The sequence below is a fragment of the Pholis gunnellus genome (assembly GCF_910591455.1).
Source record: "Pholis gunnellus genome assembly, chromosome: 18".
In the NCBI taxonomy this organism is placed as follows: Eukaryota; Metazoa; Chordata; class Actinopteri; order Perciformes; family Pholidae; genus Pholis; species Pholis gunnellus.
In genome coordinates, this window is record NC_136545.1 from 8,460,270 (window position 1) to 8,515,340 (window position 55,071).

General features: G+C 41.6%; 1 protein-coding gene across 1 annotated transcript; it reads left to right on the top strand.

Annotated features, from left to right (window-relative positions):
* Nucleotides 1-10,065: 10,065 nt before the first annotated feature.
* Nucleotides 10,066-50,984, top strand: grin3a (glutamate receptor, ionotropic, N-methyl-D-aspartate 3A; the record flags this gene model as incomplete). Its single annotated transcript, XM_079179506.1, has 10 exons — nt 10,066-10,815; nt 19,676-20,421; nt 31,925-32,594; nt 34,015-34,398; nt 34,862-35,007; nt 38,290-38,405; nt 39,521-39,672; nt 43,958-44,119; nt 44,510-44,580; nt 50,417-50,984. 10 exons carry the CDS (start codon nt 10,066-10,068, stop codon nt 50,982-50,984), a joined length of 3,765 nt encoding a protein of 1,254 aa, XP_079035632.1.
* Between the last annotated feature and the right edge of the window lie 4,087 nt (nt 50,985-55,071).

Consider the following 55,071-nt stretch of genomic DNA (forward strand, 5'->3'; position numbering starts at 1 on the left):
GCTGCGGAAAAAAGTGTGTGACGGATATCTGGTTTGGGGGGTTGATGAAAACACAGATTGTCAGGCTCAGGGCCACGAATGCTGCACAGCTCCCGAACTATGCTTTGTCTTTAGTGCTCTGTTCTAGTCTTTGGTGAGGTTTTTCCAATGCAAGTTCTACATCAAAAGTCTACCATTTTATCCGAGCCCTGTCTCCTAAAAAAGTTGTTCCTCTACAACAAAACTGCATTGTGAATTACATTTTGTAGGATATGTATTTCTTTTGTGGATTATATTTGATGAATTGTAATTGTCAAATGAGTCGGCAGAGGTCAAGGTGCTGGATGTCTCAAAAAACGCAGGGCTTTCACCCAAGAGACTGATGTTTGTGTCCCATGTGAACCAAGTAATTATGTTGCTTAAATATTACCAAGTAGTTGTTCTGTTGCCCAAACATAACCAACTTCCATCGCCTAAAGCTAACAAAGTACTATTATAGGGTTTTTGTTTTGTTTTGTAACAATTTTGTAGTTATTTTGAGCCAAACTGATTTTTTGAGTAACCCCAACCAAGTAGTGTTGTTGCCTAAACCTAACTAAGTAGATTAGCAATTTGTGTTGTTTTATTTATATTCACATTAACAACATCAAACAGTTCAAAACTGCAAACGTAACCTAAGAAGAAAAATTTCCCTCAAAACAGAATTTATAGTGCATTTTAGATTTATGGGAAAGTAAGTTTACAGGAGATGTCTCACACACTAGTGCTGTGCTTTTACTCTCTGAGTTTACCCACTAATTAAATATTTCTGGGTATGGGTCCACAAACTCCGACAGCTGTGTTGGTTTTAGCTGATGGGATAGTGCTTATTGTCAAGGACAGTTTGTCTGGATAAACATTCTCTCATTATCAACAGAAAACAATAAGGAAGTCTGTGCCAGTCACGTGCAACCGCTCTCTTGCACATAAACACTGATGCTGCTGGTAGAACATATGTTCGTGTCAATAGCTCAGCCACTTGCATATAAGTAAGCTGCTAAAATGGTGACATTTTGAAACGTACATTTAAATCATTCAGCCAGAACTATTAAGAATGGTTTACAAACATTTTCATTATTTTATTGTATTTAAGTTGACACATTTTATTGAGTTTTATTGTTATTGTATGAATCACGTATTTCATTGTATTTGAGTTGTATAATGTGATACTACTTTGTGTTTAGATTATTAAATCAGTTTTGTTTTCAGGCTATTTTACTACTAATGCTGCTATTATAGCTTTTTGTTTTTTATCATTTTATTTTCTTGTGTGCATTGATTGATTTTTAATATTGATTGACAGTTATAAGGCATAACATCTGTCAAATCACACAAGTATGTATGTAAATGTATGACAATAAATATATTGCAGAATACTTGTTTGATTAACACAGCTTTAGCCTACAGCTGGTCATTGTTTATAGATTATTACGATTTGTAAAAAAAATAGACAAAGAAATTGAACAGTTATACGAATCAGGCCTTTAGTCCTTTTTTTTACACATGAAGTGCCTCGATTCAGCTGACTTTTCATCATTTTGGGTCGGAGAAAATACACATTTTCAGCTTCTTTAAATATGTGAGAACTTCATTAGAAAACCACAGGAGTTCACGATGAGTCTGTAATCGTTATCAAATATGAAGGAGCTGTACCGGTTTCCTAGCCCAGGATCCATGTTTGAGCAATAATGATTGGCCTTCTGTACTCCTCTTGAAACACAGAGAACTGCAGCCGCCGTCAGCTTCAACCTTTCTAAAACCTCCCGTGTCATCCGCTGTGTAGATCCCTTCCTTTGGCAGCACTGCGAAGGGATTGACACCTGCGTATCTGCAGGCCATGATCCGGCCCTATGCCCATATACCTGCCGGCCATAATATGCCCAAACCCATCAGCTTGTGCCCTCCATTCTGACACTCCTTTTCAGACGGGCTCGACCCTTCTGCGCACTGCCATTGATGTACTTGGAACTCTGACTCTAAAGCAAGCTTTTTCACCCCCCCCCCCCCCCCCCCCCCCCCCCCAAAAAAGAAAAATCTGTTTTAAGAATTAAGGATAGTATGACCTCTCCAATGGCAACTCTTAACTTTCACATTCACCTTAAAAAAACTGCTGAACCCAGCATATTTTTTGCAATAATCTTGATTCTATATATAAAAAGCACTTGATGATGAATAAAGCATAAAGTCACCCAGAAGAAACTTCCGTATGATGAATATAGAATTAAAGCAGCCGTGAAAACATGCATTCAACAGTATGAAATGGAAATTGAAACACTGAATATTTAAAATTATCCTCGTATATAACGTATACAGTACTTTTGGACATTTCAAGTGGAGCGCTGTGCTGGCTCGCGTCCCATCTCTCCAGTGCAACCGCCTGTCACGACAAGCGATCCATCATCTTCGCCCGGCAACATCACCTCTGGGGTTCAGGTTCACCATGGCTCTGATAGGCCCCCCCATCCTCGATTCCCTCTCCATGCACCCACTTTGCAAAAGACACATTCTGTTCATCTCCTTCCAATTGCCATGCACATGAGTCCCAGTTCAGCATCTCATTTCATACTTAAAGGTACAAACATTCCAGTGCAGGAATTCTTCAAATTTCTGAGGCCAACGTTAAATAGATAGGGAAAGTTCTCAACATTCCCTATTACTTTTCTTTGGAGACCTGCGTATTCTGTCTTGCTTCAATTGAGAAACATAGCCTCTAAAGTTATCTACCAGATGAAGTTCTACCGATACGTCATTATTGAATAAAGGGTGTTTGAGTGATCAACAGTGTGTGTGATTCTTTGCTTCTTTTCTATCCACAGAGTTTCCGTCCTATGTATCCCTCACTATAGAAAGTCTACATGGTGCGCAAGAACATTTAAAAGGTTATGTTGTATTTATACAACCATATAGCGATACATTATATAACACAATGTGCAAAAGTGAGATGAAGTTTGCCAATATCTCAGACAGGCATGGCTCACATGTTGTCTTAGCATATGCTTTGGCGTTACAGTGCATTACGATGTTGGTCATCATATTATGATGTGAGTTCCAGTGCCAACATTTGCATTCTGCTCGTACGGGGAGCGTTGCCCTTTTTCTAATAGATAGTGACATGCTACTGATCGGCGTGAAGCAAACGTCAGCATGAGATTAGCATCAAAGGGATGATGGCTTCTGGTCTGTGTCAATATTAGCATTTTCTTGTCTTTTGCCGGTGTCATCTGCCGGATAAATGAAAATGCACACGAGCTGGTGTAATAAGCATCTCGCGGAGATGAGTGAGAGGTATTGATTACGTGTTGATGATGTTTGCAGAAGCAATTACCTAACACAGTGTGGATCGTGACGTGGCATTTCGGATGAGACCGCAGAAATATAACGCATTACGTGAATCCAATAAAAATTGATTTTCTAGTTGTAACGTGGTAATTAAACATTGGATCAAGGCACCTAAATAACACAAAACGGGCTCTAAATGGGTACTAAGTCACGTGCTGCTGCTGCAAAGAAAACTTTACTCTTCCGTCGTTTGGATCTGTGCAGCAAAGTGTTGATGCTGATGCCATCAAAAAGTCAAAAGGGCAACTTTTTTTTATTCTTATATTAAACACGTCAATATGCCATGTCTGTGCAACGCCCTCGCACGTCCGCCTACATGCAGTCCAGAGAAGCGTGATTCCACTTTAAATGCGATGTGCATTGGGCAGCTTCTTTTGTCAAGCCAAGTTTTGTATCTAAGTTGCACCAGAATCAGAAACGGCAGACATGTGGGATAGGGCAAGAAATGGAGTGCAGCAGAAAAGTCCTGCCTGGACTTCATTCTACTTTCATAGATAATCCAACTGCACTCAGGCTCTCTAACATCCTTGCAGTGGCTCCGGATGAGAGGAAATTAATAATTGGGCTCATTTTTCTCTTGCAACCGTCAGAGATTTATGAAGTGCCCTTTATCATCATCAAATCAAAGAGCTTTAAACCACTTCCTGCAATCTTTTAACTTCCCTCAAACTTCTGCCTGCTGAACGTGATGTCTTGAAAAATGACGCTGAAAACATCACAACTCGTTACTGTTGCTTGAGTTTGTATTTTCTTCTAAACATCGTATCATACCTTGGAAGATCTGTGGCCTCTCGTTGTTAGGGATCATGTCCAAACAGGTTTTAGATGCCATATTCTCATCCGTTTCATGAGGAAATTTTCCGTTTCCATTAATTTGGCTGTAAAATGCCTCATGTCTTTGCTCCGTTAGCGCTGTTATTTATTTGTTTGCTCGTTCGACTTAATGACTAGGTTCTGAAAATGTGAACAAAATGGGGAGGAGGGTAAAGGTCGATGCAAGACGAAATGTAAATAACAGCAGGCAGAGGAGATGGCACAGCAGGACTCGGCTCTGCCTGACTCCTGGTCTGTGTGGCACCGCGCTGTCCTTTGGGCGGCAGGCCGAAAACAAGGGTATTGTTCTCCTCTGCCGATTTTGACTTTTGTAATCTGGGGCAACGGTCCAAAGGGGGACTGACAGAGACTGCCTGTCTGTGAGATAAAACAGGGCTTTGGAGTGAAGGACTGTTGTAGTTCAATGCTGATTTGTGTAGAAAACACAAGAAATAATAATGAATTGACAAAAAACGGACTTTCACTCTCCTGCTCTTTCTCTGGAATCTGTGCTTGTCTCATGTGTGCGTCCTCTCTCTGCTGCTGTACTCCACTCTTATTTCTCAAATGTTCTCTCTGCCCATCTTGTCATACTCTTCCCAACACAAATAAGAGCACAGAACCCAGAAATGACTCACTCAGAACTCTGAAGGTTATTTATGAAACTGGATCCCAATCATCCCAACCTGTCATTTTATATGACAGGCTTCTCCATTACAATCTCTGGATTGAACTAAAACCACTACTGCAGAGAACTACATATTCACTTCTGTATTGTGCTGCATGCATGTTCAAAGCTTGCACATTTAGAGCGGTATAGCTCCATGCTTTTTAGTATTCGGTGACCTGGACTGCAGACCTTGTCCTTTTCAAAGAACGTTTGAACGTCGTTTATAGTGCCGAGTTTGTACAGAAGCACAACTGAGATCATTTTGGTTTGGATGCGAATATTCTTTTGTGTCTTTCTTCTCTCGTTTTTTCATACTTGTCTTCCTGCACTATTATCAAGAGTGACAGCATGTATAAAAAGCTAATAGTGGCAAAGATTTGAATGTAAATTATACCCTGAGAAAATAGTTTGTACCAAGGTTTTCATTTGTGATAGGTGCTCCATGAGGTGTACTGCACTCTGTACATTGTCACATGTTGAAAGAACTCCAGTTACTTAGTGTGTAAAGACCAATCAGTTTGGTCCCTTCATCAGTAAAAGTAGCGTACTGTAACAGTTTGAGTTCTTGAGGATGAATGAGAGAAAAAATAAACATGGTTCTAATCACAATATTGCATTAAAATGCATAATCAAAAGCAAGTATTGGACTGATTCATTTCAAGTGTATCAGTCTCTCATTTCTTTTAACCATTCAGTGTTCTTCCTTCTTTTCTGAGAACATCAGTTGTAAGTGAAGGGCTTTTCATCAAAATCTTGAAATTGTTTATTTAAATGCACTGTAAAAGTCTGATTTCTACTGAACATACTTCATCACTCAGCGCATGCCTAATTATGGGTTTGTTTTCACCAAACAACAGACATCCTTGTTTGGCTTTCTAACAGCGACTGCTTCGCTTGACTAGGTCCCTTCATCTGAGACACATAAGGGATATAAACTGCAAAGAAGAAAGGTGTGTGTGTGGGTATTATGCATAACAGGACATTTTTGACAAGAAGAAAATAAGCTCCCTCTGAACAACACTGATATTTGATGAGCAAAAAAAATCAACATTTAGAAAGCAAAAAAGTCACTTCATAAGTTAGCAGCTTGAGATGGTGACAGCAGACTGGTGAGTGGATTAAATAATTAAAATGAGAAGTTTGTTCAGGCTGGCTTGACTGTACTAAGGCAAACTAGAAAAAAAAACAAATACTTATGTGTCAGTCAAAGGACAGATTGCTGTTTATTCATGCGCCAGTTGCAAAGATCCATTTGTACCTCTGTCCTAATCATACTTCTCTCTTTAGATGCCTGTTTTAGAATAAAGAAAAGACAGTGGCCTGTATTTGTTAATGTAAATCTATGTACCTGTATGCGTGGAAGACTTTGTGAAGGCTCTGTGTTGGTGCATTTAGACCCAGGTTTAGAAATCAGGTGTGTGTCTAAGAGGTGCCTAACCTATTATATGCTCTAACCTTGATTTTCTTTTTTTTCTTGGTGTGTGAACCTTCAGGTTCCATCTGTTCATACGCCCTGCTGCTGGAGAGGGAATTGAACCATGGAGGGAATTTGTCTGTCAGGTTTAAGGGTCGCAGAAGTCTGCAGCATCACTATACAGCAGGCGGACTAACTGACAGACGGGCAGGAAAGGAGGCGGGGAGGCAGAGCGACAGCCGGGCAGACGATTACGCAATGATGCTGACGGAGGGGGAAGAGAGACAGGTGAAGGAAATAGTCAGCAAATCAAACAACCAAAGCAGACACACAGGAATGAGGATGAATATGCAATCTGACAAGGGGTCAAACAGATTTTCAGACAGGGACAAAAGAGAGCGCAGTATTAAAGGTGTTCCAACCAGGCGGATGGACAGGCATGTGAAATCAGATGAGCCTGCAAGCAAGAAGACGGGAAGACGGCTGGCGTCTACCAGAGAGGACGGGCAAACAACAGTAAGTTAGATAAAGATTTAAAGTGGACGGACGGACAGACAGACGGGCAGCCAAAAAGGAAATCAAAGAAGTTCAAACGTTAAAAACAGTGCTGGGAAAACAATTGAATGAACGTTTTTAGGTTACGTTTTGATCATGCTTTGATTGACTTTTATGGAGAAAAATGGACACCTCTTAAGTCACAGAGCCAATGGAATGTATCTTCCCAAAGTGACTTTATGGAAATTTGTTGATTCCTCCACACAGATGGGCCAAAGATCACACCGCAAATATCAAAATATAAGATCATTACGATTGGAAAGTGGAGAAAGGGAAGGAGCTGTGTGCAAGGCGCTCGCAACACCAGCAACATCTAGGTTTGATGCAAAGCTACTTTGGTTTTACACAAAGTAATGTGTGTACACACAAAATCGCTACATGTCTGTGTTACAGCTGAGGTAACTGTGGCGGAACAAACTATAAAGTTACAATGAAGAACATAGTAAAGAGGCAGGCCAGGTTGGAGAAGTAATGCTGTTATTTGTCATAATGCTCCATCACTATTCACTAAAAAAGACCATGTATTGTGATTAAAAATAAACTGGTATTGGTTCTATTACTTTAGAGTAGATTGTGAAAATAAAGCTCCGATAAAAAAACAGAACTGTTTATCAGACCAAGTGCACCCTCAGGACCGGTGGAGCACACAAAAGCCGTCTTTTTGATGTCATTATTTGATCTCTTTTTAGTATAGTAGGTCATAAAAGGGAAGGCTGGAATAAAACCAGTCTACCCAAAAGATTCTGGCAAACCTTCCTACTGCTAAAGTAAAAATTACAATACCCTGCATACACCCCCCCCCCCCCCCCCCCCGATGAATCTCCATACAGTCTGTTACATGTCTTATGAGTGGCCCATGGGGAGACAGATGGGATGGTGAAAATAAATGTAACAGGTGCATACTTCCTCCAGCTCAACTCAAATGGCGAAGGTAATCTTCAACATTTCGGTGATTATACTGTCTTCATCAAGAGCTAGAATTAGAATTAACACTCTGACTCTTAAGCCTTTTTGAATGTCCTGTGCAGCGGCTGCCCGATATCCTGTTGCTCCTTGCAGTGCAAAATGTAATGGCAAAAAAAAAGAAGAAAAAAAAAAGGAATTGCTTTTTTGGTACAACAACAAATATGATGGCTTCTTCAAAGATTCACGCTTTAATCTCACCTCGAATCCTTCTGTCAATGCAATTTTCTTACTTTTCTTTTTTCCACCCTCTGTTTAATCTACAGTAAAATATATTTCTGTTGTATTTGTAATAGCCTTGATTCTTTAAAGAGGTTGCAGCCCGAGCTGCCTCTTGAATCGCTTCTTTACTTGTTCTTCTCCTGTCTAAACATCTTCCCTTCCCCTCCACATCTGCTCCTCTGTCTCCTCTCCTCACTCTCCATCTTCTCCCCTCCTTTCAATCCCCCCCATTGCCATTGCCATACATATGCTCCTCTCTCCTCCTCTTTATCTCCTACAGGGCCCCTCTGGTCACCACCTCCTCTTCTTCCCCTGTCAAAATCTCCCCTCTCTGTCTCGCTCCCTTTTCCTTCCAGCCCCGTCTTTTGAGGTCATGCAGTATCCAATCGATCCGGGTCATTGATCTTCCAATATCCTGGTAGGCGTGCCTCTCATTTCAAGACGAACCATTAGCCAATCATTAATCTACATCAGACCATTAGCCAATCATTAATCTACATCAGACCATTAACCAATCATTAATCAGGGTCGCTATTTAAACGGAGGCTGCTGATTGGGTCAATGGTGACCATTGACCTGTGTGTAGCAACAAGAGGCAGATCAGTTAAACATTCAATCCCTCAGCAGCTGTTAATGATCTAATTGGGTGTCCTTATATATGATGAAATAAAACCATCTTATTAAGAGCAATTGTCTGTCTGGTTTCGTTTAAATTGGCTCAGCACATGTGCGAGCACACACAGACACTGCTGGACAAATCTACAATACAATCTCACAAAGGCTCCTACATAACATCTAATCAATGTGTCGCACCATGTAAATGTTTTCTTGACATGTTTGGATCGTGTTTTCAAAAAAATGTATACACATGCACACTCTTTAGGGACCTAAATCATATGGTTTCCTCCCTGAGCATCCCTGCTCAGTGGTGACTCCTTTGAAACCAAACTGTGACATGTTGAGCTTTAATTAATTAAAACAGCAACGGTGTAGACAATTTGGCATTTGCAGGATGACATGCTGCGGAAAAATCTGGGCGCATGTGTTTAAAAACACAGTTTTAACATGCGATTGATTGACACTAGGTTTCAAACACCTTGTTATTGGCTTAACAGTAGAGTTGCAGACATCATATTTTACTTCTATAAACAAAATCAACCACACGTGCAACGCCTGGAGACAATACAGGTGCTGGATATATTAGTAGGAGTACCCGTATTACCTTATAAATGTTAGATTGGTAAGCATATGTTGAGACTGAAACAGAAGTCTGTCCATCCATCCATCCTCCCATTCATTCCTTAATTTATTCATAATCTCCCCGGACACTGTTCAAGGGAATGGGGTGGGGGTAAAGTGAGGACGGGGTTAAAATCCCATTGGAACGTGCGCAGTTAAGTCCGCGGTCTCGTGCCGGAGGTCTCGCCGGTACAAGTGTTGGTACAGAGGTTGACTCGAGCCAAGCAGCGCGCGCGCTCTGGAAAGCTTTTAGGGTGTTTACTGAAACAAGGGCAGAAAAAAACCCTGTTTTTTTCTTTTTCGAGTACCGGGACGAAGTGAATGTCGCTCCTGCGCTCTGGATGATAATGGGATCATTTTCCTTCGAAGACATCAAGCCATCAGATGTCTCCAGTGCTGGATTCCACTGTTTTGGATTGTGTTTGATGCGCATTAACCTTGCTTTTCGACATCTCTCCCTCTGGGCTCGGCTTCACATTTTATCTGCCACTGGAATATGTGGAAATGTTACCGTTTGATTCCGCGACCTGTTCAGTAATCAAAAAGCTTGAATGATGAAAATCTTTTGAGATGAAAAAAAGCACTTTTGGGGATAATTTTTTGCTTGTGCGCGGCTCGTGCCTGATCGCGCGCCACAGCAGCCTGTTGTCTGTGTCCGTGGAGAAACGCACAACTTTGCCGCGAGCTGGAGCCGGAGTTGGGGCTGCAGCGGCGGGTCTGAGCGCCGCACGAGGGCCACACGCAGGGGGCCAGGAGGGGAACCAACGGAGCGGCCCCGGTGTTCCGCCATTCTGTGGTTGGACGGGGTATCCGGTGCAGCTGTGGAGCGCGGATGATGAAGACGGTGGTGATGATGATGACGAATGGCCCGGCAGCTCGAGCAGGCACCGGGGTCTTATGTTTACTGCTGTGCGCTCTAGTCTTTCTCCCGCCGTGCGCTCACTCTCACCCTCAGCCGTGCCAGGTGCTGAAACGGATCGGGCACACGGTTCGGGTCGGGGCTCTGCACGTTCAGCCTCGCTTGCTCTCCACCTCCGCCGGCAGCGGTTCTGAGGACTGGGACAACGATCGAGGTTTTATTGGGAGCGGGGAGCGGATGGAGTTGGAAAAGCAGGTTAAAACAAGTGCCGGCGCGCCTGGATACGGAAGCCTCAGGACCAGAGGCACCGTTAACAACCAGCGGGGAGCCAGCAGGAGTAAGAGCCAGGCACGGCAGCGGGAGGAGAACACCTCGAGGGAGAACCGCGTGTTCGCACCCCGAGACTCGGTCCTGCTCGCGGTCGAGGCTCTCAACCGGGCCGGGCTGCTGCCATACAATTTATCCTTGGAGCTTGTCATGGCCGTTGGGTCCGGACTTGGAGAGCTGCCCGCGTTCTCCACCTCCTCTGGGGGCAACCCCGAGAGCGAAGACCCGCTGTCCTTCGTGGAGAGCGTGTGTCACACCGTGGTGGTGCAGGGGGTTTCTGCCATGATCTCCTTTCCACGGAACCGGGACGAGTTCGTCAAGTTGGAGTTCGTCTCTCTTGCGCTTCAGGTGCCAGTAGTCAGCGTTGTGCAGAGGGAGTTTACGCGCAACAGTGAGGTAAAAAAAAAATAAAGTTATTCCTACATTACATCTCAACTGCTGTTAACTGTTGATTACTGCACTTCGGCATACAGCTGCGGTGGCTGTTGCAGATGTTATGTAAAAGAACGCATTGACTGGGACAAGTCAGTGGCCTCCAACAACCTGAGCACAAAGCAGTTTGATTTATGCCTTTATTTCACTATTAAGACGTGAGTAAATGTGGATTTATGTGTCCCACGTCTACCCAGAGAGAAACATTTCCTCCTCCTGCTGCTGGTCTTTTTCATCTTCTCCTCCTCCTCCTGTGTATTAGGTATTGTTTCAGATGAATGACATCACATGTTCTTCTCTTTTCTTGTTCAGTGATTTCAACTCTCTTGGTAAAATGGCCAGCATTAAGTGAAATTGTTGACCCAACTTGTGATATAAACCAATGTTCTTGATCTCCACATAAAGCATATAATTAGTTGCAGTTGCTGTGCTGAAAACTGGGAAAAAATGAACGAGAGAGAGAGAGAGAGAGAGAGAGAGAGAACAGCAGGCTCTGTCCATGGTGCTGAAATCTACACATAAGAAAAAAGCAGAGGGGGTGTCTTCAGAAAATCAGGAGAGTGCATTCTTTCTCATTTAATAAATAAGGTTGTAAAAAAAAAAAGAAAAAAAGATTGAAGGCTGCGTGCACCCAGCAGCACATGCCCTGAGGTATGAATGCACAAACAAACATATTGCTGGAATTTAGCAGAAATTCATCACCAGACAGAGAGAGAGAGAGAGAGAGAGAGAGAGAGAGTGAGAGAGAGAGCACAACAGTAAAGTGTAGGAGAATAACTTATTTGGAATAGGGACGCTAACCTCAAGTTCTACTTACATCTACAGCATTGCTCTGATTCGTTACCTTACAAAAAAAGCAACGATAAACTGCCCTTTATCAATTCATACATCATTTTCAGAATCACCTGTCGTAATCATGCATTATGTTGAGATGTGATCAGCTGGCTATGTCAGATGTCCCACACTGCTGAAGCGTTGAAGGCATCTCACTGCTTTTACAATAAAATCAGCATTACTCTTCTCTACCTGATATCTCAATGAATTCCTCAGCACGATTATGTATGTACAGTTCTTTTTATACCAAACAATATACCCAATTGGCAGGAAAACATCATTATAAGACCGTGTGCATTAAAATATACAAGTGCTGCATCCTACGCATAGCAAGTTATTGCACCATGTGCAGGGATTGTATAGCAGCTGCAGAAGTTGCTTATTTAAAACCTCTCATCCACCCAAAATCATCAACTCAAACTGAAAAATAATTGATTGAGCTTTCATCTTAGAATGGTTTTGGTGTGTAAATAAAGCTGCAACATGTTTGAGATATGTGGAGTTTGTAGGCAAAAGTACCCATATAACTGTTCCAAAATGACATAACATGTTCAGCTCTTTCCCCCTTATGGATCTAAGGTTAATGTTAAGCAACTGCAACTACTCTGGTTTAGGTTCAGTAAAAGATCGCCTTCACGTTTGATGGAAATCAACCACGACGGTTCGTGAAGCTATTGTGCCAAATACTCGAATTGATGATTATCTGTAGAGTTTGCAGCTGGAATGAGAGTGAGAGAAAATTAGCTGAAAGTGTAAACACTCTAAATTAATCACTGGAATGGTTGATCAATAAGCTTTCTCTGGAATAGACACCTGCCGAGCGTGTGTGCGCGCATGTGTCTGTGGGGGTGTGTATTTGTTTGTGTGTGCAGATAGAAATCTCTCTCACAAGTACAACCAGACGGTCACAAACAGAAAATGATTTAATGTCACTTTACACTGTAAACCTATTTAATTAGGTGGCACCAACAGGTCAGTTATTGCATATCAATGAGCAGTAAGAGAGTGTGTGTGTGTTTACTTTCCAAGCACAACCTTCCTGGGAGGGTTAAAGAGCATCATTGTTTTTTTCTTATTTTCTTGAGCACACGCACACACACACACACACACACGTTACTTTAGCTCAGTAGGTGGCAAGTGTCCCAGAACCCTTCAGTCTAACTAATGGTTTGAATGTGTGTGTGTGTGTGTGTGTGTGTGTGTGTGTGTGTGTGTGTGTGTGTGTGTGTGTGTGTGTGTGTGTGTGTGTGTGTGTTTCCAGGGTATTATCTAATTCCCTGCTCTATGCACAAGGAAGCATTACGCTGTTAGCAGTAAGCAGGTGTTTAAAGTCCAAACTGGTTCTTGGAAGCGAAATAGCAGGTATAGATATAGCACACAAACCTACAGATTGATTATTTTATGGATGAATAGACGTATGATTGGATAAAAATGTACTTGGCAATAAACAAGCAAACAGATAGATTGTTCAGAACTCGTGTGTGACCTTTGGAGAGATGGCTTTAATCCCTTTCTGAATCAATCTAGTTTTGTCATTTAAATCCCAATTGAAGTCTGACAGCAATTTCTCCGAAACAGTTTTGAAATTGGGAAAACTATTTGAATGTCTTGAGAGGACCTCATTGGTGTTTGTTTGGTGACATTGTCTTTCCATTGCCTTGTGTTCTGCTCCTTAAGCTGTAGGTTAAACAAAGTTCACTGTTAAAAAGTTTCTAATATATTGAACCTGTGAGCAACCCTTGACACAGTATGCCGGCCACATTATGTTATGTAAGTGTCGAAATGACGAGGTCGCATGAGAATATGGAGCTTATGGAGCAAAATATAAAGTGCAGCTCAGGGCAAAGGGACTGGTGGGTTGGGAGTAGGTGGTGAGAGGCTTTGGAAGCAGCAAAGGGTTGCGAATTTTTGCATATTAAAAGAGCAGGGACTGAGAAACTCCCTGGGAAAGACCAGTTGTCTCTGATAAGAGGACCTAGTTTTGAAGTGGAAATCCATGCCATGCTGGCCCACAACCTTAGAGCTTTTGTGAAGTTAAGATACAGCATCTTCATAGACAACTTGAAGCATATTGGCAAATGTTGGTTGCTACCTAATCTAATTATGTACAAATGTATGCTCTTTGCATTAAAATAAAGTGTTGCAGATATTCCCATTATGTTGAAGGGCATATGTACAGAATGTTTTGAAATTGGTAAAAAAAAAAAAAAAGACAGTGGACGTAAATACAGTGCTCAAACAGAAAGGTCTTTGAGAAGCGAGGGTACAGTAGTAGACAGAAGATCAGTCCAGAATAAAGCAGAGGTATCCAAAAATCCCCAACTGGCAGACTCGAAAACATAAAAAGCAAGGTCTATAATACCACGAGGAATACACAAGGAAAGACGGCTGAAAAGCTCAACAAGGAAGTACAAAGACGAACTGGCAAGAGACAAAGATGAAATATTACAGGGAAGGAAGAACAATAACGAGGGACAGGTGACAGTAGGGCTAACGAGAGACAGGTGAGAACAATCAGGGCTGCGCAGACAATCACGCAGGTGGGAAAGAACACAAAGGCATGAATCGAGGTTGTCTGCAACGAAAGAGGTATTCAAATAAAACAGTAACAAATGTACCAAGAACGTACATGGCTGCGTTGGTTTTAACAGTTGTAACCAGAAACTACATTAGAAACGTGTTTTTAGCAGGGCAGAGTTGACGAAGTGTAAAAATGTCGCTGGCAGTTGAACAACTTCTTCATAGTTAGTAATCACAGTTAGTAATACTGTCTCACAATTGGGTCATATTGAGTGCCACCAAGCTGAATTTGTCAATAGGCTCGTTTGAGACGAGCCAGTCCTGCGCAGAATCGATCACCGGCGATCGCCGCACAATGCATGCTGGTTAGATTTGTGTTCGACTTGATCCCGCCTTACCCTGGTCAACGATAACCTCACGAGAGCGAGGCGGCGGCAGTTTTTAGAGCCAGGCGCCGCAGTTGCTTTTCACCGACTGCATGACCCAAGGCATGATGGGAAACGCCTGGCTGTCGCCAGATCAGAGAGCTGATTGGCTCTTAGATTTGACAACAAACACCATGTTTTGCAGAAAATCCAAATTTTCTCTGTAATTGTAATATTTAACGCTCCATTGTTGGCTATTTGTCTCAGGTTGTTGAACAACAAAGGTTTAATCTAAAAACATATCTTGTGGGATTGATAATAATAACGCTCATTTATACAACTCAACGAGCAGCAAAGTGTTTTAAAGACAGACATGAAAAGAACAAAGGATAGAATACAATGCAGATACAGGCACATTTCCACAGAAATATATATTTACAAACGCACATGAATAAATCTGAATGAGGTTTGTAAACTACAGGTAGCCTACAGATCTGATCTAACAGGATGTAACTGTTTCTGTGACTTCCTGTTTATTCTTTGAAGGCGGCTGAAAACTGACCGACTTGACCGCAGTTTTTTGTCAACGCCCCCTGCTGCTGCCGCCTACTCTCGTCCACTTTCCAGGCGAGGCAACCACACATTTAAACTAATGTGAACATGTGAAATGCATTTTTTTGGAGCAACGTGATCTCGTCCCTATTTGTCATATTTTGCTGTCAAGGCAGAAACCCCTGACGTCACTATAATGATGCAGGGGCAGATTTTTTGGTCGTAGCTTTACGCAGGTTTTCTTGTGGTTAACAGTCACGGTTAGCGTTGTAACACGTGGTTAACTTTATAAAACTGTGGCGGTTAGGTTAACAAACGTACGTGGTTCGGGTTTAAAAAAAAAAAAACATCATGCTATGGATAAGAATAAGTACAATTGTAATGTAACGCGAGTTATGATCGAAAGGTATTTGACGTCAGTAGCAATCATTTCACAATCACTCAATCATTTCACACAGGACCAGACCACCGGTCAGGTGGTCTGGTCTAGTTTGACCCATACAGCACGCCTCCCGGTATTGTTTAAATCACAATGCCAGTACTATTGCCAGTACACCTAATGGAGTACCAATTCCAATAGAGTCAGTTATCAGATTGGGCTGGTCATGATCTGGAGTGGTCTCTATTTTATTGGGTGGGTTTTAAGTTGTGATTGGGCTGGAAACTGGCAATATGACCTGGCAACACTGAATGAAGAACTTCGTTTTGATACCCATCATGTGAATGGATGTTTGTCCCTCTGTGTGCATGCCTGCATTAAGACACCGATGGCCACTGCCCCAGCGCTGGTATTTGACTTCCTTATTGTGTCCAAAAATAAGTGAAGTAAAATGCTATTTCAAGGTCATTTTGTTTGACTGTTTCTCTTTCGGGTTGTGTAGCTGCGTTAGTTTCCACAAGCTTCAAACACCCAACAGTGAGTTTAGGCTAAGGGGCAGTGGTGATGGAACGGTGATAGTAATAACTCAGTGATGTTTTTTTGAATGCATACTTTTACTGAGAAAATAAAGTAAATATCACACACATGTGAGCCTGAGATTGTCTTTTCAATTAGATGCAGGTACATTAATTTGTAGATTATGCTGATTAGGATATTGAAGTAATTATATCCTCACAATCTATCAAGGAAGATGAATGATAGGGCTTTGCTGACTATGAGGAGAGTTAGTGGAGGTTGTCATTGTTCCACCAGTAGGATGAAAGGCTAAGAGCCATGGGTAGGTCTATGGAGTTAGGGGTCGGGCCGTAAGGACGTTTTGCTGTGAAATCAACAATAGTGACAATATCTTTTTTTTAATTAAAACCCACAGTTGCAAGATATTGTTTTCTGCTAAAACAACACTTTGTTGAAAATATTGCAAGACGGAACAATTTTGTATTTGTTATCTTATGTGATCTTGTTAAAAAAAAAAAAACAGTCCCAGAAACCTATAATCAGTTTTCACACTTTCCCCACAATGAATCATCTAATCAAGGAAAGATCAATACCAAGCCATTACTAGTTTATTTGATTTGTCCTCTGGCTCGAGATTTTGCCAGTCCCTGCTGTTTTACCAAAAAGCAAGGCTTGCGAGTCTCTTCACATAAAAAAAATAACAGCAAATGTATGTTTGGACAACAAAAACAGATTTCTGAAGAGAGAAGAGTGATGAAAGAGAGCAAAGTGACAACAAAGCTGGGATTTCCCAGTTCGTCGAAAGCAGCAGATCTCTGTATTTATGTAAGAGAGCAGGCAGCCGCACTTCCGGGCAAATTCCTGCCTGTTTATTTACATGAGGAACAAAGAGGGGGTTACAGATTTATGGTGATCACAGTGCAGACGTGCCACAGCTGAGAATAAATCCTCCTGGGGGATGAGAGGAGGTGAGAGTCTGATGCCCCGTGGGCTGCATTACCATTCCTCTCCCTGAAACGAGACTTCTAGAACTGAAATAAAACATATAGTAGTGCTTCTGTTGGTGCTTTTATTGCAGCAATGATCCTTCCATGTACATGCTATAAGTGGAGGAATAATGCTTACCTTATTTGCATGCCCATTGGGTGCTGTGATTAATGAAATGAGTGAAATTAACCAATAGATTAATCTAATGGGCTTTTAGTGCAAAGCTTGTGGAAAAGTTGTAAAGTCAAATAAACGTTGAAGCTGAGGGCGTTTTGAGTGTAGTTCTGCGTGTGTGAGTGCGACATATTGATTGCCTGGGTGACTGGTATGTTGGGTACAGTGTATGACGAGGTACACTGAAGCAGATCTGGCAGCCCGGTATTACAGGGGTGACTGTGTCAGCTTTGAAACGTATCAGCTCTGATCTCCTGGCTCACTATAAACCTGTAAGTGCAGTGCAATGCACTGCATGTGTGGAGTGCAGTGGGTTTGTACTGGTCTGATCATAATGGCACTGAGGGAGCCAGTGGACCCATTCGGTGGTTTTGCCTGCAGCCTATTAATTACAAATCGTACGTATTTATCATATTGTATTACTGTCAACAATGTTCTATACAGCATGCAATATTTTTCAGAATAAAATGTCCAACCTTTCAGAAATCATTTTTAGTTTATTTAAGTGAGGTATGAAGATGAGTGCTTGACTTGGTTTAGTCAGCTGTATTTAACAATCGTTTTTTTGGTCACTTTGGTGTGTTTCTGGGCACCTAATGAATCTGAGTCCGGAATTCCCACTTGGCTGTAATCAGAAGGATGACTGCAGAAGCTGTGCTGTTCGAAGTCACGTTCAGTAATAGCTGATCACGTCATTTAAAAATGATTAGTGGGCTATGAGCAGTTGGATTCATAAAAATTGTTCTACCATCAAAGCAGAAACATTAGCCTACAATCAACATTACAATGTTCATGGATAGTGACTCAGTGAACTCAGAGAAGGGTATTTCCACCACTTTACTGTAATTTGCCGCTATGGTCAACCGACGGCATTACCTGTTAATTTACATGTAAAGGATGAACATTCAACTCTATGTTACAGTTATTATGAAATACTGTAAGATACAGTTGTGAATCCACAGTAAATGTACAGCAATTCATGACAATATTTTGGCTAAACAACAGGTTTTGCACTGCACGGGCTTGCGCAGGCGCACTGCTCGCTAAGGTGCACTGATAGCACTGATCAATAAGGCTGTTTTATTGCCAAGGTAATGGCATTTTCCCTGAAGGATTATCTATCTCAAGCAAATTCCGAGATTCTCCAAAGTGATTCAACATACTGAAATGAAGTAAAATCAACTGTAGCCCGGAAGGTGGGAAATCAATCTATAAAGGTTACATAGTGTGGAAAATGTTCAGCTGCAATGTAGGGGAAATAACTTGATGTAATTCTGCTTGTATGGCCCTTAAACGGGATCTATTGTTGTTCTCTTCTGAAGCTTGAACCGGCGAATTTAAAACAATACTGACAGAAAGCCCATTTCCCAAACTACAAGACAAAAAAGCACTCAGCCTCTTACGTAATACAAACTATGGGTGGGATCCATTTTTATTTCACAAACCCAATAATGAAAACATATGAATCTCTATATTTGGTGAAGATACTACAGACATGTATTTTGAAAATAAACATAGCATAATCAAGCCTCTGATCTTTGTATATTTCTTGAGCATTTAGCATTTATTAGGTGGGTGGTTTTCATCACGAATAGGAGACCACACTTTTATCATTAATGGTCCAGGTGGAAACCCCACACCATTGCTGTGCTCTACCCATTGATCTGTCCAGACATCATCAATCAACTGATGAATTCATGAATTGCAAAGCAGAGTTGGGAATTATATCACACGGATTTGACCAAGCACAGTATGTGAAAGGCCCAGTTAAGTTTCTTCAACTTTCTTCAAATGCTCTTGAAATAGATAGTTGTGTATTTCTTATGATGTGAATAATGATATTCATGGGAGCAGGTAAGTGGAGGCTGAAATCCATTATATCCCGCTGAATGTATTTGTTCTCGAGGAGCAAATTGAATTCTTAGACAGAAAGTAACTCTGTTGTTAGATTTATGACCTTTCCGTCTTTCTTTACCTTTTTTCTTTTATTCTCCGTTCTACTAAATCTGTTTCTCCTTCCTGGTGCCCCATAAAATCGCCCCCCCCCCCCCCATATCTTCCTTAATGTTGCACGGAACCTCCTCCTGCACCATCCTTCCATTGTCCTTGTTTTGCCTTTTCTCCATTTCATTTGTATCTTTCTCCTTTCTCGCAATCTACCGTTTATTCCAAAAAACATCCTCTAATGTCTTTCCCCTATCTCTCTGCCCTCTATGAAATCCAACTGACCCTCACCAATCCTTTGTCCCCCCCATCACTACGCGTTAATCTCGCCCATCACCCTTACATTTCCATCCCCTTTATTTCCTCCTGTTTATTTTTTTAACGGCCCCTCTGTATCCCATCTCTCCAATCCAATATACCTCATATCTCTACCATTCTTTTTTCCATTTCTTAAATCGTACTCACCCTCTCCCCTTGTACGTTCATTCCCTTTTTTTCCCTTTCCCAAATCACTTGCCCATTCACCCGTTACCCTTTTTCAATCTCCCCACAGAATCCTCTCCATTTCCAACTGGCGATGCGGACCGTGGAGGCCCCACCGTCCCGGCTCCTCTCTACCCTGCTGATGATGAACGGCTGGTGGGATATCAGTATTTTGCTCTGTCAGGATTGGGACATTAGAGACTTCCTCCTCCTCATCAACAACAGCACTCGCTTCCACTTGGGCACTCTTGTCAATCTGACAGCTACCGCTTCAACCTTGTCATCGGTCTCATCTTCATCGTTACACTCAGGAGTGGCATCAGATGTGGCCACAGGAGCTGAGGCGTCTTCATCGTCATCGTCTTTGCCTTACTTCTCCCCCGCTGCCTCATCCTCTGCTTCTTCGTCCACTTCCTCCTCCAAATTAGACCAGCAACAAGCTCTCATGCGGCAGCTGGAGGCCTTGAGAGAGCCTTCATCCACAAGGAGTGTGGTGACATTTGGGTGCGAGATCCGCGAAGTGCGGCGTCTGTGGACGCTGGCCAGTCGGATGACGCTCCCAGAGTTTCACTGGGTGTTGGGCGACAGACAAAATGTGGCCGAGCTGAGAACAGAAGGGCTGCCACTGGGGCTACTGGCACACGGGGTCATGGAGGCCCCTTCTCTGGATCACTTCGTCCACGACTCATTGGAGCTAATCGCGCGGGCTGTGGGCAGTGCAGCCAAAGAGAATCCTGCTCTAGCACTCATACCTGGGACTACTAACTGTATGGATATACAAAAGAGCAACAGCAGCTCAGGGGAGTACTTGTCAAGGTAAGGAATCATGTGGATACTTAAGTCACATTTGCACCTACACATTCACATCAAATCAAATGCAATGACCACAAACTCTGAGAATGCATGTTGTTGTCAATGATTGATGATGTTCCTGCAACATAAAAATGATTGTTTCAGCAACGTGGAAAATGCTGCATGGCTGCAAATAAAACAAACATTATTAGGCAGTATAAACAATACTGGAAAATGATTTTGATAGCGTTAAGGCTAAGTAGGGGTTTACTTATGTTTTCAGCTGTTTTCTACAAATCACACAGACACAGACTTAGATCACAGTTAACCATTTTGTAGTCTTGTTTAAAAAATTTGCATGCACTTATTTATGAATCCCAGGCATGTTTTAGTTTCCAGGCATTGTGAGCTACTTGCTAACCTTGTCTTTGTGCTGTAAAGAGTTGGCAAGGAAAGTGAGTTTTCAGAGCAATTTTGCTAAAAACAGCTGCCGGCCGCATTCCAAATCCTGGGTCGTCTCCACCCAACAGCCCTGATTCTCCATCCCACCCCTCGCACCCTCTCTCTCTCTCTCCACGGTGCTGTTCATGTATGTGATTCAGCCTTTTTTTCCGACTTTGTCTTTGTTGTGGTAGAATGTACTTCTCTCTCCATCATGCACATGTTTTGGTCACAGTCCAGCAACGTCTATCTGGAATTCGCCACGGAAACACACATTCATACACATCTACGAAGGTGGATGCACGCACAAGTAAGGAGCCTATTCGAACAATATATACAATCAATATTTGCAGCAGTGTAATAAAATGACACGGTGCGATGAATTGCATTTAGCTGCTGGACTGTGCATTACACGCTGCCTTTATTTTGATACCAAGTTTGTCTGGTGGATTTGGTATATATGGTGTTAAATGCAAGCAGACATTCATCCACAGCCATGTGAGGGCCCAGATGGTGAAGAATAGGTAATTGCTGGACCCACTGTTCCCATACATCTTGTATTGCTCGTCACAAAGTCTATGACGCAAGAGAAAACATGGAATGTCTTCAGAGACTGGAAATCTTGCCCTTCCAGTGTCAGCATTCCAAATGCTCGCTGGTGCTTCCCCTTTTTGAAACTCCTCTGCCAAACATAGCAACACAATCTAGGCTTGCAAGTGGGTCACATCCAGGTCAACTGTCAGCCGTTCAAGTGGGGAGACGGACCATGATAACCTTTTCATTTTTGCAAGGTATTGTATCTTCTCTGGCACGCTAAGAGAGAGCAGAACATCATGGTTACAACATGAACCCAAGTGTCTCATTCCCATCAGAGGAGGACTTTGTCTGTCTGCTGTGTGGATTGTGCTCGGGAGCATATAGTGTTTTTTTTCAGAGCCATTTTGCTGAAATTAGCTGCCGGTCGGGCTGGAATTCGCCACAGAAACTCATATTCATTCTCATTTGCAAAGGAGCATGCATTCACAATCGTGCAGCGCATTCCAACGCCCATTATATTCACTCAATAACTGCAGCAGTGGGGTAAAATGATAAAGTGTGAGGATTTGCATTTAGCAGCAGCGTCGTAATCTGCAGCTGGGCCACTCTACTTTTTAGAGCTACAGTAAGATGTGAACAATGAATGAGTGTGTGATCATACACCAGTGCATTACCATAAGAGTGTGACCTTTTCTACTGAGATTCTCCTCAAAACATCTGATTCAGCAGAATGGTCTCCCCAGGAGGAGAAGTGTTTGAACGTGATGAGCCTGTAGAAGGCTGGAGGAGCTTTGTGATTGCGTTTTGTCATGTCTTTGGTTCATTTTAAGCTGTTGTAAAGTGTTGATTAGCCTGCCAGTGTTTTACTTACCACAGAACGAAGAACGAAAAAAGCCCCGTTGTTGACCCTGTGAAGGCAAAGGATTTACCCGAAGAGGTTTCGTTTCCCAAACTTTGTCTAATCCAAGCTGTTATACACGCATGAGATTTGGAAAAGTCAGCCATATGTTCAGGGAAAGCTATATAAATTAGATAGTAATATATATGATCCTGTCACCAGCTGTAGATGCTGGAGAGAAGGAAAGGATGTAGGTTTCTATGTTACCTGCAAAGATTAAAAAAGGCTATTTTTTTTTTTTGTCAGAAATGTTATTCCTTTTTTTTAGTAATTCAGTTTTTGTGCAGCTGTGGGATTGTTTGGACCGCCCCATCGCATTCATGCTGCAGAGATTAATATAAATTGACTTTTTGTTCTTTTTCCAATTTCCGTACGTCTCGCCAGGTTAGAAAGATTGGCGATGAATTGAATCGGTGTTGTGATCATAATCTATTACCATTAACTTCTGTTGCGCAGTCTAACAATTTTATTGATTTCCTTTTCTTTTTTAGATTAACTTTAATCTGATTGTGGACACAGCGTGGTTTAGTTGTCAGATACACTGATCTGTCACCTGTATTTTTTTACAGACCTAACTCCCAGGCCGTCAAATACCGACTCTTTGCCATGCCCCTCGACACTGATATTGAGTAAGACAAGTGTGCACATGGCACCCTTGTCTTACTTACTGACTTACTTATTTACTTTTGTTTGTTTTGTTTTTCTGTAGGGTAAGGGTTACCTACTTACCTTAAGATCATGTTTTTTTTTCCAAAACTAAACGGATGACAACAACTTTCTAGAGAGTAGAAACCAATGCTTTTGTTGCTTCCAATATACTTTTTAAAAAACTATTTTATATCTGTCTACTGTTTTCTACTAAGCAGGTGTCATGGCAAGTCATGATATTGCACACAATGACTGAGGGCAAAAGGGCTGTAGACTGCCCGAGGGAGAGTAAATACCAACGAGTTGAGTGTGTGGGGAAGGTTGTTGGAGTCGACTGTCCTCAAGTTCTGCAGTGGGAGAACCGGATATTTGCACATGAAAGTTTGTGAAAGTCAGACTTAATATATTTTGAAAGCAATTTTGAATTATTTTTGCTTCAGGGCTGACATTAGACACTGTAGGTGCTCTGATACATTAAAGTTTGATATGATCCTAGAATGCTATATTTATTAAGTCTGAGTTCAGCTTGGATCTGGAGATCAGATAAAATGCATATGATGAGATTTTACAGAGGTCACAAAAACCCTCAAGCCCCAATTATGTATTTATTTATGAGATATTAAAGCTTAAAACCTTGTTTTTCTTAAACACAGTGCAATTTCATATGTACCATGGTATCACGCAAAAACAGCGATTCTGCGATACTCAATACATTGCAAGACAATCATCTACTTTACATCATGATATCCGTGCAAAACTGAGAGCAAAAAAGAACCCTAAAAGGCAAAAAGCAGAAATGATGCATTTATTCACTGCACTAAGTTGAAAGAATAAACAACAAAGTGCATAGAGTCTTTGCTTAGGGCCTCTTTAATACACACAAACACACACTGTCTGCAACTTGTTCATCATTCTAATGTAAAATAGCCATGAACTTGCAAAATGCTGCACAGCCAGAAAGCAAAACAGTTCTAAGGTTAAAATGGAAAAGGAAGGATACAAATATGCCTTACTAAAATATTTCTAATGTCATTTGACATTTGATTTGTTGGGTTGAGCATCACTGTGAAAATAAAAATGTTAGTAATGGTTTCTTCATTGAGTCGGACTCTCCGTCACCCACAAGGTTCTCGACTTGGAACAGCCACTCAACCTTCGTGCTTAACATTACATTACATTACATTACAATCATTCAGCAGATGCTTTTATCCAAAGCGACTTACAATAAGTGTATTCATCATAGGTATTTCAAGAGAACTACTAGTCACCAGAAGTCATAAGTGCATCTCCTTTTTCAAACAAGCATCCAAGAGCATAAACCAGAGCAAATGTACAGTGCAGAAACAAACGAATACAATAAGTGCAACAAACGAATATGAATACAATAAGTGCTGAGTGGAAGGCTCAGGGTAGCACTCCTTGAAGAGGTGAGTTTTCAGCCTGCGCCGAAAGATGGGATTAACACTCTGGGGATTCCAGAAGTAGGGGGGTAGGAACCAGGAAAGGGACCATTGGCCTCCCCAATTAACGCCTCTGGCCCGATTTGGCTTCACAGCTGGTGAGATGGTCTCTCGTTAGACACTACATTTAAAAAAATCTATTGTATTGTGCAAGAAAGTAAATGAAGTCAGCGATGTTATTATTGGACCTATAAGGAAAGGAAAAGATGAAAAGACTGAAAAAACACCTCTTGAAAACCATTAGAGTATTAGAGTTTGTGTAAAAATCGCTCGCATCACATTGTACAAAACTCAAATTATTTAGTCAGGTTAAACATTCTTCTTTCTTTTCATCATCAGTATTTTTCAAGGTTTAGGGCTTATAACCTCTGAAAACAAAGCATTCTATTTATGGCCTCCTTTCACAGGTTGTATATGTGTACAAGTTGTGACCAGGACGCAAAAAAATGATTAGAAGGTAATACTCCAAACCCAATTATTTACAGATACATTTTAAAGTCAGTTTCTCACCTTTTAATCCCAAAGATTTCTCCAGTGAACCCTTGTCTTACACCCTTCAAAATCCTGCAGTCACTTTCAGTCTTATTTTTTTATTTCTATTGCAGTGAGAGGGGCTGTCTTCGGTTTGGCAATAGAGCTGTGGTATCAGGTGCAGAGCTGACCTGGAAGGGAGTGTTGTCAACACGGTAGAAGCCAGAAAGCATGTGACAGATGAGCAACAGAACAGATTTGATTGATATTTGAGATCCCCTGAAAGCCTCAACAGCAAAATGTGGGGAGTTGGTTAAAATCATTTTTTCTTTTTATTGTCTCCAGCAATTGTCACGAAAAATGTATTCTAAAAACTCAGGCTGCCATGTCCAGCATTACTGATTGTTCAATTTGAAAACATTTATTCACAAATATTATCAGTGAGTGTGTGAACAGATTTTCACTAAATGACACAGCCAGCCAGAGCCACGACCGGTTGTGTGAAGAGAGCCCGTCTTTCCTTCGGTTTTTGGACCTAAACCCTTGTGTGTTTAGAGAGAAAAGAGGCGAGTTTGCTGTGTGGATTCTGTTACAGGGCATAGCTGTTGCGTGGTTGTTGTGTCAGTGGCCTTATTGTTAACGTTATAGGCCTGGGTGATGTGGGTGCAAAGCTTGTAGTCTATATCCTATTTAATTGCCTTGGCTTGCATCCATGAAATTGTGTATATTGGCGTAGTGAGTCTGTGTATGACTTCAGCACAACCGTGGAGCACTGGGTACGGGGGACCCCCCCCCCCCACCCCTTTGCCACCGGGGTATTTTTGCACACTGCCCTAATTCATTTGTGCAACACTTACTTCACAACTGCACAAAGATGGATGACAAATTGAAGAGCAAAATAAGGGACTACAATATGATTTGGTTAGATATTTACCCAGATGTTTTCCTCCAGGCTATGTGGAAAAACAGGTGAGCAGGTGTAGGATAAGGGACTTTCCCCGTGGATGGTGAATATGTAATGGATGAATTTCTAATACAAACAGAGAGTATTTTGAGGTCAAATAAGGGTGTGATTATCCTCATTAATCAAGATGTACCAGGCCATGTTGCTATTTCTAAAAAAACTTCTGTCGTATCAGACAAAGACAAGCATGTGAACCCCCCTGATGAACAGATGGTAGGCTGGCTGTATGTGCAATTTGTACTGGTGCTGATGTTTGGTGGTATTTGTCTTTCCTCTTTTTCCAAAGAGTAAGTGACAAATCATAACTTAGGAGTAAAACTTAGAATGTGCCCAGAACAACAGTATTACACACCTCGCTGACCTTTACTGCCAGTATGAAAATATGTCAGGTGTTGCTTGAATAACATAATGACGAATATATGTTTGTGTGTCTGTATATGTATGTTTATATATATATTTGTGTGTGTGCGTGTGTGTGTGTGTGTTTATAGGTGTGTACGTGTGAATGTATGCACGTGTGCACAGAAAACGCAAAAGGCAAAGTAGAGTTAATCATGTCGTAGTATCATCTTATGTTATGTAATTCCCAATGGAAATTGGTTTTAAAGGAATCTTGGCAATTATTTCAATTGAGAAAACAGAAAAATGTCGACAATAAATGTTCCTCTACATGATTCTACAGAATATTTATAGACTAAAAATACTGACATATATGGTATGAATAAATAATGCAACAAAACTAATCTGATAATGTAGAAGGATTACCATTACATTTTGATAAATCAGATGTTTTATTAATCTTGGGGTTAATCAGTTATCACAGGCTATTCTGCTTGGCTAATTGATTCATTCATTGTTACTTTCAATCCCATTTCTCTCTCCATTTGCTTTCTCAGGCTTCTGTCAAGCTGTGCCATGGATATACTCTGATGGTCACACCCCAGATATGTATTATTATTATTATTACTAGTAGTAGTAGTAGCAGTAGTAGTAGTAGAAATGTTTTGTGGTAATAATAATAATAAAAATCATAATACTAATACTAATAATTCCATTTGCTAAGCATCTGAGAGCTACACTATTTGGTCATTTATTCAGTTGGTCCTATTGGAAAAATCATTCAATCACAAACCATTGTATTTATATGCAAATACTTGTTCTTCTCAACCCTGTCTTTTAGAAATGATGAGTATATATTACCACTATACAAATCAGGAAAAATATGTCCTACTTTTCAAAAGAAATGTAAAAAACATTCGTTACACAAGGAATATAAAAAATCTAAAAGATTGAATATTTATGTTCTCAAGATGATGAATCCAATTTGTAGCTTACTAGTCTGTTACTCTAGTTCCACCAACATTTCAACTTGCACACATAATATTGCATGTAATAGGCAATCTGGGAACCCATTGGCTATAGGTTTGGCGACGGATAAGCCTCTGGGGACATGGGGCTACATTTCCGGGGATTCTGATGCAGCCGCAAAATATCCGAGGCCAAGAATCCCTTTTTCCGGTCGCTGCTCATTGTGTACAATCCGATTTAGCAATTTAAGATGACAAGACTGCAGTTGGAGTTGAGAGACCACGACTACAACTGGATTGGAGCAGCTATAGTTTCCAAACAAATTGTAAACCAACAAATATCTGAATCGACCTTGCTCTCGACCTGGACTGCATTCAACCACAGTTTGCTCGAACGTAATTGGTCAATACTTTACTCGACTACAAACGGAAACCAGAATGCTTCAGACCAAAATATTGTCCCATTGCCTACAGATTATGAATGCAGAATCTGTTGATTAAGTATTAAAAGCTTTTAATGACTCAATTAAGATTATCACATTGTTGTTGTATTTCAACATGTTCTAACAGATGAAGATCATTGAGCTGGTATCTGTATGATATAACTAAGCTCCTTCTATTAAAAGGGAAAATACCAACATGGTGCTATTCCAAAGGAGCTGCGTCAAAGCCTATGAGAGGCACCGATAAGGTTTGTCCACTAGACTGAGAAGCTGAAGGAGGAGAGTTACTGGCTAGGAGGCAAAATATGTGATAAGAAAGCCGGGCAAGAGAAAAAGTAGTGTTCAGGAAAAGAAAGAGACAGGTAGTCCCTGGAGATGCAGATACAGATAAACAACAGGAGCAAAGGCCCTGTATTATAACAGATAAGATAAATATCAGCAGCTCATCGTATTCATTAATTTTTTTCACCAGAGACAGTCCTTCGCGTCAACAAACATTTAAATTAATGCATGCCCGCCAAAGCCAAGCAGAGTACCCTGATGTGCCCACCAGCTGAGCTGTAAAGATAGAAAACGATATATAATGAATGTCCGCTTTGAGGTTTGCATTCCCTCAACCAATATGAGTAAAACACGTTCTGTTTGCTTCATGGAAGGATTGGTTTAACAAGGAGGGATGCTCCTTCTTTGCTTCAGAAGATTCTGCGGCATGAACATATATATGTTGGTGTTAAGAACAAGATCTTGTGACGCAAACTGAAAAACATGTTTAAATGTTGTTGATTCATATTTGGCAAGTGATATAAAATGTGAAAAGTTGAGGTGCATTTCAATCCTTTTTTAATTCAGTCTGCTTTTTTCGCTCACTCTCCTTCATGGCCGCTGATGTGAACATGAGCACTACTCTGTGGTTATAACCTGCCTCATACTCGGAATCATTTTTTTTAGGTGATTCATGAGGAAAGAAGACGAGGCAGGCATGACATTAAGTTAGTGTCGCTGGGTTATAGATGTGATTCACCTCGACGTCACTCGTCGACTCCTCTGCTTCAAATGCAGCCAATTTTGTTTCTTTCATGGAGTGGAAATGAATCATGTCGCATTGTATAAAAAGTTAGCGTTTTTATTGGAGCGTAGGAGGAGCCGTAGCAGTTCTGGATGTAGAGGACGTATAACAGTCATTGAATCTGAAAAGAGACCCCTGAAAATGTATCCAACATATGCATCTGTCCTCGCATGAGTCATCAGCTTCCTGGACTAAATCTTTTTTCGACATAGGTACTTGAGGACGATACGGCTCCGTTCACACCTCAGTGCTAAATTCTGATTTATTGCTCGGATCTGGGTTTTTTTGTTTGGTTGTGTAAGTTTTTGATAAATCTAGCCTTTTTGTGGAGCAATGGCTGCTGTTTTGGTACGGAGATGCGCAGTCACAGCCAGTTGTGGTGGGATCGTGAGGTGAATGTATTCACTGAAACAGATTTCATTCAAAGTTTCAGAAAGTCAAGGGTTACTTTTGACTTTAGCTCCTTCAAACATCTGTCAGTGCCTCTCCACAACGTCAAGAGTGACAGAAGAAGTCCCAATTGAGGATTTAGTTATTTCAGTGGCCTATTATTTCGTGTTTGCAGTTTCCCTTTTGCTACATTAAAAAAAATGTACCATCAAATTCTTTTCATATCACATTTTCATGCATGGTGTTTTTTCAAATTAAATTCCTGTCTTCACAGTAAGTTAGGTTTATAGGCAACAAAACCACTTTCGGAAAATGAGTGTGATTGACATTTACTTGACTGACTTAACGGCCAACGTGACTACTGAGTGGCTAACGACTGACGTGACAAAATGTCAATGTTTACTTTAAGTTTCGCACCGGACAAGAACAGCGGTCTCCTGCATGAAAGTCCTGTACAAGTACATAAGTGTTAATTGCGATAATACAATCGTAAAAGCAATAGTTCATTAACAAGTGGAGCCAATTAGGATGAAGCCAGGTTGTAATGAGCACCCTGGAGTTCTGTTTATGGGAGTGGAGTGGCATGATGTCTATTCATGCATGACAGCAAATGGTCCGTCAAATCCTATAAAGAGAAAGACACGTGTACACTCATACACGATGGCGCGATTTATTAGCGAGAGAGAGCATCTTTGACTTTCCAAGAAGCAGCTTTCTGCAGCGGGAGAAACATCATGAAACTCAGCTCCCTTCATACGACTCCACTCTGCTGACATACCCTGCTAGTATTAGTCTGAAACTATCTGTAACGTCACCTTCCACAAGTGACTCTCATAATATGTGCCCTTTACACACTGTCAGGAATGTGCAAGAGCATGTCACTTTCATTAAATACGAAGAGGAAAAAGACACAGTCTTCAGGTAGATTAACAGCTACAAGCTGAAGTGAAGACACTGACCTTCAGACGGACTAGTTGAGCTGTCAGGTCGACTTAACACCAGTTAAAGATGTAGGAAAGTAGACGAGGTGGTGGAAAAGGGATTTATTTTTTCCTTTTTTTTTTACAGTGAGCAAGTTGACACAAAAAAGACATTTCGGTAAAGGTCACGTCTTTCACATCATTACCACCTGTAGGCAAATCAAAGCGGTGTGCATCTCCTTGCACAGAATGGATGCCGGCATTCTTTCCTGCGTCCAAAGATATCCATTCCAGTGGACAAGTGTGTGTGTGTTTTTCTCTGTGTGAGTGCGAGTGTGTCCGTCTGCTCCGATATCTGACACTCTCAGACAGCCAGTAGCATGGCTCAGTGAGAGAGATGGTGTGATCACTGGACCGTGGTCTGCCTTATCCTGTCACACGCACACACACACACACACACACACACACACACAAACACACTTTGGACAGCCACTGAGGCCACCTAGATAATACACCTCTCCGGTGCTGGTGTTACACTAATAAATTGGGATTTTTGTATAAACTAACCAAGGGTAAAATATAATCGTACATTGCCTGTAAATCCTGCAGCCACAGAAATCCTGGAAAAGGTGTTTTTCTTACTGGCAATTGTACTAAAAAAAAGCAAGCCAGCAGAAAACGTATTGAGCAACTGTGCATCTTGCAGTTAACTTGACCTGCAAGCATAAAGAAGATATGCTGTAAACACTGATACAAGACAAAATTGTTTTAATCCAAAAGGCCTTCAATTTACCGTGAGGGTCCTTAAGTTGCAGACTTTGTCCACCATTGTATCCCTGTTGGGTAGATCTTTTTTCCTCTTCAATGAAACTGTCTTGCATAACAAGTGTTGCTTTGCTCATTTGTTTAAATGCCTCCCATGACATATTTCTATGTGCCCATAAGTCGGGAAGTAGTGTAGCGTGATGTTGTCCACAGCACAGCAAAGCCTCTCGGGGAGCAGGCTGCGGTGGATTGAGTCAACGCAGCATGTGTCTTTGACAAGGGAGACCGCTGTGGTCTTCTAAACTCACGACCCGACCTTTCAATATCTTAAACCCATGACTACGATTGTTCCCTTATTTTTTACCAAGCATTTCTTTCAACCCAAACAAGTATCTTTGATTTTCCAATAGCTTTAATCAAGTAGGGGAATTTTTGACAATATCACACAGTCCTCATTCGTAAATTATCAAGGAACTGAAAGATGTTTCCAAACGTCAAACATATGCTGTCAAGTTTACCTATATGCTCATAGAATCAAGGGGAATGTGAATGGTTATAGTTCCTAAAGCAAGGTATCTGGTGTTTTGATAGCATCAACAAAGCGTAATGTGAATCCCCATTTCAGTAGTGTTTTCAACTATACCATACTAATTATAAATGTATAATTACATCAAAATGAATGATATTTCTGAGGATCACTGACACTGGTCGAATGCATTTCTTTCCAAAAAGAAGTGGCAAAGGGCTGGAAGGATGGTCGTACCTCCTTCAGTGTGATGCCCTACATCTTCTCTATACTATAATCAATTGAAAATTATAAAATGTTTCTCTGTTTTTGATGTCTTTTATACATTTAGAGAACATTGAATTGAATTGGAAGAGCGAAGATGAAAAATATATTTTTGAGTCACTTTCTCATTCAACCACTTAAAAGTAAATGTATTTGTGGGTAAGATTAAATATATTGGTAGTGAGCAACAGCAATAAACTGGCGTCCCTGTGCTCTGTCTATGGTACTGAAACCTTTAAACCCAGTCACACCTGCAAGGAAGGAAACTGTATCCACAGGCCAACTTAAATTTAGAAAATACTAAAAATGATCTTTCCTCTAACTCCTCTGCTCTTTCCTGCTCGTCCTCCTTCCACCGCTCTCCTCCCCCGATCTCCCCCTTTCCCCTTATCATTTCCTTCCTTCTTTCTCCCCCCATTCCCCTCAGATTTCTATCCAACACATCCTTTGAGGGCCAGACCGGTTTAATATCCACAGACACTCACAGCCAGAATGTCATCTCAGAGGCCCATCACTACATCTGGTCCCTCCAGCTGGACCCTCTAGGCCAGCCAACCTGGACCCGCCTGGGACACTGGCGCAGGGGGAAAGTTCTGATGGACCGGCGGGCTTGGCCAAGCCATCAGGGATTTGGTGCCGGAGGAGACTGGCGCCGATCCGCACGGCTGCACGTGCGGGTGGTGACGCTGGTGGAGCACCCGTTTGTATTTACCCGAGAGGTGGACGGAGACGGGTTCTGTCCCGCGGGCCAGTTGTGCCTCGACCCGCTCACCAATGAATCTTCGCTTTTGAAAGGATTTTTCCAGAACCTTGCGGGCCGTAACGGGTCTGTTCCCACGGACCTGAAGAAGTGTTGTTACGGTTACTGCATAGATCTGCTGGAGAAGCTGGCAGAGGACATGGGCTTCACTTTCGACCTCTATATTGTAGGCGACGGGAAGTATGGGGGGTTCAAGAATGGTCGCTGGACAGGATTGGTGGGGGATCTGCTCAGTGGCGCGGCCCACCTGGCTGTGACATCTTTTAGCATTAATTCGGCCAGAAGCCAAGTCATTGACTTCACCTCGCCCTTCTTCTCCACCAGCCTGGGAATTCTGGTGAGTACTGCTCTCCCTCTTTTCCTGACTCGTCTTTTTCTCCTCATTTCAAACAGAATTTGTCTCTTTTTTTCCTTTGCACTTTTTCCTTATCTCACTTCTTTGGCCCATGCTTCTCCGCTCTCTGTCAATGACCTTAACTCAACCCTCTCCGCTTGGTATGCTGGTGGTCAGTATCAATATAGCGGAGTTTTATTACTGCCAGCCCTAGGTTATTGGATTCTAATGCACTTCCCCTTACAGGGCTGGGCTCGAGAGGGTGCAGCTTAGTGTGGTGACCCCATTACTACAATTACTATACCTAGCCTCAGATACTGACAGAAAGATGCCACTACAGTGAGATGTTTTGATTTTTCTTTACAGCAGATGTCTTTTCTACTATCAATATTTTTTCACATTTTATTCTCCTGAACAACAGTTTATCAGACAGCACCTTTACCAATAGATATCCAGGTAATGCCAGGGCTCTGAATTTGTAGCGTTCCTGTGTGAACTCTATTTTGTATTTATTTGTAGCAAAAGGTGACGAGGGGGGATTGCGGCTTTATTTTTTGTCTTGTCCCCTCCCAATTTGTTCCTTCCCATTTCATCATACTGTGGCTCTTTGTGGGACCTGTTTCAGTTCCTCGCTCAAATTGGTGAGACAAGCCTAGTGTTTAACCGTTTAATTTCTGATGAGCAATTAACCGAACATGTTAACCCAACATAGATATTCTATTTCCAGTCTTAGCCCTACATAATCCTCATGAACAACACATGTTCACTCCTGATTATTCAAATACTCACGCTTGGTCCATGGCCCTAAGCTTCAAACTAGCTCTTGGTGGCCCTCTCGCATCAGTTTTGTCACTAGAGTTAAACCACAGACGGCGTATCAGTTTCCAGTCATTACACACATAGTGTCTTTTCAAAATAAAATGCCGTCTTCACAGGAAGTTAGGCTTAGGCAACAAAACCACTTACTTAGGTTTGGGAAAAGCGTGGTTGACGTTAACTTGACTGAACGACTGACATGACTAACTAACAACTCATGTAATTAATGAGTGACAAACCAGTCACCTGACTAGCGACTCACGTGACTAACGACTCACGTAATTAACTACTTAAGTGACAAAATGTTAAAGTTTACTTTTAGTTTTGCACAGGACACCGATGTCTCCTTGACGAAAGTCCTTTGTTTGAACTATCCACCTCCCCTCCCAACCTGTATGGTCTATCTCACTCTTTAAACCGGGTCAGTTGCTCTGAGCGTCTAATAATGACGCGGGTGGGATTAAATTGGAGTTAGTTGAGAGCTTGGCTAAGCGTCGGTATTTAACGACTTGGGAGTGAGACCGGGTGACGCTATGCAAGTTTACTTTAAGAAAGTTAAAAAATATATATATATATATATTCTAATCTTGTGGAACCCCTTGCCCAGGTTCGTACTCGCGACACAGCTGCACCCATTGGTGCCTTCATGTGGCCTCTGCACTGGTCCATGTGGCTCGGCATCTTTGTCTCCCTCCACGTCACCGCTGTCTTCCTCACCCTGTACGAGTGGCACAGTCCGTTTGGCATGACGCCCCGTGGACGCAACCGCGACCGGGTGTTCTCCTTCTCCTCAGCGCTCAACGTGTGCTACGCCATTCTCTTCGGGAGAACGGTGGCCATCAAGCCGCCGAAGTGCTGGACGGGCCGCCTGCTGATGAACCTCTGGGCCATCTTCTGTCTGTTCTGTCTGTCCACCTACACTGCTAATCTAGCTGCCGTCATGGTCGGGGAGAAGACCTACGAACAACTGTCAGGGATACATGACCCAAAGGTCGGAAATGTGCAGATTCATAAATTTGAAGTTGACCAGACTCGGGGAATGTAGTTTAGAAATTGACTAGGTTTCATTTCAGGCTGTTGTGGACCTTCTCTTTAAAAATGTCCCCGATGTACACTTGATAATACTGCAGACCAGAGTAGGTAGCAATTTCGTGTGAAGAGTGCAGTCTTTAAACTTTAAGTCAGCAAATAGATTATTTAATTGAACCACTTTGTTAAAGCAATCAGCATATGGTAATTATTGTTTTTGGCCAATGCACCAAATCTCTGAATAACAAGAGTAAATCAGAAAAGAGAAGAAAAGAAACAAATCACCAGTATAACAAGCTCTCCTTCTGCTACTGAGAATAAGAGAAGCAGCAGACTAAAGTGAAAAATATCAATATTATTCAATATTAATGCTTTTTGCAGACATTCTAAGGGTAACATCTGGGTTTATTGTATCTTTCTTGCAGTTACACCATCCCTCTCAGGGATTCCGATTTGCCACAGTGAGAGAAAGCAGCGCAGAGGACTACCTCAAGAAGAGTTTCCCTGAGATGCACGAGTACATGAGGCGATACAACGTCCCGGCAACCCCGGATGGCATACATCATCTCAAGTAAGACAATGCCAATGAGTCCTGCACGGTCCACATACGTATGTCGTGCAGACACACACACACACACACACACACACACACTCTACATTCATGGCATAGTCGTCACTGTTGCCTGTGCTCTGGTATTCAGTAACTATCCAACCAGTTATATCTCGCTGTCATCATTCCCTGGAAATCAACTTACACACATGTGGGGGAAAAAACTTCTTTGAAAATAAGGAAAAGGAATGGGAGATGCGTGTCCTAAGAAAGTCAAAATTTGAAGAGGAAAAAAAAGCCCTCCTGTTTGCATTCAGATCTCACCCTCCTCCTTACCCTGCCATTGCCGTCATCATAAGCTGCTTCGACATTCAACTGGCATCCCCGTGGAGCACAGCAGAATGTAGTGAGAAGAGGCAGCTGAACACAAGGCCCAGGCTGTGCAGGACACAATTTCAATGGATGAAACAAGATTTTTCTTTCTTTTTTTTTTTCTTACTGAGCTTGTAAAATGCTGATTAGAGGGTTCAAGGGAAAATGTCATCTTTAGAAAATTACAACTGGGGAACAAGACAGCAAACGAGTGTGCCGCAATGTGACTTTGAATACGCTGAGCTTAGGGTTCACTTCTGAATCCACCAGGCATTAATTATCATTTATATAATCATATATATACATACATATCGTGTGTCATATCACGTCGTAGTGCAATGCAGCTTCTGTATATACGGCATTGACAGACCAAGCCCCATGAGGAGATTAAACTCAACATTCATGAATTGGTCCAAACAAAACTGGATGTTGGGGTTGCTATGGTTACCTTTATACGTAGAGCAAGTGTTGAAGGTTTAGGTTCAAGTTGTTGCATCGATTGAAGAAAACAAAGGCCGCAAAGCTGTTCTAGTGATTAACCCGTCTTTTATTTTTGGAACAAAGACATTATACTGTATTTTTCATTTTGGATTTTACTTTGAATCGTGACCATAATCATATATATTTTTTTAATCATGATATATATTTTGCATATTGTTATATTAGTGTCTCTGTTGTTCTCTCCGTCCTTTAATTGCTATTTTCCAAGCCATCCACCAGATGCCCTTGGACTTGCCCTCCCTCCTTTCCTTATCGCCTTTCCCGCCCATCTACACACCTGTTCCCACTCTCCCCCATCAGCCCTGCAGTCACCTTCCCATCCTACTCTCCCACCTGTTTCCACTTTCCCTCATCACTTCCCTCACCCCTGTGACAAGTAGATACAACAATCCACACACCCTGATGACTAAAACAACATTGCTTGGGGGAAATGTAATGAACTTTAGAGGTCTATTTGCAGTTATCTCTCGGTTCTCTTCCCCTGCACACTGTGCACCGATGGTCTTTCAGCTTGATGAACAAGTCTGACAACTGAAATTGAAACCAGCAACAACTGCTAACTGCAGCCTGTCTGCTACATAATTAGAGCATTCTGAGAAAGCGCACTTACTGGAGCATTATCAGCCACCACACAACTGCCTTGTGCTATATATTTTTTCTAACATGTCTTACGATGTGATGTGAAAGCTGCTGCCTGATCTAACTCAGAGATCCAAAATGAATGGAACTGCTGTGTCGCACATCATTTAGTGTTAAGTGAAGGCACACTGCAGAAATGTGCCCTGTCACCAGTGCAGGTTTCTACCATCCACGTGCAAATGCATACGTTTTCAAGCGTTACTGCAGGACGACGATCCAGGGAGGCATCGCGTTTTAATCTCACTGGCTAGGTAATTGCTGGATGTCTAGGTTGTGCTCTGATCATAAAATACACATCATGCGTTATTATGCAGTGCTATGGTTGAAATACCAAGGACATAAGGTGCAACCTGGTTCCACCTGTAACAATGAGCAGCCAGCTTGTGGGTAGAAGATAGTTGAGGATTTCAAACACTGTCCCCAGTAACAAGCATAAAACAAAAAGAATATCTAGAAAGAAAAGGCTTTGCAGCATTTGGATCCCAGCAGGCTGTACCTGTCAGCAAAGAATTGATTCGTAAAAGCCTTGCTGTTGCGAATTAATATCTCAACTGTGTATAACAGACTTGGAGCGAGGAATCTGAGTAAATTGGCAGAAACTGGCGGACAGGCAGTTATTTTACTGGAATATGGCCAATAACGGTGTTGAAAAACCACTGGCAAAAGGTTGAGGGAATTTGTTGAATCATTGACATCCCATGTTCAGTGATTGCCCACTGCCCTCTGAAAAGCTCTATAAAATCTATTTTTGTGTGTTTATTCTTTTCACCTTTCACCAAAAAACATCCCCACTTGTGTCTCTATTTATTAAACTTAACACTATTAAAATGAGGGAAAGCATATCAAGCTTACATCCAAGACCGACTGAAACAGACACTCATGCTGTGAGGTCACAGGTGTGACATGAGGACAGAAACAGAAAATGAGCCTCAAGAGTATTAGAGCCGGAGTGAGATAACAAAGGTTCATTTCAGTTTGTGTCTCAGGAGGTTTTTAAAGTTCATTTTCCAGAGGGTTGCTTTAAAATGTCAATCCCAGAAAATCCCGGAAGATGTAACATCTGTCTTAGCGCTACGGTTACATCTGTCACCACAATACATTTTGACTGACTACGGATTAGTCCAAGTGCTGTTTGTCTGTCTAGCGATCCGTGAAAAACATTTCAAATGTCACTGATCAGATTGTCAAAAAACTTAAGGGCAGAATTCAGGTCAACACTCTTATCTGTTGTTGAACGACTGAATGCTTGCTAGTGTGCAACGAAATGTTTAATTGGCACAACATGTTGTGATTGATGAATGCGGAATAGTTCAATAGGGTAACAATTTGAAGTGATAGATAGAACCATGAAACTTCCCCAGTGGATTACTTACATTAAGGCAAAAATGTGTTGTATTGCAAGTTTTCTGAAATGGTATGCCTAAATATGCAAATACAGCATTAATGCCAACCTTTTGTGAAGTTAGGTGAAATCTACAGACGCAAATAGACAGAGTACTAAAGTAAACACATACCTGTTTACTTTGGATGTTTGTTGTTGTCTAAATGAAGACATCTTTTTTTGTTGATTACATTTTTGGTGGAAAATAGTCCAAAATCTCAAAATGGACCAGTGCATGAAAAACACATTTTTGACCTGTAGTGTCTCAGTATTAAAGTATTAAAGCTGAGCTCTCACTGTCTTAGTCAGGAACCCGTCACTGCACAAAACGCACAAAAAGCCTGACATGTATTTGCTACATCTGCACTCGCATTGCGCTTCCAATTTAGCTACTTGCTGTGTGTTTTCAGGAATGACCCTCAGAGACTGGATGCGTTCATCATGGACAAAGCTCTGCTGGACTACGAGGTCTCCATAGATGCAGACTGTAAAACTCTAACAGTGGGGAAACCCTTCGCTATAGAAGGTAACACATGGCTTCTTATCATAAGACAAATAACTCACTTATTCAGGGTTAAGGCAGTTTGTTTTTGTTTTTTTATGTATTTACAATTACTAATGACCTGTTAAAAATGTAGTCTGTAACTTAATCCAAGGAACACAATATTAAAGTAAAGTAACTTGATTGATAACGTTTTCACTAACTTTAGAGGCTATTGTGACGTGAAGTGTGCCCACGTGTGCCCATATGCGTGGTAGGTTAGGCCTATTATTCTTAATTTTAAGTAAACTTTCTTCTTGTATCCTAATTACGTAACGTCGTCCCATGTATTCTGTTACTCCCCGAGCCTGTAATACACAAAATAGCACTTTATGAATACGTGGGTCTTTCCCATCTTTTTGATAATGGTATAGATTGATAAAGAACATTTTCAGATTAAATTGGTCATTTGTCAGTACCGGAAAACAGTCGCCTGATTAAGGCATCAGTATCCACAGATCTGTTTAGGTTTTTGATTATCATTACATTTTAAGAGGTCGTCCTGAATGACAGCAGACAAACTGCCCATGAGCATTTTAGGACTGCCCAGAATTCAACAATATCAATCACTCAACCTTTGCACAGCAGTTAATCGTCTTGCTTTCAACAGCTTAGATCCTCTACTGTCTGCTTTTAATCTCTGGTCCACTTAGCAAGCTCCTTCCTCCCACCGTGAAGATGCTCCCATGGTGCTTGCTTCCATTACAGGCCACCATAGTCCCAGATTCCAGTGTTGTTGTTAATTACTTAATGCACCCTTAAGCCTCCAGGATACGATATACAAATCAAATCAGTGTACTTCCTACCAAGGCGAGGTACTTCTGTAATTGGCCGTTGCTGTATTTGTCACACTTTCCTGGCATGCTGAGGAATTCAGAGATTTACTCACAACGTTAAGTACCTGCTTTGTTTTAGAGTGATGATGGTGCTTCCTGATAAGCGCTGGTAAAAAAAGATGCCAAGACTCCCTACCTTTCTGCTCAGTTGTTATTTTTCTTACTCTGTGAAAGAATGTGTCAGTGCATGGAGGTGAAGCTCTAATAATTTTGCTGCTGCGACAGAGGAATAATTGCATCGTGTGTGTGTGTGTCCATTGGCAGGCTATGGCATTGGCCTCCCTCAGAACTCTCCACTCACCTCCAACATCTCAGAGCTTGTTAGTCAGTACAAGTCGGATGGCTTCATGGACATGCTGCATGACAAATGGTACAAGGTTGTGCCCTGCGGGAAGCGCAGCTTTGCTGTGACTCAGGTAGGAACAGAACCGCCTTTTGAATACAACAGCAGCAAATGTATTGTTTTCTATGGTGACATTTAAGTACATGTGGAATTTTGCCGTATTGAATCTTTCTGCCTCCACACATGGATATTGTCGGGTGTTTCAGTTGGTATCATGGCTTTAACTTTCTGCTAATCATACCAAAGACCAAAAAAAACCTAAAGCTGCACTAGTCAATATTCTTACATGATCATTCAATCGAATGACTATTCATAATAGTCAGTTCAGCTTATTGTTTGATTTCTTCTCACTGCTCTAATCATCCTCTTCTTAGCCAGCCCTGTCTCCTAAAAATGACATTCCCATACAACAAAACTGCAATATGAATTATGTTTCAAGGGAAACATATTTTGTCGTGGATGACGTAAGGCCAGCTCTTGGGAAATTGTTTGCTTACGTGTTTGCCACAAAAACTTTATCCGGAGATAACACATCACTTTTGTGTTTTCAGCTTGTACCACTGCCCCAAGAGTAAAACAATAAAGTAACAAAATACACCCTGTAGAAAAGGGACCTATTTTCTTTATCGTAAAACTTAAAAGAAACTCTCTCTTTATCTCTCTGGTTCGTCAGAATTCATTCAATTGATCACAATTTATTTCCACAATTTATTTGTATAGAAGTAGCTTTCTTGTCACTTTTTTCTGCCCTTACCCAGAACTTTTCTCCTTATTTCATGATTTTCCTGGCTGTCAGAATACTTTCCTTGCACTGCCTCCTACACAACCTCCATGTACAGTAATGGCTCCTTACTAATTCAGAGCCCGGACCCCTGACCCACCATCTGCTAACTGAGCTATGTCCCCATAACTTCCAGCCCAAACTGCACAGGCCCCTCGGTCCATTCTGTTCTGCTATTACCGAGCACGTGGCTCTCTTAACAGCCTGTCCGTCTCTCCACCCAGCTGTGACTTTGGAATCCCCAAAAGTGTCTCCTCGCTCGGTGCTGACTGCACACTCCCCATTATCGAGCATGCATTAAAAACTCATCTGCCCCCCCGCATCTACCTCTTGTGTTTGTAATTTTCTTTTTTTCATCATTTCTTTTTTCTTGCATGCAAAGGCATAAAACCCCCTCATGAAGTCTGATAAAGCAACACTTGAGGGTGTGTGCTGTTGAACGACAGCATTACCGAAACACACCAAATACATCGTTGTAAATGCCCATCTTCTGAGTCTCATATGAGTAGCAGGAGCAGCACACTGCAGTGCAACAGATTCAGTGTCTCTGAAGTGAACCATTTCCCACTGCGTAACAGCTAGACGTGTTACAGATGCTATCTGCAGCTGCAGACATTTAAATAGCTCCGGGTACATTTCATTTTGCAGCATCATGCCTCCACCTGCCTACGCCGACCGCAGAGGAAGCTGCTTGACCAGTATACCACACCTTCTGGTTCTCATATTATAGATACTGCTGTTAAATAAGTTACATAGAATACGTATAATTACATTAAAGTTTCAGTGTGCTGTCAAAATGAACACTGGACAACATTAGAGGGAAATTCATGTGAAATAGGCAATATGAATTACTGACAAGGCTGGCTCAGTTTAGTCCTGCTCAGCATTTCCTTTCTTTTTTTCAATCTATTATTCCGATGAATGGCTACTACACCACAAGCAGCAAGCCTGGGATTCTGAAGAGATGAAACATCTGATGGATTGGCTTTAGCGAAGGCAGCCAAAGTCTCTGGCGTCCGTCCAGCTCCCTGTCACCCCAAAGAATTTGATCCCATTTGAAGTAATAAAATCAATACCAATAAATGACATAATATTCAATTACCTAACATTAAGACGGCCACACTTAACATTACCTGGAAATAAATTGTGATCAAAGGGAGGAAGATTGCGAGCGTTTTGTGTTTTATTGGAAGTTATTCATTGATTTTTTTTTTTCAGCAAATTTATGCAACTAACCCATGCAATTCATAAGTGGATTTGGGAATTATAAGATCACTGTGAAAAATCATTGTTCTATATGGTTGCATAGAGTGAAAAGAGACGAGAAGTGTGTTTGCGGCCAAAACTTAAATGTGCTGCTCCAAGGAAGCCCATAACTGTGAGGAATGCTGGAGCGGGTTGATGAACAATAACTTACAGTGCTTTTTACACACTGGAGCTAAGTATTAGATAAGATTAATCTCGTTTATCCTCAGTGAGCTTGTCTTGCGGTCTTTTTTCCTAAATTGGAAATGTCTTCTCCAGCACTCAGATGTGACACTGACTACTGCCTGCATTGCCTGACTTCCCGGGAATCATTGGCTCCCACTCCAAATTGACAATGCAGCCAGCTCGCTAAGTCACAATATTGCAATGACGAATTTAATCCATCATACACATATTTTTTTTCTCTTACCAGCGTGACTTTATAATGCAATCATTGCAGCCGCTGCTGTATCACGAGCTGCTCCATACTCAGCAGTAAAGCGATTCACAGGAGAACGTACTTCTGCTGTAACTGCAACACGCGCTTAATTAAGAAAAGTGTGATATCCCAATAGGAGATGCCACACTTGCAGACTCAGGATGCATTTCTGAGAGGCTTCTCTATTGTGGCACATTCAGAATAGAATGAGTGCCAATTAAGATGAGAGGGGGAAACGTGTGATATCCCAGCATGAGACGCAGGATTTCAGAAAAATCCGGACAAATCTATCAGTGATTTTAAAATCAAACTCAGGCTGTATTTCTCCAGGACAGGTAACTACGGGGAGGTATTATCTTATTCCAGATGTCCATTTTGCTTTAAAGGGCAGAGCTGAATTCAGTTCTTGGCATTGCAATTTTCACTTTAGTGACTTTGTAATGCTGTTGCTTGTTCAGTTATCACTTTCTCCACTACCTCATGGTGGTGTTTACTTCTGATAGGATGGAAAACAGAGTTGAAAGCAAACCTGAGCAATATTCTCCTCTCACTCATTTTTGGGGAGAAAACGTTGCAGTGATTGTTTTAAAGTCAAGTTATGGGAAAAAAAAAAAATACATGATGCATTACATCTGGCAATGCAGTGTTTTGTCTATGCAAGCTGTTTTTAATGGAAATTTGAAAAGAATGGGAGCCAATGACTCCTGGGAGGTCGGCCAAACTTGCTGTAATAGAGACGGTATAGGATATAAATACATCTGACTGTGGTGAATACGTCAACCAAGGTTCACACATTTCATGTGAAATAACGGCAAAGACAATTTAAATTACACTAATGCTGTCATTAAAGTGAGAAATAATTTTTGTGTCCACAAACCAGAAGCTAGTGCCACGTCTGCTACTGAATACAACATCTGCTTCTGTAAGAAAAGGGTGCTCACACATAGACATGCAGTTTTAGTAATTTTCTCAATACATTTTCGTGCACAAACAAAAATACAAACAGAAAACACGGTAAAGTAAAAAGACGGTAGCTGGCAAATAGCAACATAACATTAGAAAAATATAAAAAATATGTTAATGACAATTACAAGTCAGCGTCATTACCATGGTGAATCCATTAAACGTTAACCACAACTGTATTGTACGATATGGCTCACATGACACATACACATGGAATTTCAAGATAAAGGGTTTGAACAATAATAAATGCAATATCCAAAGCATGAATTCAGCAGCAGACAACTACTTGCTTTGTAAACAGTGGACTAATGTCTACCTGAGCAAAGACTGAAGTCGCGCTCCGTCTTGTAATCCGAACATCTCTTTGCTTTGTTGACATGGCCAGGCCGGCCGCATGTGCTTTGGGTGCATGTTCGTTCATGTGAGCGTGTCGCTGGCTAGTTCACGGTCACCGCTCTGCACTACGCTCATAATGTAATCACGCTAATAATGTCGTCCGGGCTACGACGTCGCTGCAGAAACGTAGCGCCCGCCCTCCGCTAGCCCCTTGTGTACACACTGTTAGCTCTGTCAACACTTTTGCCGTTGTTTGCACTGTTAGCGCTGTCAGCACCGTTAGTTGTGAGCCGCTGGCTCGCCGTCGCCACGTTGAGATCGATTGAGAGGCAATCGAAATGCTCCCAATCCCGTATCTTGTACCTTTTAAGTTGTGTTGTTATCTGGTTGTTTTACCATCAAAGGCACAACCCGAGGGACTTTTTATAATTGTACTTCCTGGACCGAATTTTTCAGTCAACCGCTACTCCATCAGAAGTATTAGCTCTGCATCCTTGATCTCTTTTTCTCTGCGTCTCCTTCCACCTTCTTTCCACTCGTCCACTGTCTTCCTGCTGCCCAGCTCTCTCGCTCACTAACCCTGTGTCTCTCCAGACGCTGCAGATGGGCATAAAGCATTTCTCCGGCCTGTTTGTGATGCTCTGTGTGGGTGTGGCCTTATCCCTCCTGACCACGGTAGCGGAACACATTGTGTACAAGCTGGTGATCCCGAGGGTCAAGGAGCCACGCTTCAAATACTGGCTGCACACAAGTCAGGTACTGACCTCACACACACAAATACACACATGTACAACACAGCGAAGCACCCTTTTGATCATGAGCTGGAAAGGAACCACATTACAATCACCAGAAGAAGAATTATTCTGATTATTGAAGTGAGTGAGTGAATAGCCATAACAGAATGTAAAAAATGTGTTTCTTCTGCTTCTTCTACTAGCAAAGTGTGCTTACTAGTCGGTTCATATGTATTTAGAGATGATATATTGTCTTCTTATTTTTCTCTCTCTTTCTCACTAACACACGTAAAAAACACACAAAGCATTTCATGTTCCCAATAAACAACAGAATAATTGCAGAAAAACGGGTCAAATCAATTTCCAGAAAGTGAGTAAGTATGTGACAGCTAACGTGTTGCTTGTTTTCCAGAGATTACACCGGGCCCTCAACACAGTCTTCACTGATGATAAACTGCCGACGGTTACCAAGCCTGAGAAGAGGTACTGTCCCCATCATGTTTTTTTGGGGGGGAAAACCGATAACCAATGGATTGAACTGAATATGAACTGAGCCCAGTTGTGTTACCAACCCATAAGTACATTGTAATATACATACACCTGACCCATTCAGTACATTTTGTTTTGACTGAGGATGCAAGGACACATCAGAAAAGGGTTGAGTGAGGCGAGCGGGTCATCCTTCAATCACAAGGTTTGATCCTCTCGCCTTCTGTCCGCATGTCAATAAAAACAGGTGCATTTTTTCTCCTTATAGAGTGGTATCAAACCACTGCATCCTCTACAAAATGTACCAAATGCAATGTATCCCCCCCCACTTACATAACATGCATTACAGGCACACAAACAAAGAATATTACGTAGATTTAAGAAAGGTGTCATTCTGGATTCCGGGGTGTCACTAAGATATATTACATATCCAAACCTTTTTAAGCACAAAGCAAATTTTTCAAACTTCAACAGCCCATTGGCCAAATAATGAGGCTGAGAATAAGTGACATCAATTAACATCCGAGTGGCAGTTAAGGGACCCATTTTTAATCAGAAACCAAATGAATGGTTAGTCTGTTGGAAGCTAATTATCAGAAAGCGAAATTGAGGAAATAAGCTCACGCTGACGTCACAGAGTATTGTTTGGCTCAGTGGGAGAGAGAGGGGAGATTCAGTGAATCATGAAAGCTTCTTTTTGGTCAGTTTCAATGTCTTTTTCAAATGTTGCATTGTTGCAATTTGGGTGTGATGTGGGTTTATCTGACTGGTCTGGACAGCCATTTCGGCACCACTGCAGTGCGTGTGTCACAGTGTCATCATTCACATTTGGTCACTGCTCACATTGCCATGTCACTTGGGAGCTTACTTAAGGCAAGCAAAGTGGGAAATGTATAACTCTTTTCAGTGCCTCTGAGGGGGGATCAAAAACGACCCTCAAGCTTTTTTGCTGAGCAAAAGAGTTCCATTTCATCTTTCTCTGTCTGATTCTGCCGTACTCTGCTTCACACCTATCCCTACTTAGCAGCACGCACCGAGGGCACACTCAGGTGGAGCACTCGAAGTGGGGATTAAATACACATAATAATTATGGAGCCAAGGCCATGTGAGGGATGCCTGTGGTAATGAGGATAGATTACCTGCTGCATATTCAGCCTCATTCAATCAAGTTATTCTGCAGCGCGCCTGCACGCTGTCTGAAAGTCAGAAATGATTACCGTCATTTTGTCAGTGTCCTGCAGAAACGTGGTGTGTCAGAAATGTCTGTTTTGCAAGCACCATACGGATGATCTTCCCATTCAAGTGTATGAGATTATGTGCCGTAAATGGCTGCAGCTGTGGGTCGGTTACATGAAAATAAACATGCGGCCTATACATCTGTTTCATCAGGCATAATAAGAAGGAGGCATCCGTGTGACCAAATGGAGCATGTGGGTGAAAATTAAATTGGCTTAAAACGACTACTTAGGATGGAATCGTAAACGTATTTCATTTCTGCGCTAACAAGGATGTAGAAAAGCCCAAAGGCATCAGAGAAGTGTCTGAGAGCATGAGGAGCGGTGTTTGTAATGCCACGAAACACTCTCCGATGTCCAATTAAGATCCTGCGATTTAGTATCAAACGCGCTGTAAAGGTCATGCAGCTCTATAGAAAAGACCTGTAACCGACACTAAAACAAGATCATTTGTCACCTCTAAGTTCAGTTACAATTCAGCTGCTATACTCTCTTTGATAGAGAAATTACGTGGGATAGGACCATTGCTTCCACTGCTTACAGGTATGTAAACGTACTATTTAAGTTAGCGTTGCATTCAAGTTCCCTTTCACTTTAAAGCAATTTTGCTGTTTTATTTTTGTGCCTTTTAAGTTCATTTTCAAATCCTTTTGTTTTTATTGTGGCGTTTTAATGAGCTAATATATACAAAACCATGCCTGTGTTGATTTGGAAACGGTTTGTGTTGTCCTTTTGATTTCTCACTTCTGAGGGCACATACAACTTCCCTCAAGAGTAAACATTTTCAGGCCACCAGAGCAACTTTGCGGTGCCGAAATAAGTGGGCAAGAATTGGGCTTCTTCGTGTCAGTCTTGCTGTGTGAGTGGAGATGCTGTACAGACCTGCTGTTGGGGAATTCAATATCTTTTGCTCAAGGACACGTCAGCAGGGCGCATGTCTTTCTGGTGCACCTGTGTCCTGCTCGTTGAAGGACAGCCTCCCTGTCCACTGTGCTACAAGCTGACAGGTATCTGCACTGACAGATGTTCTGGGAAATACTGATCAGTGGTGAAATAGTCCGTCCTAATTCCACAGCGTAAAGAACCGCTGCAGGGAAACACGCGAGCTGTCCTCTTCATAAGCTGCACTGATTGACAGGAGACAGAAAAGTATCTGGAATTTGTTAGCCTTGGATTCTGCATCTGGCATGCGTGTCTAACAACTCTGAACAGTAGGTTGCCAGGACATTCGTAAAACCCACTGCTCAAGGAGAAAATCAAAAAAGCAAACCAAATACTGGACTCATTTTAATGAGTAGGAGCGACCAGATATCTCTTGAAGTTATTTGGAGGAATCTGAGAACTTTGAATATAGTGTGGAGCAGGAGTAACCTCAGCCCCAGCAGTTGGGAAAACTAAAGGATCTCTCTGTAAATGATGAAGACTGACTTTCAGTTGTGTGTACATGCTCCTGGCCTCATGGTTTATACAGAATGTCAAACAGAGAGCTCTATTTGCTGTCTAGTTAGAAATGAAGACACCCTCTGATGTCGCAGTGAGGATTTGATACCTTGTATGTGTATTTCTTCTTTCACCACCACAGAAAGTATTGATGATGTGGAGGACATCCTAACATCGCTGAATGAAATAATAATTTGTATTTCAGCCTCCTTTTCATCTAAACACACGTCGCCAGCACTGTGTGGTGCGCCGTTCCCTTTAGGACCTTGAGATCATTATTTCTTGCCGGAGTCTCTAATCTCTTTCTTTTTTTTGGAATATTTTCTGATGAAATGATGTGGTGCTCAGTCTCATGGTATTCATTGATATCGTGGAAGTTAAAAGAGCTCCTCTTTCATATAGAAGTGACACATGGACATCGACATGTTCAGCAAATGCACGTAAAAGGCTGGATGGAAGATAAACAATCAGGAATAGGGCTTTCTGGTTATGACAAGAGGTTCTACTAATAATAAGAATCCTCTTTATTTGTGTTGTCACTTGTCAGAGTAGCCGCAAAGTGCTTTCAAAATGAATAAATAAAAAAGGAACACAGCAAAAACAATGAATGCAAAGCAAAATAAATAAGAAAAAAGGTCAAGATGTATTAAAGAAGCATAACCAGGGACATGTCTGAGGTCATCAGGCGGCTGTGATTATCTGAAGACTTACGGCTAAATAGATGTGATAATGTTAACCACATTGCTGAATATTCTCTCCTATTGCAGCCATGATGTAAGCACATGGTGCCTTCTTGTCAAAGGGTGCACACATCACTTTGAGATAAGATTCTTTCTTATATTATAGATTCTCATCCTTCAGTTTAAGCTCTCTTTTGAAGTCTGGAGTATCTCATTAGATTCTTCTTGTCACTTTTTTTTTACGACTCATGAAAACACCTTTGATTCAGGGAGTTCTTCAGTTAGGCTTCGTTTCATATGAGGTGAACCTCTCTTCTCTGCTCCTTACATTAGATCATGGTTTCTTCTCTGCTTGCAGATCTGGTCCAAAAGATGTGAAACGTTTCTTTTTGACAGGGAGTACAGCATATATTACACTGATATTGGTCTTTTACATTTACTAACGTGTGTTCTCATTTTCAGTGATAGAAAGCAAAGAGTGATCTTCAGGGCTTTAAAAAAATGCCTACATGTTATCTTCATGAAAAGTTTCTTTATATTGTGCATTAAATCTACCATAAGAATACTTCTACAATTACTACTTTACCATTTGTATGATTATAATTTTGTCTTAAAATGCAACTTTTCTTGTTTTATTTCTTTGAATAAGAAGTCTCAATGTGACTTATGACATCTAATGTAGCAATTAACTCACTGACTCACCACAAAATCGTGTAATATTATTTTAATAAAAAAGATTTACCGTAAAGAGGATCATGCGTTAACCAAAAGATACATTTTTCCATAATAACTACACATTTGGAATCAATTATCTGGACAGAAGCTACGTTTGCCTACAAAACATTTTCATTTCTTGGTGAAGCAGAAAAGCAAGAACACAAACTGGTATTTTCTCTGAACCCAACATGACTCCAGCTTTGTGTAATATCCAATTACGTAGTGCACATGCCACTTTCTTCTTGCCTTCCTGTCAAGTCCAGACTTTATGTTGCAGGTGTTTTTCATGGCCAGTGCAATCAAAGGAATTGATATGTAACCAAGGACATCCATGGCTGGCTGTTTTTTAAGCTTGTGTAACTTTAAAGCCCCAGTGGAATAGCTTTGAGATCGAATTTTCTCTTTTCATTTTTAAGTTTCCTTTAAAGGATTTGTCATTTGTGACAAGTGTTGAAGCCTAAATGGAACAGGACATAAGTAATGTTGCGTCAAACTGACGCCTCACGCCTCCAACCCATGATACTGCTGCTGGAGCTCATTAGCTTAAAGAGGTGGGCCTGCAGGCTGTATGGGAGAGGTTGGCCGGGTCAGTGCTGAGGAAATTAATTGGACGTGAATTTCTACCAGTGAGCCTCGACAGTCAATGTATTTCTTTTTTTGTGTCTTGAATACCTGAATGTTGTGGGGGGCTATTCATTGGTATTTATTATGCTTATTTGCAGCACAACAACAATTGCACAATGTTTATTGGATGTACTTTTCTAACTTAGAAATAGTAGCGTGGAGAATAATAATTAAACCTGTTCAGGGATTCTGATTAAAACAAGACTAAAGCCTTGTTTATACCCACGCGAGACACAGTGGCGCGGGCCTACACAGATGGCACGTGAGGTACGGGTGTGCACAAAGGCTCAAGTGGAATGCTCAAGGCCTTGTTCGTTGCAGTATTTTCCGAATCGCCAAGAGGTGCTCAACAAAAATATTCGGTAAAGAAGCTAGACGTCAACGTATGATGCCGGCAAACCACCATGGAGCAAACATGTAACTCCTGATTGCCGACGAGGAATTGAAATTACTGATAACTGTAAACTCATCAAATATTCATGATCATGCTTTATTGCCTTTTATAATTTTGGAAGAGCAAATTTTGTTTAATAAAAATAAAATAAAAACATTGAACGGTTGAATATCCTGTAAACAATTTGACACAGCTGCCAAGATATTTTCTCAAATGGAGATTTCAAAGATCTCCTGTTTGAAAGCATTTAAAAGCCTATAAAAAACATCCTGAGACGTATAAAGTATGGCATAGTAAAAAGGAATTCATTATTTTCCCTCTTACCATAATGGGACATTTTGGGAGAACACTTGTTCTGCGCTCTTGGCAAGCATCCACATTGTATTCCTCTAAGAATCCCGACGTGAGCCTCTTACAAAATAATGTCTGGAACAGCCATACAGCAGTTTAGGGAAATCTGTCCTCCCTTTATATTCTTTATCAAGATTTGGTTCTTCCTATATTGCAAATTGTCACACAACATGCATAGAATGATACTGTATTTGATGCCGCAGTTAAGTGTAAGCATCTGAGCGATGCAGAGTGACGCAATCCGAGCCACTGGCTTTACATAGAATTCAGCCTGGAAGGATGTCAACAGATGATACACAATCTCCCTCATTGGCATTCTTTGGTAAAAAAAACAAAACAAATCTAATTGCCACCTGATATTTTTTTCTATGTATCTGTCTTATCTCCAGGTGCAATGAGGGAAACAACCAGTCAGCATGTTGGAATCCCGCAGAGTCCTCTCACTGCAACAGGCGTAGGGCCCTTCCACAAGAGATGCAGAATGACCTGGAGCGCCCATCCTCCCAGGAGCTTCCTTCACCGCCATCCCCATCTTCCCTGCCTCATCCCCACTCTCTTCCCCTATTGGAGAAACACCCGCCCATAGTGACCAACTCTAACGGTCGCTCTGACCTGTTAGGGCGGGGGTTGGGCCAAGTACTGGGGCCGGGGCAGGGGGGCTCCGGGCAGGGCCTCGCGCGCTTAGTGGCGGGCGACTGCGGCCCCGGCCCGGGTGTGGGCCGGAACCCGCTGGTTCAGGAGCTGTCAGAACTGGAGGGGAAAATCCTCGTCATCAAGCAGCAGTTGCAGTCAGCCATGAGGAGGAAGCGAGAGCTAGAACAATGCCAATCAGAAAACCAGCAAGCAAACCAGACTGCATCCAGTCAGCCCACTACGCACCAGTCTAACCAGTTTGTTCAGTATACCCAGGCCCACCAGCAGACTAACCAACACACAAACACGCTCCCAGAGTTCTGAAGCTTTTCTCCTTTGTTCTGCCCAGAGAACCCTGGATATACATGGGACTTGTTTCCACAACCTCCAGTATAGGTTACGGAAAATAATGAGTTTTGGAGTTGGAACCTTCACGGATTTCTTGGGAGTTGAATCCTCCGCTAGGCTCAGGAGTTCCCCTGAACGCTGGACAGAAACTTTCTCCAGGGATCCGAATCCTGCTCTGTAACTCCAGTAGAACATTTCCTGACTTCTGTGAACCTGAGATCCCCTTCGATGAGAGAGGCAGTGGACAAAAGTGAACCAGGGACCTTGAACCAAATCTGTTCTCACGAGCTTGTTGCTGTCACTGAGGCGATGTGCAAACCTTCCTCTTCTTAACCTCCCTTCCCCCATTTTCTTCACCTCACTGATCCCTTCATTTTGTTTCCATTAACGTCCATTCCTCCTCCACTTCCTCTTGTCCCTCTCTTCCCATTCCCTCTATGCCTCGTCTCCTCAATGGTACAGATTTGCTTGCCATGGTGATAAACGTGAGCATAGATATGAAGACTGGTGCTAAAGATTAATGGGCGAATTCACCTGAGTCATATGTTGAGACTCATTGAGAGTGTAAATGACCTGAAGTTGAACCCATCCATCAATCTTTAAGTTAAGTCATTATGGCCTTGTGCTGAAACCTTGTATCTTTGAGGGGGAAAGAAAAAAAATACACCTGCGTGTGGTTGGTTGATTTTACCGTGGATGGCCTCAAGTTTCTGGCCTTTGACAACGCATTTGATGTGGCTTAGGTCATGTTTTTCTTGTGTGTCTTTTTAAGGGTTGGTGACGCAGTTAAGCGTAAAAACAGAAAAAAAAAAGATATAACGCTTCAGCAAAACACCTCTATATTCTTCAAGAATGGTAGGCATCTTGTGGTGGATCACGATCTTATTTTAGGGATCACTGTATAATGTTACCCCGCACTTCACCGATGCACTTCTAGTTCCTTAAAAGAAAGCTGCACCTACGAGTCATCGGTTAACTTGTCATAGTTTGACTTGTGGTCTGAGTGTTTTTCGTCTTCATAATAGATTCACGGGGAAAAAAAAAGAAACTGGATGTGAAGAAGTAATACATAAAATGGTAATGAATCCAAGAGTCTTCAGCCTTTTCAGTCAGGGACCCACAACAGGACCTTTTTACACAGCCTCTTGAGCTCAAACCGCTCTTCTTGCAATCTCTGGACACAACAAACACAGAACTACCATTCAGTTCTTGGTACAACGCCATGGTTGAATAGTTCATGTAAACATGAATGGACCACTTGTCAAACTCTGACATCTTATTTGAATATGATGATCATTCACAACTGAACACACTGAAACACTCCTTCTGTGACAAGACATGTTTTCTTTCATATTTTGTTTGCGTTTGGATGTGTTCTGTTATTAAAAACGTACCTCTCCTCTTTGCACTTAATTGAATTGAAACATTTTTGTCCAACTACCTTACACATCATTATATAATGTCCAATACATATTAGAAAGCAGAACGTATGTTAGAAAGTCTTTCAGCACATTTGAGTTCACTTCTTAATAGACACGCCTCCATAACCTAGAAACTGTTTCAATGCACTATTAAACCATTTTCTTCAAGAACTTAAGGGTTGTGCTTGCACATATAAGTAAATAGTGTACAGAACAATGGCTGCCATCCAGGGCAAATCACTCCATCCGTTCATTGAGGATTTATTTGCCTAAATATATACTGTATATATATTCATGTTTCCAAGTTGGCCATTGAGATTCACCTGCAGTTGCTCATTTCCTCCCATCTAAATTGTTTCCATTATGGTTAAAAAAAACACCCTGCAGCTATATACATAACCCACCCACTCGGAGCTTTGCTTCCCGCCTAGAAACGATATTTGGTTGTTGCACTATTCTTCATTCATATTGCTAGGGGACAGCAATTTTGGCAGGAAGGCATACTCAGAATAGCCAAGGATGACATTTTAAAAACACACGGCATGGTCAAATACTGCCACACACACACACACACACACACAGCTGCTATCTATTTAGCCAGTGTGTCTGCAGGGTAAGCGCAGGCTGTCACAGCTGAAATGAATACCTGACAGAGCAAAAGAGCAAGTGCACGGGCTGAGCCGTCAGCTTCCTTTGTGTCGCTCTGTGTGTATGCCTTGCTCAGCGGTGACATAAACATCACGGACGTCGCTGCAGACGTAACGGGATGAATCAACAGAAAATCTAAATAAGATCCTGGTTTTAGCATATCTAAGCTCACTCCAATACTTGTCTGGGTAGCATGTGTGCTTGGACAGGTGTGTGGTGCGGCGTGCAGAGGAAAATATATTGACTTTTTTGGGGGCCTGTCTTCGCATAGGATTCCTGAAATTTGTTCTCAGAGGCAATAATATGAGGCAAGCAAGCTTTGCCTTTGAAATCTCACACACTAGTTCACAAAATAAATGTCAGCTGTGTTTTTTGTTGATGAACAACCCTGAAGGTGTTCTAGTCCTACCAGAAAGTTTCCATTTTTATATAAACACATCACATTATGCTTGATTACATATCTGAAGAGCATTTAAAGCGTGACTGTCTCCCCCCCCCCCCGAACCGAGCCTCCTGGGAAGCATCCACCTCTCCACTGTGTACTGCCCAGAGCACACTATACATGTACCCTTCATATATTTAGAGGTAGGGTCACACACTTCCATCCTGAGAATATGCCCTGTTTCCCATTCCCTTCAACTGGAGCTCACATTTGCCCAACTTTGACCGTGGGCATTCAGCCAACAGGAACACTGATACACAGAGTTTGTAGATGACGCTACCAGACTACAAACTTCTTTCTTTTTATTGAACGAAACGTTATATGTTAATGTGGCCATACCTTTAGGCTGTAGACGAGCCTGCTTGAGGTTATAATAGGATTTGTAATCAGCAGAATATGTACCGTAAGGCTGTCTGCGAGGCCAAAAGGAAGTATAGAAAACAAATCTCTAAATTGTCAAACAAACACAAGGGCAGACCTGTTTTCCACTTATTCCCGGCAAGGTAACTTGGTAAGGCTGATGAAGTCCTCGATAGTTTTGTATGTAACTTTGTATTTGAAATGTAGACATTTGAAACAACGGTCTTTGGCCATAATTTGTTTATGACAAGAAAAAGACACCACTTTCATTTCAGTACTCTGACACATAATGAAAAAGACAAGAGAACACATTGTTGCTACTGACTATTTAATTTGTGGTCGAACGAAGAAAAAATATATATGTAGCATTTCAAATGAAACACTTTTTTTTGTTCTTAAAGTAAAAAAACGTTTATAATCACAATGATAATGAGTATAATTGAAATCATGAATATCTATAAAACATCTTGACCATCTCTCTTCATGCTAGGCGTATCTTCCAATGGGAAATGGAGTCACAACATTGCATCACAATCCACTGGTGGGTCGGGGAGGGAGAAGGGGCGCTTCATGGAGGAAAAGTGAAGCAGGAGTCATTAGCCTGGTTTCCAATAAAAGGGGCTAGCCAAGCCTTAAGTAAGTCACCCAGTGTCACTCCAAAGAGCATTTATTTTTTTCTCTTTTTTTAAAATGTACTTTCTGAAGATGTCTACTACTGTGATTTCAGGTTAACCTTAATTTTACTGCCATATAGTGAAATCGTCGTAGATCTGGCACAGGCTAGCCCCACTGGACCTCTGTGTAGAAATAAATCCTATTAACATCACAGTGAATCAGGAAATTGGGGTGAAACACTCTCATAGTGTTCAATTTATTTCATATTCATTGTTGCTCATAACACGGCACTGCAAGTGCCAAACCCCATTTTCTGACTCGGAGGATGTGACTGACTCTTCCTTGTCGTTTCCTCCAAAGGGGAAAGGGTTCATTCCCCAAAACACCTAAACTGATACCAAAACATATCCAGGTTTACACAGCAGGCAAACAGGTCCAAATGGATCATAATAGTCATACAGATTGACAAAAATCTTTACAAAATATGACCTGACACGGTCAATTAATGTACAGAGAGAGATAATAAAAACAAGGATTCTGTCTTTTTTTTTCCTGTACAAATGACAAACATCACAGA